The sequence below is a fragment of the Rutidosis leptorrhynchoides genome, chromosome 7, assembly GCF_046630445.1.
Source record: "Rutidosis leptorrhynchoides isolate AG116_Rl617_1_P2 chromosome 7, CSIRO_AGI_Rlap_v1, whole genome shotgun sequence".
In the NCBI taxonomy this organism is placed as follows: Eukaryota; Viridiplantae; Streptophyta; class Magnoliopsida; order Asterales; family Asteraceae; genus Rutidosis; species Rutidosis leptorrhynchoides.
The window spans coordinates 36895896-36967984 of record NC_092339.1 but is presented as its reverse complement, the minus strand read 5'-3'; the positions used below and the strand labels follow the sequence as shown (position 1 = coordinate 36967984).

The 72089-nt window shown below is 35.6% G+C and overlaps 1 protein-coding gene and 1 pseudogene across 2 annotated transcripts; both read right to left on the bottom strand.

The window, feature by feature from the left end:
• Positions 1-52111: 52111 nt before the first annotated feature.
• On the bottom strand, positions 52112-53936 carry LOC139858407 (salicylic acid-binding protein 2-like; annotated as a pseudogene).
• LOC139858406 (pentatricopeptide repeat-containing protein At3g50420-like) lies at positions 53194-59006 on the bottom strand. Of its 2 annotated transcripts, none has more exons than XM_071847260.1 (7): positions 56738-59006; positions 56124-56217; positions 55860-56037; positions 55540-55614; positions 55389-55448; positions 54854-55096; positions 53194-53329 (listed from the first exon to the last, which is right to left on the bottom strand). In XM_071847260.1, the coding sequence occupies exon 1, from the start codon at positions 58855-58857 to the stop codon at positions 56761-56763; it is 2097 nt and encodes a 698-aa protein (XP_071703361.1). In that variant the 5' UTR covers positions 58858-59006; the 3' UTR covers positions 53194-53329; positions 54854-55096; positions 55389-55448; positions 55540-55614; positions 55860-56037; positions 56124-56217; positions 56738-56760. The 2 variants fall into 2 exon arrangements, with proteins under 2 accessions (XP_071703361.1, XP_071703362.1); XM_071847261.1 differs by having other exon boundaries at positions 56124-56193.
• Positions 59007-72089: the final 13083 nt, after the last annotated feature.

Sequence of the window (72089 nt, the reverse complement as noted above, 5' to 3'; positions counted from 1 at the left end):
AATACGGTGATCTGCTTCGATTACTCTGTCTGATATTTCCATTATAAATTAAACTCTTCCGTTCCATTATTCTCACCATTCCTATACTTTCCTTCTTATTTCATACATCCAAAAGATATTGAAAATGCTCAATCCAATCCAGTTCTGATCCTTGTCCTCATCCTTACTATCACAACAATCATTCTCCTTTTCCAACTTCCACCATAGGAATCTGCTTTCTTCTACTTCGCCCTTGGGATTATAATGTTTTTAATTCTCCCGTGTCTTTATGTTGCGATAAATATTGATATGCACGGTTTGTAATTTATGTGTTGTTATTGGGCTTTATATTATCCCTTATATTTCAAAGCTCTATGCTTTTGTTTTCTCTTCCCGACTTCAAGTCAAGCGAATAATGGTCCAGAATTTGTAGATATAGGGTTTCGAATGAACTTAATGTTCTAAACAAGAAAGAATGTAATAGCACGATTTGTTTTGTCAAATTACCAGAATCATTGAGAATAGAACTATCATGAATATATTTCCTTGATATGTTCAGAAGTTAAGCAGAATGAAAGAGTTATGTAACATGGCACACGATGACGTTATGATCTGTGAATCATCACGTCCCATTAGAAACTCAGTATGACTTACTGTAATATAATCACGTTGATCAAGTGTCATTATATTGTACTAACTCATGCATCAGTTCCCAACATTACTTCAATAACATTCATATTTTAAGCTCGAAAGTTTATAGAATATAGAAACTAACAGTTTCTATATGATGTAACACTGATAGCACAAAGAGATTAATGATTTCAGATAAGATTATTTATGTAAATATATTCAGAAATATCGAAGATATTTATAATGAAAGATATGATAATATCTTTGAATATCTAAGATCAGAGGATAATGGAGACTATTGTCCGCAAGGGTTTAGAGTAAGGAGCAAGATATTCGCTAAAGACTTCAGCAAGCATTGAATCTTTTGAATTCTTTGAAGTCAAACTTATTCTTTGTGATTTGTCTACGGTTTCCTTCATAGTTTCACATAATCCGCTTTTCGGTACTAAATTTTTCTATTGAGTGTTTCCAATACTCCATTCTTTATCATCAAACTTTCGACGGTTAAGGTCGTGTACAATTTTTGCTGCTGTATTCAGTTTTTTTTTTTTTTTTTTTTTTTTGAATTTGTGGTATTGATTTGTAGACTGGGTGCTTTTCAGAATTTCAGAAGGAAAGATCATAACTCAAAGAGATAAATGTTATATGTTTACATATAACTGTTGATGTAGACATGCTGCGAGGTTTCAAAATACTGATTGCTGATTCTCGGTATTTGGTACGAAAATTCTCGTTATCAGATGCAGATTAGTAGATGATAGGATTTCAATGAATATAATAACTTTTCATAAGGTCAAAGATCAATGAAGTTGTTGGTAAGTTTACTGCTAATGTAGTGAGATATAAACGGTTTTCCGGTATTGATGACAAAAGGGGAACTTATATATCAGGGTTATAATAAGCTAATCCGAGTGAAAAGTCGAAGTTGATTTGCTGGAGCTGTGACAAAATTGGCTAATTTGGAAAGGGATTGCAAAGTTATTTTGGGTAATAATAGCACTAAAGGAATTAACACAGCTATGTGTTAAACGTTTACTCAGTTTCCGAGAGTTTTCAGGTGCATAACTAAATGCATAAATCTTTTCCTCCGTAGATGAAGTGCGGTTGGTTCATTCTCTTGATTGAGGTGTTTTCAGAATTATGAAAGGTTTGAACGCAGATTGTAATTGTCAAAATACCAATGAGGTTTAAGATGAAATCAAGTGGCAAACTTGAAGAACGTTTAGTTTCATATGTTATAATCAATATTTTAATTCATTTTAATTGTCCAATGTTATTAGTCCACAGTCGATAGTCCACAGTATCAGTCCAATAATTCATATATAGTTTAATATATAATATTCGAATTAATTAATACGTGTCGTGACTCGTATACGTCTCAGACTCGATCACAACTCAAACTATATATATTATTGTAGAATCAACCTCAACCCTGTATAGAGAACTCGATCATTACTGCATATAGAGTGTCTATGGTTATTCCAAATAATATATATAGATGCGTCGATATGATATGTCAAAACCTTGTATACGTGTCCCGATATTTAAAGTGCGTAAAAATAAATAACAGAAATTAAATGGCGATAAATAAAGTGCGTAAAGTAAATAACAAAAATTAAATGGTGATAAATAAAATTGCGAGAATGTAAATTGCGATAATTAAATTGCGATAAATAAAATGTAATCAGTTAGCTAGGAATAATTAGCTAGGAACAGTTAGCGTGGATTCTTAACAAAATTTCTCATAGTTAATTTGTTTGTTTCTAACAAATTTTATTTTTTTGTCCAATGTTTTCTTCATTATACCACTTGTTGGATTCTGATAAATCAAAATCCAAATATGAAATTTGAAGAAAATAGTTATTCTGTGGTGAACGGATTTGTATATCGGTGGATGTAAGTAGGATAGTAAACGACTGTTGAATCAGCTTCGAAGAATGTACAGTGCAACTTATTAATGTGAAATCAAAATATTTCTCGGGTATTACCTACCCGTTAAAATATTTTCACCATTAACAGTTTGTACGAAAGAATTTTTAATTACAATCTTTATGAAAATATATATACATATATATTTTCTTCAGATGTAATCATAGATTTAGTGACTTAATATGATATTATACTCATTTGATTTACCGTTAGAACAAGAATATATAATCTCTAGAACATTAGAGATTACATAATCGTCATGTCGTACGAAGATAAATGATGTAGAACGTCATGTAGAACGATGATTATGCTCGAGGTACAGATTGAGATGTTGAGGCATGGATTGTTGATGGTACTGGTACTGTTACTGATGGTACTGTTGGTGCCGGTGATGTTGTGAAGCTGGTAAATTTTGCAACATAATCTCCAAATTGATTACTCGAGCACGAATCTCATTGACTTTTTCCATTACTCCAGGATGATTGTCGGTCAGAACGAGCGGATGAATAAGGTTTAAAATTTCAGATAGAATATAATCGTGGCGAGATACTCTGGAAATGAGGGTGGAAATGGTGTTTTGAATGGGTTAGCCAGTAAGTATTTCAGGTTCTTCGTCAAGAGGTGAATTCGGTTTGTGGAAGGTAGGGATGAGCACGGGACGGAACCGGTACCGAACCGTACCGGAACCGAAAAGTACCGGTACCGAATTTACCCAATTTTGAATACCGATACCGTACCGTTTTTCCAATATCGGTACCGGTTCGGTACCGGTAATTTTCGGTATTTTACCTGTTAGTACCGAATTTTGACATAAAAATATAAGATAAGATATGTTTTTTACACTAAAAAAAAACAGACGGGTGGACTTAAAAGCATACTGTTAAGTGTTACATCTGTGGCTCAGTAATTTTGGAGTTGATATTAATATATAGTGTACACAGTGTGCTAGAAAATCAAACAATGTGTATAATTTAACATATACATCCAAAATTATCAAGATATCAACGAAGCCATCATGTAGATCACGTATTATAAAAGGCCGCCTTTAAGGCTCATAAGAAACAGATAATCGACTTTCTTTTATGTGGGTTGGTATTTGAACATAATGAATATATGTGAAGCCATTCCACAATTCAATCCTAATTTTGTTACATTGAGCCATGATTTCAAGCAGGTTGTTATGGGAGGAAAAAAATAAAATTGTCAATTAAGTAATTAAAACATGTTTCCGTAATCAACGCGATAAATTTGAATTTTTTTTGTTTTCAGTTGGTTGTACAATTTCCTAAAAGACAATGGCTGCATTTTTAACATTTACAGGCTTTATGAGATTCTACAAGTTCAAATTTACAAAATATTAAAGGACACATCCACTAATCCAGCCTTTTAAAATTTAAAATATGGGTAATGAAATCGGTACTAATACGGGAATTTCCCGGTACCGTACCGGTACCGCATCTTATGTACCGAAACCGAAAAGCCAAAAAAACTAGAACCGGAACCGGTCCCGTTTACCATTCGGTCCGGTAAAACGGTACCGGTACCGGGTCGGTACCGGTACGGGATCGGTAAATTGGTACTTCTGCTCATCCCTAGTGGAAGGGTTCGCCTTCTTTGCGTCTCCATTGGTTAAGTAGACTACGAATCCATCAGATGAATTGGTGATGACTGATTGGTTGATCCATTCTAGTTACACTGCTTTCGGAGCTCGAGTGGAAAGCCATGTCGGAATAGTTGTCGAAATAACTATCGGAATAGCTATCGAAATCTGAGGGACTCGAACTGGTTGAGGGATTCATCTCGTATGATCAGATGAAGGATTTTCGATAAGAATTAGATTATAGGATGTAGATTAGTACCCTGCAATACATAATTTACATATGCATATATAATACTAAAATCCCATAAATTACGGAGGAATCTACGGAAGCTGTCAGGCAGAGGTAACAATAACAGATACGCTAAGATATGAATTTATCGATACGCTGTCTATGCAATAGAGGCAGTAAGACGTGTCTAGACTTTAAGGATGATAAGCAATAAATTTTCGACACTAAATGATAAGCAAAACTTTTGACATGTAGACACGATCGAAGTCCAGACTCACTAATGCATCCAAACAACTATCAGTTAGACACACTAATGCAAGACCTGGTTCGCTAAGACCACCGCTCTGATACCAACTGAAATACAGTTGGGGACAACCACCGTCCCACCCAGTGCCTTCCCAGCTAACCGCCTGGTGACCACTGAGTGTACCTCAGATACTGATTTTAGGGCCTGCCTCTCGGCTACTGTCAACCCTCGTAAAGGATCGCAAGGAGTAAGAGCCAATGCTTCGTCACAGGTAACACTGTGAGAACCTTCTTTATGACTAACCCGCCACACATGGACGGCGTTATACGAGCTCTGATACCAACTGAAATGCCCCGTCCTAATCCATCTGGACGAAGTCTTCAACAGTTGGTCCCATTGCGAGGTTCTGACCTCTATATGCCATGAACGACTCCATGTAATATGAGCAAATGCACAGCGGAAGATTTCTTTCATACCTGAGAATAAACATGATTTAAAGTGTCAACCAAAAGGTTGGTGAGTTCACAGGTTTATCATAAAACAATAAAATTCATCATTTTGATAGACCACAAGATTTAAATCCTGCATGGTACAAATGGGCCCGAATCCTATACCCACCTGTAATGTACATGCGATATCTTTTAAATACAGTACACCTTTCTCGTGTACGAAATCATCTTTCATAAATCTTAGTATCCGTACACATATCTTGTGCACAAAAATAACATACACATAACCTGTGTATAAAATCATTCTCTCGATACATAACATTCATATCAATTGGTGGCAATTATCATATCCACATAATTCAATGGTGGCAATTATCATGTCCACATAAATCAATGGTGGCAATTATCATGTCCACATAATTCAATAATAATCCGCAGAACTTCTGTCTGCATAATAATTCATTCGAGGAATGTTTTGCTTATGTCTATCTCGTCAAACATTTATAAAAGCATTTCATGTATTCGCAGTTCAAAATATATTTCAAAAGCATTTAATAAAGCAATTATAAAAACAGTGCATGTATTCTCAGTCCCAAAAATGTAAAGAGTAAAAGGGAATCAAATGAACTCACTTAATGTATTTTGTAGTAAAAATACATATGACTATATCGAACAATGCAGGGTTGGCCTCGGATTCACGAACCTATATTATTTATATATATATTAAAACATATATTTGAAATCTAACAATTATATTTATGTGAATTTATTAGTTATATCATATTTATATTAGTAATATGTATATGTTTCCTATATTCATTTTGTATATAAAAATTTTAATAAAAATAAGTTATGTATCTTAAATTTACTTTTATGTAATTACCCTTTTGTTTACAAAATATTAATTATAATAACACTTAGAATAATTATGCTGATAATAATAATAATTTTCATAGTACTAATAATATTAATGATAGTATTAATAAAAGTCTTATAAAAATGTAGATTTAAAGTAATGATACTTTTAGTAATAATTATATTAATGTTCACTAATAATAGTACTTGTTAATGATATTCATATTAACGGAAATGCTAATGTTAGTAATAATACTTACGTCAATATTAATAATACTAATAAATTTTAAAATGATACTAATACTAATATTAACAAAAATACTAATAAGTTTTATTATCGTCATAATAGTAATAATAATATTCATAATTCTAATAATAGTAATAATAATATTTAAAGGGTACAGTTTATAATAATCTTAATAATACTTACAAAATATTAATATTAATGACATTTCTAATACTTGTAATATAAATATGATGTTATTATTAATAATAATTATAATACTAGCAATGACAACAATCTTAATAACCATTTTAATAATAATACTTTAAATGATAAATATACAAATATAAATAATACTTATATTAAATACTAATACTAATATTAATGATAGTAATATTTATAATGCTTATAATTATGTTATTAATAATAATAATTGTAAGTATGTATTAATAACAATAATAGCCTATCACAATAATATTAACATTGATAATGATCATAAAAAGAAATATCATAAAAACTTTATACCCTTTTAAAGATTTCTGTAAAAAGAAAAGCCCAGTACCGGGCTCGAACCCGCGACCTCCCGCTTCCCAACAAAGCCTCCCAACCATCATGCTACTGCTACTTTCCTGATTAAACTCTACACGCGATTATATATATATATCAATATTATTTCTGTCTATGTTCTTCTTCTTCACTTGACCCAATTACATTGATCAGAGTTCAATCCCAAACCTCGTAGCAAAATTAACACCTTTTATATATTTTAATTATAATAACGTCACCCTCTGTTACTAGTTACCTTGTTTTTTTATAAAAAATATAAAAAAAAAAAAATTTAAAACAGATTTGCTGTAACAGACGATAAATAAAAAAATGCGTATAAACTAAAAATCATAATTCAAATTTAAAAGCATTTTGGCTCAAAATTCCTAAACAAACTACGTTTTAAAATCTTCCCAAAATCTTTCTGGGTCATTAATTTCAACAGAATCCTTAAAACGATTACTAATTTGGAGATGAACACATATGTTGACTTTTTAGAAGAAATACCTTTGACTTCAAAATTTGAATTCGATACGATGATGTGGCATCTGAAACTTTGCAGCAAGTTTAAACGAAGAATCTACAACAACTTTCCATTTGTATATTTTGAAATGGTTTAAGGATTCGAGGTTTTGATTAAAAAGTTCAAGAACAGGATAACCGTAGGTGTTCTTCCTCTTTTCTGATTTAATCTGATTAAATTGGGATTTGTAAAAGGTATCTGTGCTTTAGTAGATAAGTATTAGGTCGAGTTCGTTCTCTTAACACTAAAATTGATTGATTATAATAACAATTTGGGTCGACAGCAAGAAATCTGTTGGTATAGAAATATTAATAAAAAAATAAAGATGATTACGATTTCTAACTAATTCGTACTACAGATTAGGATGTTTAATAATTTAGAAGATTCAAACAAAATTTAAATACTGTAATAGATTGAGATGTGAGCTGAATTTTTGATTCCTTTATATATTTATGTACGTATAATCATATTATTAATTTATAACAACACTGTTTTATGTATATATACCAGTATATATATATATATATATATATATATATATATATATATATATATATATATATATATATTCTGTTATTAATTAATATCTTACTAAAAATAAATCAGTTAATATATAAATAAGAATAATAATAATTATGTACAAATCAATTGTATCCAATTTCATATCTATTTATTATATATAATAATATTGATAATACTGATATTAATATAAATATTAATTTTTAACGAAAGTAATAATATTAACATAACAATTATATTTTACCTTGTAATCATATAAATACATATTATAAGTTTCTACCTAAGATTTATTAATTATTTATAATATATATTATTTACATTGTTCATATGTATAACTGTATATAGGAATTATATATATATATATATATATATATATATATATATATATATATATATATATATATATATATATATATATATATATATATATATATATATATATATATAATTTCATATATTAATCTACCTTCGTTATTATATAAATTATTCGTTGTTAACTTTGTTAGGAAAATAAGACGAGTCTTTCTAAGTATTGTATTCGAAGTTCTGAAAAATATATTTTAAAATACTATATATATATATATATATTTATTACTTAACAGGTTTTTATTATATAACTAAACAATATATATATATATATATATATATATATATATATATATATATATATATATATATATATATATATATATATTTTAATTAAATAAATTTAATATTTAATCTTATATATATTTACAATTTATAATATTTCTCATTACATAGTATATTATTTTACATATTTGATTTTATTTGTTTAAAGTATACTTTATTAATTCAAATTATTATATATGCACTTTTATTTATATTTATATATAGTTACATATTTAATTATACACAATTGTTCGTGAATCATCGAGGACAGTCAAAGGTCACATGATTTCATGAAAACAGTTCAAAAATTTTCGAGACTCAAAATTACAGACTTTGCTTATCGTGTCGGAAACATATAAAGATTAAGTTTAAATTTGGTCGGAAATTCCCGGGTCGTCACATAAGCTAACGCTTAGTGAGTGAAAATATACTACATACATATATATGCATAAAATGGACACGCCACACAAATAATCAAATACCGCATACCGGAGCATCCAAGCATAAAGGCAAGCTAATCTAAGCATACCGTACGATCACTAAGCAATAAGCTAAAATACATCAACAAACATAAGTTCACCAACGACGATGTGAACAACGCCAAATAGCTACACTCGGAGGGTTAGCTACATCACAACAATACATCAATATATATAACAATTTATATATAAACACCCAAGGTTAACCCCTGAACCCAATACCGAAAAACCAAATACCACAACGAAGATTGGCCGGACAACCCGAGCCTTAGTGAATTCGCACAACCCGATATTCACTTCTTCTCCAATTTAACAATCGAGGTTGGCCGAACTACCCGAGCCTTAGTGAATTTGCACAACCCGAGATTCACTACCTCATCATAAGATGACCGAACAACCCGAGTCATCATGAATCCGCACTACCAGAGATTCACTACCCAAAATATTATGCATACGAGCAAACCGATATTCATTTCCCACACCATAACCCACGCCGTCGGGGTTATAACTCCAAATCACAATCCATGTGATATCGTACACACAAGTGTGCAACTCGCCAATGGTGGTCAACCAAAACGCACAACCGTGCCAATTGGACCTATTACAAGTCCATAAAAATCTACCTATATGTGAAGTGAGCTCTATAACCGAGAACCACTTCACCCGACCCACACCCATCCTACACATACATATGCACATAGAATATTAACACTCGCCTTGCCGCCTCGATGAATGCTTCTAAGTAATCCACAACTCGTCAATGAAAAGTACGTAATCCACTATCACAAATTCAACAACACACTTAGAGTGGATTTACGAACCAACTCAATTCGACACTTAGTGCAAATTCGACCCATTTGCACTTACAAGCACAAACCGCACCCAAACTAACCAATATTCACTAACACGAGTGAAAATGGTCCTAACACATCGATTAAACCCGAACACAAGTGTTAAACACGTGTCTTACCCAATTTGACACCAAAACCCTAATTTTGACCCAATTCAAAATTAGTCTTTCAAACACACAAATGGGTTCCAATACTTCCATAATCACTAAACCTAGTGATTAAACCCAAATACAAGTCCTAATCATGGCCAATTTGTTCACCAACCTAAAATCCACCAACAAAAACGATAAACCCGATTACTAGTATCACTAAACTCACTTCAAAAGTTTAAATGGGTTTCTCTATAAATCGAGTTCAAACCCTAAATTTGAATATCTAATCAAATATTGAAATTCGGAGTTAGAACTTACCACAACAACCAAAACGTAGCTAGGAATGAGGTGAACAACTTTAAAACCCGAGCTTTTGATCAATTCGAACTCATTCTTCACCAAAACCCCAATTCTCTCACTAGAATTCCCCCCTCTCTCTCTCTAAGATACTTGAGAGTGATGAATGGATGTGAAAATGATCCAAAAGTGGATCCAAACCAGCTGATAAGGCCTGAGATCCATCCTCAAGTGAAAAGACCAAAAAGTCCTTCATTAAACTTAAAATAGAAAAAGGCAGAATCTGTCGCTGGGCATGTGCGCGGCGCGCACACCTTATGGTGCGCGGCGCGCACCCATGTCTGGGCAGAATCTGAACTTTGTTTAATTACACAATGCTTGCCCACTAAACGTACATCATTTAAAACTCTGTGTGCCATAATTATTGGGGTCTTACATTATGGTCTTCATGTAACTTAAAGATCTAAGCTTTATGCTTCAAGTTCTTCAAGAACACTAAAAGTTCAAGCTTTCTAACTTTGTGACCTTATAACTTGTGTGAAAAGGATCCAAGCTCTCTAGCTTAGGGTTCCATCACTTCATTTGACTTAGATTATGTTCATACTTGCTTGATTGAAGTAAAGTTTGTAGCTTTAGTTGTAAATGTAACTTGTAATTGTGTTAAGACTAAGGATATGATGTAGTCTTGGTTCATCATCCATCTAAGACTCTTAAATGAGTTGTGTTCTTACTTGGTCTTAACATATTGTGTGTTAATGGTAGAATCTTGGTCAAGGTGATGCTAACCCATCAACGAGTTGTACACTTGAAGCTACAAGCATCAAGGATGAGAACCGTGATGAGCATCAAGCACTAAGAACCCCACCGAAGCACCTTGCATACTGTTTTCGGGATCTTATCAGACCACCTGGGCTACTAGAAAGTTAGTTTTCAGTTATTTCGGTTCGAGTAGATGATTTTCCGTTTAGAACTTGTCTTAATCCGAGTTATGGTTTAGGATTTATGGCCTTCTGAAAGTCACCACACCCTATTACCGTTGTGCTGAAATTTCTAACCTACTCGCACTTAAACCGTCTCCACTGTCAAACAAAGACGAGTTTGGTTCTGGAAATTGTTCAGCAACTAGGGGACTCATATACGGAGCGATAGCCACTGATTAAGCATCTTTTTGATTTACGTAGAGATCTTAGCAGCTGATCGAAGTCAGCCTATTGTTTCGATCTCTGTTCTTGTCAAACTCACTTAGCTTTTATGATGATGAATGATGATGATGATGACACTTAAACTTATTTTATGCACTATTAGAACTTATGAGGATAACATACTGACCTAGTAACCTTTGACTTAGGTTGACGACCTTTCGGACCGACTTACTACTTGCATACTTTCATTATCGACTTTACCGCTCTTATCACTGTGAGTTATAGCATCCCTTTTTACTTTAACTATTTTGGGACTGAGAATACATGCGCTTTTTACGTTTTACATACTAGGCACGAGTACTTAAACTTTATATATGTGTGGGTTATACAACGGCATAAACTTTCCCCTTAGCTCGGTAACGTTTAGTCATTGGTTTTTGAACCGGTGAACGCGAATCTTAGATATGGATCCATAGGGTTTGACATCTCCACTCGGGCTAGTCGCGCTAGCATTTAACGGGTGTTTAATACTTCGTAAACTTACGCACTTGCCAAGTGTACTTTTAGGGGGTAATATTACGTTAAGTTAGTTACCGGGTGCCCACGGATAAGCATATACTTTATCATACTGATTTGAAATACTGATTTGAAATGCTGGTTGAAGCACTGAAATCTCGTGGCCTACATTACATTACTGATTACAGATAAACTATAGCTCAACAACATTTGTGTTGACTTTTTAAGCATGTATTTCTCAGGTGCTTAGACGTTGTTGCTTCCGCTATTAGACTTGCTGCCTTGGTGTTATAAACTTGCTGTTATAGACTTGTTGTTACGGACCTGCTGTGCTAGATTTCCGCTATATTACTTAGAGATGTCTCAATCATGAAACTTATATTTTGCATTCGTAACTTATGTTATTTTGGATTACTGGTTTTGTAATGACTTTTGTGTCACATTATCTTTTGTAAAACATTTGAAGTTATCTTTTTCATGAATGCAAAACTCATTTTTAAACAACATATAGTGTTTGACCTTGTAAAGATCCTGTTGTTGATGATCCGTACACGTTGACTTTGTACGGGGCATCACATTTGGTATCAGAGCATTGGTTGTAGGGAATTAGGTTGCATTAGTGAGTCTTGATCGAGTCGAGTAGGATTCGCTAATAGGACTAATCTACAACTTGCTCGTTTACTTGTTTCTGTGAAACTGCTGCATGTTACTGGTAGATATTACTTCATGTTACTGCTTACTACTGATGCATGTTACTGCTTACTTATACTGCCATATGATCTGATGCATGCTACTGCTTACTCTTACTGCTATGTGAACTCGCTGTATGCTATTGCTTATCCTCGCTACTGCATAGTACTATCTGCTTTCGATTGCATGTTACTTCTGTTTAGTACTGTTAATATTGCCATGCTATATACTATTGTAGATGATCTAGGTTGCTGTAGTGCTTGATTGCGTGCTTGCTTCATGCCTACTATTCGCTGTACCGACTTGGAAAACTTATATTTCCTAGTTCAAATGTTTTTCTGAACCATTTTCCCACTCATCTAACCCTAAGGATTAGTATTGTAATCCACCTGTTACTGTCGTTCCACCGTTCCGGAGATCGAAACATTACTTCACGCAAGCTTGGAGGAGTACCCCTCTGATTACGCGCCCACTAAAGTTGATCCTCGGAGGAGGAGATATGTGAGGACTTGTGGGAGTAACCGCACCCCGAGCTTACTCTAATTAGCCAAGTACAACATATGAACATTAGAAGGTTGTTCACTTCCCGTAAGGTGACCCGTATCCCGTACGCTTTCATGACCGTCACTTATCTCTTTCGTTCTTCACCACTACTCGACGATCTAACGACACTTCTGGATTTAGGACCCTAACACTCTTAGGCATTGGGGAAGTCAGGAGGACATCTCCTTTCACAAGGTCAGAGTGCCTTCTACTGATGCTCAGCCATACCCAAAGACTTGGGAGTCGCCTCAAGACATATCGTATTACTACTTGCTACACGTACAACTCAACGCGAGACCCAGATTGAATTTCTAGAAAGGAACCTAACGACGTTACCTGAACTCGAACATTTTGAAGAAATTTCGGGACATTTAGGCATTGGTGCATGACCTACAGAACCTACGCACCCACACCGAGAAACAGTGAGATTAATTATGTAGATTTTGTTTTGAGATAGCATAGATAAAGCAACGTTGGATGAAATTGAGTAGAACTGGAAGTGATCACATTACATTGACCATATGGAGTGATATTGGAATGAACGTATGATTTAGTACAATATAATGACGCCAGGCCAGCGTAATTATATTGAAATGAATCATGCAGAAGTCCCAATGTTACTATATAAGGAATATAAAGTGATTCAGATAAAATCTTGGTAGGAACCACTTGAGTATACGCATTATGGTCTATTAGAGGTAGGGAAAGAATAACCACGTAGCCCAGATACTGTACAAGAAGGGCCTTGATTGCAGAAATGATAACCCAAAAAGTTGTTATGGATATAGACACTCTGGACACTTAAGGACAAAGTTCTTAAATAGGAAAAACTTTGGACTTACTTACTGTAGAGCAATCGTCATCTCAGCTATGGAGACTCGCATGGATCCTGATTTTTAGTTAGGGTACGTTTCGTCACGACGTTTTATTGTCTCGGAGTTATTTAATACTAGAGCGATAGAAACCTTATATCTAAGAACCTTAGTGTTATGACTAATAAGCCATTAACAACCATGAGAGTTAAGTATTCTATAGGACAAGCTAATGGTAAGCTGGTAGAGATAGAGGAATGATTTAAGGTAGTACCTTAAAATTAACAAGTGGGTCATTTGGAGATGACCTCATGTCAACAAAACTTGGAAGTTTAAAGTAGTAGTGAAAAGGATTAGTTACCTACGCACAAGCGGATGTTATTTGAGGAGAATGATAGAATTTTTCACGGTGGTATAATAAGATTTGGTTGGAATAAACCTTAAGATTAACCTAATACTCATCAAGTTAGGAAGCCTTGATGAAATAGTTTGAATGGACTGGCTTTCAAGGATGAAAGCGAAAGTTATTTATAGTGAGAAGGTCATTCGTGTACCTCGCGAGAATGGTGAGCCGTTAATAGTTTACAGGGAGAGAAGTAGCCCGAAGCTGAACCTTATTAGTTGCATAACAACAACCCGAAATCCCACAATGGAAATGGGAAGGAATAACAATGGATTTTATCACGAAGCTACCAAAAACGGTAGGCGGTTAGGACACTATATGGGTTATCATTGACCATCTCACCAAATCTGCTCACTTTCTAGCCATGAAAGAAACAGATACAATGGATAAACTTACACGACGATACATAAAGGAAATTGTATCCCGTCACTTCGGCGATTCAAATTCTATCTTAAGGACTAGCCAGGAATCTTATTTGATACTCATTCTTACGCGACTCTGAATCCTAACTTATTCCGAGAGATTTCTTATTTGATGATAATCACACCATCATCCTTCTTACTTTGATATTAGTCATACCAGTTCAAAATTTTCCAAAATCAATGGGTAGTTAATTCCCATCCTCACACTCTCCCATTCATATCTCACTTATAAGCAACAACTTTACACTTAAGCATTTTTGGTCAAAGAACTTGTGCCCTACTAATAGTCATCAACCACATTTAAATTCAATAGTTTTATTACCTCAAATATCACCCGAAATTTTCAAAATCTTTTACTCAATCCTCATCAAGCTTTTTCCAACTTGTAATCTCCGAAACATGAAAATTTTGTTTACCAAAATTTCTCACACACTATTTTACTGTGCGATCCTCTCAAAGTTTTATATTATTTTATTTGCCCTTCGTGCAAATTTTTGAAATCGTATATGTTATATAAAATAAAGTAAATGATTACTTATTTTTGACAAATACATATGAAATTTTACTATTACTTTTACAAATCAAATCTTTTATTCAAAGGATATTTTACTTTGAATGGTGCATGTTGTACATAACTCTAGTTTACTAAGAACTTCGTTTCTTTTCTTACATTGTCACCTTAAACAGTTTTTATAAAATAAAATAAAAAATTTGTTGCTTATTATATAAAATTTTTCGTTGCTTATTCGTATCCAAGTCATCCTAAAGACTTTACAACCGTCGAAATTGAAGGATTCATGTGTGTGTGTGTGTGTGTGTGTGTGTGTGTGTGTATATGTGATGAAGGCACTTACTACCACGTCATGCAGAGCCTTCGGACATCCACTAACACTTAAACCATTCAAAATTACTGCGTTACCCAGGAATCTCATTTGTCACACCGTTCGGAGCAATGCTCTTTCTTACGTAACCCTAAGTCCTGACTTATTCCAAGGGATTCTCATTTAGTGATATTAACACCATCAGTACTCCGACTTTAATATTGTCCATAACCTGTTTGGCATTTTGCAAAGTCAAGAAGCGATTAACTTCTCATCCTCATGCTCTATCCTTCATAGCTCACTTTTTAGCAACGGCTTCGCACGTGAACATTTTTGGGCCAAAAACTTAAGTCCCTGATAATCATCAAAACTACATTTAATTCATTAGTTTTCATTACCTAGTAACATGTCAACCGATGATTCAAATATTTTCCGCTCAATCTTTTTCAAATCGTAACCTCTGAAATACGGAAAACTATGTTTATCAAAAATTTTACACGTTGATTTTACACGTTACTTATTTGTGCGGTCTGATCATATACATAGCATTGTATATGTATATTTTATTTGTTAAAGGCCGAGGGCAGAACTGCGCGAACTATAATGCAAGGTTATGGAGTGTTCGCTGAAAATAAGTATAGCAGTTATCTTTTCGCACTAGCAAATGACTGCGGTTTAATCCGCTGAGGTTTCGCACACGGTTAAGTAACTCGCATACCGCGGTATCTTGAATACTATAAATAGGGAGCATGGCCTCTCATTTAGGGGTTGTTGATTCTCTGCCATTTTGCCCAGGCCTTTGTAATTTCCACTTGTGATCTTGCCCAAGGGATTTTTACATCGCGCAAAGGTGAATTATGCTAATTAACAATCAAGACCGGGTCGGGGTGGTTGATCACTTGATAGTTAAAGTGAAAGACGATCATCGGGGCCCAAAATAATCATCAAACATTCCATCCTCCATTATAATCTTATTGCACTCAATCCGTAATTAAGAAACATCACTAATTAAGGATTGATCAATTGGCGCCATCCGTGGGACACGTTTTACAAATTAAACTGAAAATTTTTTGTTTTGTCCCATCAAACAATTAATTCTTCGGTTTAATTTCAATCGTGTTTTTGTTGTGATAATTTGCAGGTGCATACATTTAAAATCGGCGGTGAATTGCTTGATTGCTTAGAATAATGAGTAATATTGGAAATGATAGTGATATAGTGGTCGCTGTGCGAGCGAATGCCCAAAAAAGAGGAAAAAAGCGAAAGTCCGCTAAAATGTATCATAATTGGCAATTTGCGCCAATTAGTTTCCCGAAAATGCAGAGCGATGATTTCTCTGAAATGCCGATAGTGGTATCGTGCAAAATCACGGAAGCTGACATCACAGTCATGAAAGTTCATGTCGATAACGGCAGTAGCGTCGATATTATTTACGAACAATGTTTCGCTCAACTGCCAGAAAGTATTAAAATGCACCTGCAAACAACCGCGGTTTCGTTAACCGGCTTTGCAGGAGAATCCTCATTACCTATAGGTGTTTTGCCATTAAAAGTCGAGCTGGCTGATGTAAATGATTAGGCTTTGGTGCGACAAGCGCGGTTAGATTTTTATGTTATGCGAGCCTCATCTCGTTATAACATACTGCGGGGAAGAACAGCTATAAGTAAATTTGGAATTGTCCCGTCCACAATTCATGGCATGATTAAGTTTCCAACATATAAAGGGGTTGCCACAATATGTTCAATGAGCATTATGCCTATTTGTGCGGTTGTTAACGTAAAAACCGCAGGGCAGGACCCTGTTGACGATGCGGATACTATGGAAATAATTAATCCTGCATATCCAGAGCAGAAAATCAAAGTAGGATGCAATGTTAGTGCGGATATTAGGAAACAAATCGTGCAATTATTTGTCCAATACATGGATGTTTTTGCTTGGTATGAAAATGATATGACTGGTGTTCCGCTTTATATTGCGAAATACAGGCTCAATGTAAATCCAGCTCTAAAGCCTGTAGTGCAAAAGCGAAGGGGCATGGCCCCAGATCGTGTAAAATGGCTATGCGAAGAAGTAACAAAATTGGTAAGAGCTGGAATTCTGCGCGAAGTTCACTATCAATCATGGATTGCAAATCCAGTGTTGGTGAAAAAACCTGATGGTTCCTGGAGAATGTGTATTGATTACAAAGATTTGAATAAAGCGTGCCCCAAGGATAACAATCCGCTTCCAGAAATTGATTTAAAAGTGGAATCTTTACATGCTTTTCCATATAAATGTTTTCTGGACGCGGCAAGAGGTTATCATCAGATTCCTATGGCGCAAGAAGACGCAGATAAAACCTCATTTCATACGGGCAAAGGCATATATTGCTATATAATGATGCCTTTCGGTTTAATCAATGCGGGTGCGACATATCAACGGTTGATTGATACCACGTTTGATAAACAAATAGGGCGTAATCTTGAAGCTTATGTAGATGATTTAGTCATCAAAAGCACGACGCAAGAGCGAATCCTTGAAGATATGCGCGAAACATTTGACAAACTGCGAAAAATAAACATGAAGCTTAATCCGCTAAAATGTAGCTTTGGCGAAACTGAAGGAAAAATTTTGGGATATCTTGTTACAGAACAAGGTATTCAAGCTAATCCGAAAAAGCTCGCGGCTATAGAAAATATGACCGCGCCAAAAACGGTTAAAGAAGTGCAAAGTTTGACGGGAAAACTAGCTGCATTAACGCGTTTCTTGTCTAAAGCTGCCGAAAGGCAGTTGCCATTTTTCAAAACTCTAAAAGGGTGCTTGAAGCAAAAGAATTTTGTTTGGTCCAGTGAAGCAGAAACCGCGTTTCAAGAGATGAAAAAGTTGTTGAAAACTTTGCCTACACTAACAGCGCCAATTCAGGGCAAAATTCTTTATCTTTATATCTCAGTGGCAAACGAAGCTTTCGGTTCAGTTTTGATCACGGAAAGGAACAAAATACAAAAGCCGGTGTATTTTGTTAGTAAAGCTCTTACGGGAAGTGAAATAAACTATGCGCCGATTCAAAAGTTTGTATATGCGCTTATTTTAACAACGCGAAGGCTACGAAGGTATTTTCAAGGGCATCCAGTGCATGTATTAACTAATATGCCAATCAAGCAAGTCTTAACCAAACCAAAGATATATGTTAGACTCGCATTGTGGGCAATAGAATTAGGTGCTTATCAAATATCTTACCTTCCGCGTAGTGCTGAAAAAGGTCAGGTTATGGCGGATTATCTCGCTAAACTGTCTGGCGAGTTAGAGGTGATTAATGAGCGAACCGCGCTAAAACCATTACTCGGTGAAACTTGGGATTTGTTTACTGATGGTGCTTCGTGCGCAGAAGGTGCAGGCGCGGGTTTGGTTTTGGCAAGCCCATGTGGTGAGGAGCATACATATGCATTGCGGTTTAATTTTGATGTGACAAATAATGAGGCCGAATATGAAGCATTGCTCGCAGGCTTAAATATTGCGCAAAAAATGAATATTGTTAAGCCGCGTGTCTTTACAGATTCACAGTTAGTAGCGAATCAGTTTAATAGATCTTTTGAAGCACACGATCCCTCTATGCAGAAATACTTGTAGCTATTGAAAGAAATGGCAGCGCGATTTGAGCGTTTCGAACTTACACTAGTGCCAAGAAACCAAAACAAAAAGGCGGATGCGTTGAGCAAATTGGCTGCTTTAACGTTCTCGCACTTTCAAAAACAAGTATGGGTTGAGGAATTACCAAGTAAATCAATAGATAGTGACTTAATGGTCGCATCTGTTACAGAAGAACGGCCAAACTGGATGAACCCAATTCTACAATATATCCGCAGTGATATTCTGCCAGATGATAGTCGCGAAGCTCATTTAGTAAGAGGGCGAGCACCGATGTATATCATTCAAGATGATATCTTATATCGAAAATCATATTGTGGACCAATGATGCGTTGTGTTGGCCCAATCGAGGCAGAAATGATTATAGAAGAAGTGCATAATGGTACTTGTGCACTGCATTCAGGCTACAAAACTATTGCCGCGAAAATTATGCGAATGGGATACTTTTGGCCATCCCTATACCGCGATGTAGCGAAAATTGTTAAACGCTGTAAAAATTGACAAAGGCATGCTCTGCAGAATAGAATGCCGTGGCATGATATGATTCTTGTTAGTTCACCATGGCCGTTTAATAAATGGGCTATTGACATTGTAGGGCCATTTCCTGCAGGGCCTGGTAATGTTAAATTCCTGATTATCGCAATCAATTACTTTACCAAATGGGTTGAAGCTAAGGCGGTTCGCACTATTACTGGTGTACAAGTGCGAAATTTTGTATGGGAATACATTGTTTGCCGATTTGGCATTCCGCGAGAATTGGTTAGCGATAATGGTGCTCAAATAGCCAAAGATCCTTTTAAGACATGGTGCACTGATTTAAATATCGCAAAAAAGTTTACGTCAGTGGCGCATCCACAAGTTAATGGTTTATGCGAAGTAACCAACCGCGATATAGTAAGCGGTATTAAAAAGAGGTTGTGCGAAAAGCGAACTGGCTGGGTAGATGAATTACCCAATGTGTTATGGGCACATCGCACAACATTTAAGAAAAGCACGGGAGAAACACCTTTTAGCTTGGTATATGGTTCTGAGGCAGTAGTTCCCGTAGAAATTCTGGTACCAACGCATAGAATAGTTAACTTTGAAGAAGAAGCAAATGATGCTGTGTTGAGCGAAAACCTGAACTTCATTGAGGAGCGGAGGTTAATGGCTGCTATCAGAGAAGCGAATAATAAGCAGCAAATTGCTAAGTATTACAATAAAAGAGGGTGTGCTTTGTCTTTCGCTATAGGTGAATGGGTGCTGCGAAGCAATGAAGCAAGCAAAGCAGAAAAGCTTGACAAATTGGGTCCTAATTGGGAAGGCCCTTATCAAATTGTGGCAATTAATGCCGCAGGTTCATATAAGCTCGAGGATATGGAAGGGCAAATTTTACCTAATGCGTGGCATGCCGTTTTGTTAAAGCGATATTACGTGTAGCTTTGCGAAAAACTATCAAGGATATATGAACAAAGTGCGAAATTAAATTTAAGGCATATGGCTGATATACTTATTAGGTGTTTTTGTTTTTGTTTTTAATTTTTTGCAAGTCTTGATCACGCTTGTAGGAATTTTTAAAAATAAACACTTGTAAAAGTACGCGGAAAGTTTATTTGTGAAATGCGAATTATTATGAAATGTTTTACAGTTTGTTTCATAATGCTATAGTATTTCATAGTGTTTAAATAGTAAACTGATGAAATTGCCCACTTTTACATGCGAATTATTGCGAAAAGTATTTGATTTTGCCAATGCTTAGATGCTTCGCAATGCTGATTAATTGCCTAAGGATCGTTTCGACGGACTTAGAAGATTCATAACGTATAAGCATATACGCATACAGATTGTTTCGCAAAAGTACGCATTTATTATGTGCACAATAATATATGTTGGAAATTGCAAAGGACAAGTTTGTGTTATGAATATTGTTGATAAAAGCGCAATATAAATAAAGAGTACTCGCGAATAAATATGAAAAAATAAAGTTTCATTGATAATGGCGCAGAGATAGCTGCGCGCTAATTTCTACAATCTTTTATTCTAGCTTAGATAAGTCAAGCTCAAAGATGTCTTTTAAAGTGGCATCATCTTGTTGACTTATTGCAGTAACTTTGTCGATTGGAATATCCGCTAAGCTTGCTTGTGCAGTAGCAGCTGCTTCACGTGCCTCTGCAAGTGAACAAACGCGATCTCCAATGATGGGAGGCAAAGGATCTGGTATGGTGCAATGTGGAGCAATTTCATCAAGAAACTCTACTCTCTCGCTTAGACGTAAGGCAGCTGCATAAGTGGAAAACAGAACATTCACGGGATGTGAATTGAGAACCTTTTTAGCAAACTCCGGTAGGTGTTGGCGGAGTTGCGTGAACTCAAGCTTCGCGGAAGCTGCTGCGGCCACAGCGGTGTCTCTCTCTGCAGTAAGCCTTGAAACCTCCTCTTGCAATGAAGAGATTGTGGTTTCAAAATTCTTTTGTTTGTTAGCTGCGGTAGATACCTGTAGCTTCAATTCAACCACCGTGGTTTTAGCCGCGGTGAGCTCATAGGAGAGATCAACACAGCGTTTCTCGCTGTTTTCAGCCTTGATTCTCTCAGCATTGTACTTCTGCTGTTCAGCTCCAAGCACATTGAAAAATTGTTCTTGCCGGCATATCATATCGTACGCCGAGTTGAAGCACGTGTAGAAGTTTTGAATAAAACTGTTGTGCACATCAAGCGCAGAAAGTTTGGAGAATTCGCGGAGAAGCTCGCCGTGGATTGCTAACTTCATTTGTTGGCGCTGATCCAGAGCAGCGCCAGCTGATGCATAAGTATATCCTGATAGGCCATCAATCCGCACCCCATAAGAGTCAGGGGGAGTGCAGAACAGTTCCGTGATTTGTGCCGCAGAATTAGGGCTAGGAAAAACTGGATTGAAAGGCGAGGCTCCTGCAAAACAATGTGATTATAATAATAGCAACAATAAATATTACAAAAACTGGCATGAATCAAAGATGATTGCATTATACCAGTTTGTTGATCTCCTTCACAATCCGATGTGATCGGATTATCGTATAAAGGAGTGCTTTGTTTGAGTTTCTTGCTCTGTGATGTTGGTGGTGTTTGCACCGGTTGTTTTGTGGAACTTGGTTGCGATGTCGGTGATTTCGAGGTTAAATCCACGATGGAAATAGCCTGTTTCTCCTGTTTCATTTGATGCTCGGTAGATGCCGACGATTTAGCCTCCGGGCTCGTTAACAACTTTGTAATTAAATCTTTAGGATCCACCTTACGATCGACTTCGTCAATTTTAATTTTTGACTAAAGTGGAAAAGCTGTGTTTGAAGAACTTGTAAAGGTTAATAGCGAATGTATACAAGTGCGAATTGTGGTAGAGAAAGCAAGTAGAAAATTAGTGATTGAGAATCACGATATATATAGGGGAAATAAGGGTGGTAAACGTTTGTATTAATTATCCGTTGTGATAACTCAAACGGTAACTTTTGTCTTGCAACGGTAACTAAGTAAATGCGAAAATGACTAAGCGCGGATGATGGTTGCAAAAAAAGCGCATTTTTAGAGTTTATCATGATACATCTGCTTTGCGATATGTATCATAATAAACTGGGGGGACTTGATCATATACATAGCATTGTATATGTATATTTTATTTGTTAAAGGCCGAGGGCAGAACTGCGCGAACTATAATGCAAGGTTATGGAGTGTTCGCTGAAAATAAGTATAGCAGTTATCTTTTCGCACTAGCAAATGACTGCAGTTTAATCCGCTGAGGTTTCACACACGGTTAAGTGACTCGCATACCGCGGTATCTTGAATACTATAAATAGGGAGCATGGCCTCTCATTTAGGGGTTGTTGATTCTCTGCCATTTTGCCCAGGCCTTTGTAATTTCCACTTGTGATCTTGCCCAAGGGATTTTTACATCACGCAAAGGTGAATTATGCTAATTAACAATCAAGATCGGGTCGGGGTGGTAGATCACTTGATAGTTAAAGTGAAAGACGATCATCGGAGCCCAAAATAATCATCAAACATTCCATCCTCCATTATAATCTTATTGCACTCAATCCGTAATTAAGTAACATCGCTAATTAAGGATTGATCACGGTCCTCACGAGATTTATGGACAAATGAAAGTACTAAAAACTTTTCTATCACTTATGCGATTTATAAAATCATATATGAATAAATTTACCCTTACTTATTTTGGGTTAGTACATACTAAGTTATACCTTCAAGATATTTAAAAGTCGCTCCTTTATTGAGTTGTTTAACTTAAGTCAAATAGTTTGTGCAAAATGGTAAACGTTGTACATACTTCTGAATTTACTAAGAACTTCGTTCCGTTTATGTTATCACATCAAACGTTTAAAGGTTTTTCAAAACTCCCTTGATTGATTTTATTGATGGTTTTCATATTAGACTACACCATGTATGGATCAAGCTTCTTCTCGCCCTCCGTTGGGGATAAAGCTTACTATTAAAATCTTTGTTAAAAACTCTTGAGCCACTTTGGGTGGCAGATTTATAAAATTTGTTAAGAAGTCTTTGCGCTCATGAAATGTTCCTTTTAAGGTTAGACATGGCAAAAACGCGGGCCGATAAATCAAGTTTTCTGGGAAACACTCAGTGGTCACCCTATCGTAGGAAAGGCACTAGGCGGATTTCTACTCTCAATGTTTCACGGCTAAATCGAAACACCCTCGTAAACGTCATCTCTATGAATACGTAGGTTGAGGTACAAGGAATCGTTTTTGAGATTCTTTTCACTTAGAGTAAACCGTTCTTTATGACCAAGGGTTCACATATCCTCTCATCCGCGCATCCCCATAAGTATAAGGATAAATTCGGATCAATCCACTCGAAGAGTTCACTCTGGTTCAAGGACCACACCTTTCGTGCGATTTTCTTTCGGAATTATAGTGTAAGATACTTTAGGAATCTATGAATCTCGTTATCCTCTTGGAAGGGGACTGCTTAAAACATTTACGGCACTGATGTGGATACTCTACATATTTCTTCCTTCGTTGATTGCAACTTTATGTTGTTCTAGTTAATAATAACCATAACTTCAACATGTAACTGAATGGATAAAGTTACAATATGGAACTGTGCTTTCATTCCATCCAAGGATAAGTTCACACGTAGTATGTTGTGATCATCACGTTTTCTATTCTATCTGTCAGCTTTGTATTGCGACACAAGCGCTCAATGTTTTAGGTAAGTTTAGAAACATTCATGATGTATTTCATATCCGGATTACTGAAGATGCCTGTAGGGCTAAAAACATCATATTTCCTTTTGTGGGTATATATATTCGGATGACATATTCATGTTAGCAAGAAACGAAATCAACTTGTTGATCTCTTAGGACAAGAGACTTAATTAATGGCATATACCTATTCTTACTTTTATACGCGGAAGTACCCTTCAAGGTAAATAACTCACTTCTGAGCCCACGAGTCTCACGGAACTTTAATACGCTACTTCTTAATTAAATACGGTACCATTCTTAGTCACTCCTCAAATTTCGGGACGAAATTTCAATTAACAGGTGGGTAATGTAACGACCCGACTTTTTCGACTTGTTTTTGTGCCTTGTGTTTTTGCGAAACTGCGTATTTATGCGTACTGTGCTATTTTATACTCTGGAATCTTTATACACATGACTTACTTTCATTTATATGTTAAAACGTGCCTTTAGGTACGTAGGATACTTAACTTGATCACCGGAAACCTTTATGACCGTTAGTGTCACTTAACGTTACGAACAAACTGCGTACTGCGTACACATTTAACTTTTGTCGTAATCGGAATATTATGACTACGAAATCTTAATTATTATTTTATAATAATAATTACTTGGGTTTTTGGATGCTTAATTACGCGTAGTAATTTACTTATGCTTACTAGTTAGTCTTGTTGGACTTTCTACCTTGTTGGGCCTTAGCCCACCCTACACTAGTTAGTGGACTATTTAATTAGCCCAATTATTAATAGCTAGTGACCCATTAATATGTAAGACAAATGCCCATTTAATAGAGGGAACATGCTAGCATTTATGTCAAGTATTATCCTTAATGTTGCATGTGATCCTAACATAAGCACCAACTTTAGAGAACCATTAACCAAAAAGCAAAAGTTGGTCTCCCTTGTCCCCCCATGAAAATCACAGCCACCCCCCCCCCTCCCCTCACCTCATTCACCTATAAATACAAGCCTTATTCCATCCATTTTACACTTGCTTTCATTTGTAATTCACACACACTCACTCTCTAATTCTCTCTCTAGTCCTTCTCTCTCTAAAAAGTGTAAGTATTGATTTTTTCTTCTTCTTCTTCCTCTCTCTCTCATGAATTCATCATCATCATCATCATGGGTCTAGCTTTTTAGCTTTGATCTTGATTACATCTTGTAGATTCAAACTTGGATTTGAATCCTTCAATAACATGGAAGATTCAAGCTTTCTAGCTTTGAATATTCACCTATTTTGTAGATCTATATCTTTTAACTTTAATCTTGTTATTTTGTTATAAAGATTCAAACTTGTGTTTGTAATCTTCATGTAACTTAAAGATCCAAGCGTTATGCTTCAAGATCTTCAAGAACAACCAAGATGCAAGCTTTCTAGCTTGAATCGTCATATCTTTTGATAGACCTAAGTTTTCTAACTTATGATCCCATTTGTAACGACCCGGAAAATTTCGACTAATTTTAAACCAAACTCTCGATACGATTTCGTAGTCTTGACACGATAAGAGAAATCTGTTAGGTTGAGTCTCAAAAATTTTGAACTGTTTCATTTATTTAATTGACCTTTGACTAATCCCGATGATTCACGAACCATTATTTGGAAATGTGTGTATATATAAATGTATGTATATGTGTATATATAATTTAAAACAATAATAACTATTATACAAATTAAAATAAAAAGCGTTGTAATGAAAACTATTATTATATGTATATATATGAATATTACTTGTATATATATATATATTGATATATTGAATTTAACTGTTTAAAATATTTAATTAATATATTTATTTACGTAGTAAAATTTGTTATTTAAAAATGTTCTTGTATATATATATATAAAGTGTATTTTGAATAAAAATAATTTCGAGTCTAAACTGTAAACGTTTGGAACACCCGATTGACGTTTCGTTGATTTTAATATAAACCTAATATATATCTAAGAGGACTTAAATAAAAATTGGTCCGCGTATTGATTAAAGAGATTATGGGCTCGATAAAAATATTTTTTTCCCCTTTTAATTTAAGTTTTAGTACTCCGTACATATAAATTGGGACAGAAAATAAATAATTTTTGAACCTATTTGATCAGGTTTCAAACATGTAATGAGTGAAATAATTAAATATAATTAATCTAAAAATTTGGGGATTTTTAGGAACACTTTTATACGTTAACTGTTTAGCAATGGACACGAGATAATGTCCGAGCAAGAGTGTCGGCAGGTGTAACAGTTTAATACACCCGTGACATTTGAAATTAAGAAAGTGAGTTACTGTGTTTGTACTACTTTACTACTTTACACATATGTACTCATATATAATATATAATTATAATTTAGTCATGAAGCAAGAAAACTTGAGTTGACGTTAAAATACTATTGTAGTGCATGTTACTATATTCCTTAATCATATTATATTATAGGTTATTAATTCAATATTAGGTGGTGATACATTGTATTTAAATGTCTCTTGTAAGAGGAACGAATTTGCACTGCAAATATTACCCTCGCCTAACTTTAAGAACCTTTTCACTTTGAACTCATTTGTATCGCTTGTGTCCGTTCAAAGAGTTCATGAAAATCATCACCCTCTTCAATCAAAGCCGCCACCACCATGAAGAATCACCACCACCGAGACCTTAACCATCATCATTTTTTTTTCACCATAAACCACCACGCTACCCTAGTGAACCGCCATCAAGAAACCCTCTTCACCGTCCATCCTCCACCTTTCACGACCACCATGATCCGCCACCAATTATCACATCGCCACCCTCACTATATCGCTCTCTCTCCTTTCTCACTCCTAATCTCTATCCTGAATTACCATAACCACACTTTGATCACCTACGACTACCCATTTTCCGTTTTCTTTTTTTTTTTTTTTTTACAGTTGAGAAACCAAAAACAACCTCACCATCGAACACTTAAAGATAAATCCTCATTTAAAACCTGCAATTGCTACTGTTCATCGTCTTGTTCAAACGCCATCACTGCAGCCACCTTCTCCTGCTATTGCAGCCTCCGTGAACCACCTTCAACCATCGTAATCTACCACTGTATCCACAACTTACCTGCTAATGCACTTCTATTACGGTTACTGTTGCCAACCGAAATCAAACACCCCATATTTTTCTGTTACCCCGCAACAGTGAAGGTTACACGGTGAAGGTACATGCGATAATTGATGGTGATGTTATGATCATATCGCGGTGATGGTTACGAATGATAATGAAAATAAAACAATTCGAAAATAATATAAGATGGAGAGGATGATGAATAGTATTGGGTTAGATAATGATGTCGAGTTAGATGAATATAATGATATGAAGATGACGATTAGAGGAAGCTGTGAACAAATGAACGATATTGATGATCATGCTAAGGAACCTGATGGTATGAAATTTTTGTTGATGATGTTAATAGTTTATTAAAAGATAAATAAACAAACGCTACGTAAGAATATCTAAATCAGTGTTATAATCGTGCTACTGGATTATTAGTATTGGGCTGCTATCCTTCGAAATTTAATTAGGCCAATATGTCTCGTTTGGACCGAAGTCTTTTTATTTTGTTGGGCCGAAGTAATTCTGGACCGAACCTACGGGATATATAGTTTTCCATTCGGGTTTAAATTAGAAAATCATTAACAGAGGAGTGGTGTAGAGTGTTGACTGGTTATCAGTAGGTCTTGGGTTCGAGCCCTGCAAGTGTCTATTTTTTTTAGGAATCATTTTAAGAGGTAGTTTCAATTTTAAAATTTTATTATTATTATTATTATTATTATTATTATTATTATAATTACTATTATTAAAATTATTATTATCATTATTATTATTATTATTAACATTTGTATTAAAATTATTATTAAGATTATTATTAGAATTATCATAAAAATTAGAGGTATTTTTTTTACTACTATTATTATTACCACTATATTATTATTATTACAACAAAACTTAATCATATAAAAATATACTTATTAAAGCTATATTAATATTTGATAAATATGAATAACCTATAATAAAAGATATAAAAAGTAAATAAAGTATATATACTTTAAATAAGATTTAGTATAAATTTTAAATATAATTACAACACTAATATGTAAATATTATATAGATAGAATTATTTGATTCTATGTGTGTGTTAATATATATATGAATAATATAGGTTCGTGAATCCGAGGCCAACCCTGCATTGTTCAATATAGTCATATGTATTTTTACTACAAAATACATTAGGTGAGTTTCATTTGCTCCCTTTTTAATTACTTTTGGCAATATATATTTTTGGGACTGAGAATACATGCCTGCTTTTATAAATGTTTTACGAAATAGACACAAGTACTCAAAAATACATTCTACGTTGAGTTGTACCATGGCATATTTCTTTATACTTGGTAGCTAATATTTACGTGAGGAGCGTAAACGCGAATCCTGTTGATAGATCTATCGGGCCTGACAACCCCAACCGGGCTGGACGACCAGTTTTAAACGGTTGCACAGTACTTCGTTTCGTTACTACACTTGGTACGGTGTAGGGTTTATTTAAGAATATGCTGCTGTGATTTAAATGTTAAGTATGGTTACCAAGTGCTCAACGACTTTTTCATACACTTGCGAGTGTATTATGTTTATAAGTATGAAATCTTGTGGTCTATTAAAATAATGGAAATAATTGTTATGATAAACCTATGAACTCACCAACCTTCTGGTTGACACTTTTAAGCATGTTTATTCTCAGGTACGAATTAAGTCTTCCGCTGTGCATATGCTCATTTTAAGGACATTACTTGGAGTCGATCATCGCAATGGGACCAAATGTTGACAATTTCGTTCAGGTGGATAAGGACGGGTTTTTACATTTGGTATCAGAGCGTTGGTCCTAGCGAACCAGGTCTCGCATTAGTGTGTCTAACTGATAGTTGTTAGGATGCATTAGCGAGTCTGGACTTCGACCTTAGTTGCATATTATAAGTACTGGTTATCATTCCTAGTGGAAAATCTCCTGCTTATCATTCCTAAGTCTAGACACGACTTCCTGCACTTATTTGATAGATAGTGTATAGATAAATTCATATCCTAGCGTATCTGTTACTGTAAACTTTGCTTAACACGTTTTCTAATTCCCTCCGAAATCTACGGGATCTCCTGTACTATATATAGGTATTCTATGTAATTAGAATATCATCCGATATCCGAAATTCATTTCATACCAAAAACTCTTTATCTAACCGAGCAAAATGGAACTCACCACTAGTTCAAGCCTCTCGGATTCCGATATGGAGTTCCACTTCAGCTCCGAAAGCAGCATCACCAGAATAAATCAATCAATCATCCATCCCTAATTCATCTGATGGGTTCGTAGTCGACTTAACCAATGGAGACAAGAAGAACGCAATCCTTTTCACCCACCAACCTGCACCCTCGGCGAAGAACCCGAAACACTTACCGGCGAACCTGTTAGAAACACCATTTTCACCTTCAGTTCCCGAATATCTCGTCACGATTCTATTCTATCTATAATTCTAAACCTTATTCATCCGCTCGTTTCGAACGACAATCGTCCCGGAATAATAGAAGAAGTCAACAAGCTTTTCGCTTGAATAGTGGTTTTGGAGAATATGGTGCAAAACTTACCAGTTTCAGCAACATCACCGCCACCAACAGTACCACCAACATCAACACCGGTACCATCAACAACACAAGCCTCAACATCTCATTCTGTACCTCGAGCATAATCATCGTTCTACGTATCGTTCTATCTACTTTATCTTCGTTCTACATATCGTTCTACATCGATTATCTTCGCTTTACGTATTGTTCTACCTCATTAATCTTCGTTCGACATGACGATTATGTAATCTCTAATGTTTTAGAGATCATGTAATCTAGTACTAATGATGAATCAAATAAGTTTGATATCCTATTGACTCATTAAATTCATAATTACATCTGAAGAAAATATATATGCAAGTATATTTTCATAAAGATTGTAATTAAAAATTCTTTCGTACAAACTATTAGTGATGAAAATATTTTAACAGGTGGGTAATACCCGAGGAATATTTAGATTTCACATTAATAAGTTACACTGTACATCCTTCGAATCTGATTCAACGGTCATCTACTATTCTATTTACATCCACCGATATACGTATCCGTTCACCGCAGAACAACCATTTTCATTCAATTTCATATTTGGATTTTGACCTATCGGAATCCAACAAGTGGCATAAAGAAGAAAACATTGGACAAAATAAAATTTGTTAGAAACAGACGAATTAATTAAATTGAATAATGTTAGGAATCCACGCTAACTGTTCCTAGCTAACTGTTCCCAGCTAACATTTAATTTATCACAATTTACATTCTCACAATTTTAATTTCTGCACTGTACATACTGTCGGGACACATGTACAACAATACGTCGGATTAATTCTGAGACAACACGTTGTATAATGGGTCATGATATATATTTATTTATTTTACGCACTTTAAATAACGGGACACGTATGCAAGGTTTCGACTTATCATATCGACCCATCTATATATATATTTCAGAACAACCGTAGACACTCTATATGTGAAGGTGGGAGTTGGCTATACAGGATTGGAGTTGGTTCCAAAATATATATATGGTTTGAGTTGTGATCAACACTGAGACCGGTACACGGGTTACGATACGTATTAATTAATTCAAATATTATATATATATAACCGTATATGAACCATTGGACTATTGGACTGCTAACTTTGGACAATTAAAATGAATTAAAATATTGATTATAACATATGAAACTAAACAATTCTTCAAGTTTGCCACTTGATTTCACCTTAAACCTCATTTGTACCTCGACAATTGCAATCCGCGTTCAAAACTTTTCATGATTTTTGAAAACACCTCGATCGGGAGAATGAACCAGTCGCACATCATCTACGGAAGAAAAGATTTATGCCCCTGAAAAACTCTCGAATCCAAATTTATAGTTTAACGCGTACCGTGTTGAATCCTTTACCAATTATTAACAAAAACAACCTTACAATTCCTGTCAAATTAGCCAATTTTATCACAGCTCCAGCAAGTTAATCTCAATTTCTCAGCAAGACTAGTCTTACTATAACCTCAACATATATACGCTGTCTTCTCGCCGTCGTTACTGGAGAACATTTTATATTCCACCATATTACCATCAACATTTAATCATTTAAAAACACAATTCTCCTGAAACCACCTCGGTTTGATAACCGATGACCCAGGTCCGTTAACTTTGAAAATGCTGACGAAGCAGCATGTTGTAGATGGCCTTAATGGCCACAAGTTGATGATAAAGAAGAAAGTGTTAGGAACGCTCAATAGAAAATTTGGTACTAAAAATCAGATTGAGCAAATCATGAAGGAGACTGTGGACAAATCACAAGGAGTAAACATGTACTTAACAAATCCAGACAATTCAGTACCTGACGAAATCTCTAGCGAATATCTTGTTCCTTACTTATTCTAAATCCTTGCGGAAACATTTTCTTCATCATCCTTCGATCTAGAAATTTCAAAATATCGTCATAAATATCTTCAATATTTCTGAAGATATCTTCATAAATATCTTTGTCCAAAATTATCTATCTCCTCGTGTTATCTGTGTTACATCATAAATAAAACTGTTTTAGTTTCTAAAAATTCTATAACCTTCGAGTTTGAATTATGAATAATTCCTGGAGAAGTGTTGGGAATTGAAGCATGAGTTACTATAATATAATGACACTTGGCCAACGTGATTATAATACAGTAGGTCATGCTAAATTCTTAATGGAATGTGATGATGGTTCACAGATCTCACCCTCATCATGTGCCATGTTACACGACCCTCTCATTCTACATAATCTCTAAGCATATCACAGAAATATTTCCATGATATTTCTGTTCTTCCGTAACTCCAACAGCTGCTAAAAAAAAAAAAAAAAAAAAAAAAATCGTGCTATTACATTTTCTTTCTGATTAGAAGACTTTCTTAAATTCCTTGAATTCCGGAAATCCACCATGACTACGTCAAAAGTCAAGATGGAACTTTTCACTCTTTTGTGATAACTTCACTCGTACGCTTCACATGATCGAATTGTTTTATCTATATTAATCAATAATGATAAAACTCTATTTATCAACTCATATTCGTCATTAAAACAATTTTATTGTTAGCCATGACGACCTCACTCAAATTTCGGGGACGAAATTTCTTTAACGGGTGGGTAATGTAACGACCCGGAAAATTTCGACTAATTTTAAACCAAACTCTCGATACGATTTCGTAGTCTTGACACGATAAGAGAAATCTGTTAGGTTGAGTCTCAAAAATTTTGAACTGTTTCATTTATTTAATTGACCTTTGACTAATCCCGATGATTCACGAACCATTATTTGGAAATGTGTGTATATATAAATGTATGTATATGTGTATATATAATTTAAAACAATAATAACTATTATACAAATTAAAATAAAAAGCGTTGTAATGAAAACTATTATTATATGTATATATATGAATATTACTTGTATATATATAAATATATATATATATATATATTGATATATTGAATTTAACTGTTTAAAATATTTAATTAATATATTTATTTACGTAGTAAAATTTGTTATTTAAAAATGTTCTTGTATATATATATATAAAGTGTATTTTGAATAAAAATAATTTCGAGTCTAAACTGTAAACGTTTGGAACACCCGATTGACGTTTCGTTGATTTTAATATAAACCTAATATATATCTAAGAGGACTTAAATAAAAATTGGTCCGCGTATTGATTAAAGAGATTATGGGCTCGATAAAAATATTTTTTTCCCCTTTTAATTTAAGTTTTAGTACTCCGTACATATAAATTGGGACAGAAAATAAATAATTTTTGAACCTATTTGATCAGGTTTCAAACATGTAATGAGTGAAATAATTAAATATAATTAATCTAAAAATTTGGGGATTTTTAGGAACACTTTTATACGTTAACTGTTTAGCAATGGACACGAGATAATGTCCGAGCAAGAGTGTCGGCAGGTGTAACAGTTTAATACACCCGTGACATTTGAAATTAAGAAAGTGAGTTACTGTGTTTGTACTACTTTACTACTTTACACATATGTACTCATATATAATATATAATTATAATTTAGTCATGAAGCAAGAAAACTTGAGTTGACGTTAAAATACTATTGTAGTGCATGTTACTATATTCCTTAATCATATTATATTATAGGTTATTAATTCAATATTAGGTGGTGATACATTGTATTTAAATGTCTCTTGTAAGAGGAACGAATTTGCACTGCAAATATTACCCTCGCCTAACTTTAAGAACCTTTTCACTTTGAACTCATTTGTATCGCTTGTGTCCGTTCAAAGAGTTCATGAAAATCATCACCCTCTTCAATCAAAGCCGCCACCACCATGAAGAATCACCACCACCGAGACCTTAACCATCATCATTTTTTTTTCACCATAAACCACCACGCTACCCTAGTGAACCGCCATCAAGAAACCCTCTTCACCGTCCATCCTCCACCTTTCACGACCACCATGATCCGCCACCAATTATCACATCGCCACCCTCACTATATCGCTCTCTCTCCTTTCTCACTCCTAATCTCTATCCTGAATTACCATAACCACACTTTGATCACCTACGACTACCCATTTTCCGTTTTCTTTTTTTTTTTTTACAGTTGAGAAACCAAAAACAACCTCACCATCGAACACTTAAAGATAAATCCTCATTTAAAACCTGCAATTGCTACTGTTCATCGTCTTGTTCAAACGCCATCACTGCAGCCACCTTCTCCTGCTATTGCAACCTCCGTGAACCACCTTCAACCATCGTAATCTACCACTGTATCCACAACTTACCTGCTAATGCACTTCTATTACGGTTACTGTTGCCAACCGAAATCAAACACCCCATATTTTTCTGTTACCCCGCAACAGTGAAGGTTACACGGTGAAGGTACATGCGATAATTGATGGTGATGTTATGATCATATCGCGGTGATGGTTACGAATGATAATGAAAATAAAACAATTCGAAAATAATATAAGATGGAGAGGATGATGAATAGTATTGGGTTAGATAATGATGTCGAGTTAGATGAATATAATGATATGAAGATGACGATTAGAGGAAGCTGTGAACAAATGAACGATATTGATGATCATGCTAAGGAACCTGATGGTATGAAATTTTTGTTGATGATGTTAATAGTTTATTAAAAGATAAATAAACAAACGCTACGTAAGAATATCTAAATCAGTGTTATAATCGTGCTACTGGATTATTAGTATTGGGCTGCTATCCTTCGAAATTTAATTAGGCCAATATGTCTCGTTTGGACCGAAGTCTTTTTATTTTGTTGGGCCGAAGTAATTCTGGACCGAACCTACGGGATATATAGTTTTCCATTCGGGTTTAAATTAGAAAATCATTAACAGAGGAGTGGTGTAGAGTGTTGACTGGTTATCAGTAGGTCTTGGGTTCGAGCCCTGCAAGTGTCTATTTTTTTTAGGAATCATTTTAAGAGGTAGTTTCAATTTTAAAATTTTATTATTATTATTATTATTATTATTATTATAATTACTATTATTAAAATTATTATTATCATTATTATTATTATTATTAACATTTGTATTAAAATTATTATTAAGATTATTATTAGAATTATCATAAAAATTAGAGGTATTTTTTTTACTACTATTATTATTACCACTATATTATTATTATTACAACAAAACTTAATCATATAAAAATATACTTATTAAAGCTATATTAATATTTGATAAATATGAATAACCTATAATAAAAGATATAAAAAGTAAATAAAGTATATATACTTTAAATAAGATTTAGTATAAATTTTAAATATAATTACAACACTAATATGTAAATATTATATAGATAGAATTATTTGATTCTATGTGTGTGTTAATATATATATGAATAATATAGGTTCGTGAATCCGAGGCCAACCCTGCATTGTTCAATATAGTCATATGTATTTTTACTACAAAATACATTAGGTGAGTTTCATTTGCTCCCTTTTTAATTACTTTTGGCAATATATATTTTTGGGACTGAGAATACATGCGCTGCTTTTATAAATGTTTTACGAAATAGACACAAGTACTCAAAAATACATTCTATGTTGAGTTGTACCATGGCATATTTCTTTATACTTGGTAGCTAATATTTACGTGAGGAGCGTAAACGCGAATCCTGTTGATAGATCTATCGGGCCTGACAACCCCAACCGGGCTGGACGACCAGTTTTAAACGGTTGCACAGTACTTCGTTTCGTTACTACACTTGGTACGGTGTAGGGTTTATTTAAGAATATGCTGCTGTGATTTAAATGTTAAGTATGGTTACCAAGTGCTCAACGACTTTTTCATACACTTGCGAGTGTATTATGTTTATAAGTATGAAATCTTGTGGTCTATTAAAATAATGGAAATAATTGTTATGATAAACCTATGAACTCACCAACCTTCTGGTTGACACTTTTAAGCATGTTTATTCTCAGGTACGAATTAAGTCTTCCGCTGTGCATATGCTCATTTTAAGGACATTACTTGGAGTCGATCATCGCAATGGGACCAAATGTTGACAATTTCGTTCAGGTGGATAAGGACGGGTTTTTACACCATTACTTTGTTATAAAGATCAAAACTTGTGTTTATGGTCTTCATGTAACTTAAAGATCTAAGCTTTATGCTTCAAGTTCTTCAAGAACACTAAAGGTTCAAGCTTGCTAGCTTTGTGACCTTATAACTTGTCTGAAAAGGATCCAAGCTCTCTAGCTTAGGGTTCAATCACTTCATTTGACTTAGATTATGTTCATATTGGCTTGATTAAAGTAAATTTTGTAGCTTTAGTTGTAAATGTAACTTGTAATTGTGTTAAGACTAAGGATATGATATAACCTTGGTTCATCATCCATCTAAGACTCTTAAATGAGTTGTGTTCTTACTTGGTCTTAACATATTGTGTGTTGATGGTAGAATCTTGGTCAAGGTGATGCTAACCCATCAACGAGTTGTACACTTGAAGCTACAAGCATCAAGGATGAGTACCGTGATGAGCATCAAGCACTAAGAACCCCACCGGAGCACCTTGCTTACTGTTTTCGGGATCTGATCAGACTACCTGGGCTACTGGAAAGTTAATTTTCAGTTAGTTCGGTTCGAGTAGATGATTTTCCGTTTAGACCTCGTCTTAATCCGAGTTACGGTTTAGGATTTATGGCCTTCTGAAAGTTACTACACCCTATTACCGTTGTGCTGAAATTTCTGACCTACTCGCACTTAAACCATTGCCACGGTCAAACGAAAACGAGTTTGGTTCTGGAAATTGGTCAGCAACTAGGGGACTCATATACGGAGCCATATCCACTGATTACGAGTCTTTTCAATTTACGTAGAGGTCGTAGCGGCTGACCGAAGTCAGCCTATTGTTTCGATCTCTATTCTTGTCAAACTCACTTAGCTTTTATGATGATGAATGATGATGATGATGACACTTAAACTTATTTTATGCACTATTAGAACTTATGAGGATAACATACTGACCTAGTAACCTTTGACTTAGGTTGACGACCTTTCGGACCGACTTACTACTTGCATACTTTCATTATCGACTTTACCGCTCTTATCACTGTGAGTTATAGCATCCCTTTTTACTTTAACTATTTTGGGACTGAGAATACATGCACTTTTTACATTTTACATACTAGGCACGAGTACTTAAACTTTATATATGTGTAGGTTATACAACGACATAAACTTTCCCCTTAGCTCGGTAACGTTTAGTCATTGGTTTTTGAACCAGTGAACGCGAATCTTAGATATGGATCCATAGGGTTTGACATCCCCACTCGGGCTAGTCGCGCTAGCATTTAACGGGTGTTTAATACTTCGTAAACTTACGCACTCGCCAATTGTACTTTTAGGGGGTAATATTACGTTAAGTTAGTTACCGGGTGCCCACGGATAAGCATATACTTTATCATACTGATTTGAAATACTGATTTGAAACGCTGGTTGAAGCACTGAAATCTCGTGGCCTACATTACATTACTGATTACAGACAAACTGTAGCTCACCAACATTCGTGTTGACTTTTTAAGCATGTATTTCTCAGGTGCTTAGACGTTGTTGCTTCCGCTATTAGACTTGCTGCCTTGGTGTTATAAACTTGCTGTTATAGACTTGCTGTTACGGACCTGCTGTGCTAGATTTCCGCTGCATTACTTAGAGATGTCTCAATCATGGAACTTATATTTTGCATTCATAACTTATGTTATTTTGGATTACTGGTTTTGTAATGACTTTTGTGTCACGTTATCTTTTGTAAAACATTTGAAGTTATCTTTTTCATGAATGCAAAACTCGTTTTTAAACAGCATATAGTGTTTGACCTTGTAAAGATCATGTTGTTGACGATCCGTACACGTTGATTTTGTACGGGGCGTCACAGCTATGTTCATTCCACCAAGACTATGGCCCACAAGCACAACCTTCTCCGTGGATGATATAGTGGCCATCAGGTCTAACAACGGCTTAGGGTAGTCAGAAAATGTGGTAACTTGTTGTATTACTTTTGTATCGGTACCTGAGGCAGCAAGATCAAAGGTTGTTACACGGTAGCCGGCAGCCTCAAGAAGGGGTTTGACCTTAAACCATGACCAGGCTCCATGGCATGCACCATGTACTAGAATTATATGTATCTGCGCATCACACTACTACAAAATTGAGCAAAGAAACCCCTAATAGGAACCTCTTTTTAGAAAAGTGTAAAAAAACAGGTTTCAAAAACCATAAGAAACCGGTTTTTTGATATTACTTAAAAAGAGGTTCCTTTTATTCACTTTAGAAACCTCTTTTTACCAAAAAACCGCTCTCATACTTTGAAACCTCTTTTTTTTCTAAAAAACCGGTTCATTTATTTTTACTTTAGAAACCTCTTTTATTTAAAGAACTGGTTTCAAACTATTAGAACCTTTTTTTATTTAAAAACCGATCCTGTTGAAAATGAAAACTTAGTTTTTTAGCTGAAACCAAAAGAAAAATTCTGTATCCCTCTACAACGGAAGCCAAAACTCTTGCCTCTCCATCTCCATCCTCTCTCTACCTCTCCACCTTCGAACTCACAATCGTTCACCAGCGCTATCACCGTTGAACCATACTTCACCTACTTTCGTCACTTCATCCTCTAGAAAGCCTAAAACCCTATATACACATCCGTATTTTAATTAAAGCCGCACTTTTTGTAGTAACTACAATTGCAAACGCAAAAATCCGTAGCTGCATATATAGATCTGGTAAACTTCTGGTTATTTCGTAATCCGGCCAAAAGCACTCCTAATATTATGGTAATTTCTTTTTTTTTCTGTTAAAATTAATGCTAGGGTTTAGGACCAGTAGCTTATTTTGTTAAAATTAGGGCTAATAGTAGTACATATCAATCTGTATATGTCTACGTATGAAGTATATGTACAGATGATGTACCTTCCGAAGATTAATGAAATTCAAAAGCATCTGAGTAACGAGTTCAGGTAATTGAGATATGTTACTGCTATTATCATCTCCTTGTTCTTTTTTTTATCGAATGCATTTTTATAACTATATTATCTTCCATAGATGTTTTTCGGGTCGTATATGTGTGGCTTATTGGATCGAATGGGTTATTTACATGAAGCCTATAGAGTTCAATACTTTATCAGCATCATTTAGGTAAAGATTTATAATTAAATCAGTGAGTTAGTGACAGTGTTGTTAATGTAATTATAACTATCACATTCATTATTCAATAGCAAATTTTAAATCTAAACAACAAAAATGTGTCTAGTACATATTTTGTGGATTTAAACTCAGCTGCCAACTAGTTGCTCGTTTGCTACGACAGAAACCATGGGAACTTGGTCATAACTTGTTTTATATATAATCACAGAAGGTTTGTTTTATAGTTGGAACTTCCAAAAGATATGGGTATGTGTTGTAATAGTCAACATTATAATCATCAAGTGGGTTGCAAGGAATTGATGTGAAAAACCGGAAATTGCCAAGTGTGTTGCAAAGTATTGTTGTGAAAATCTGATAGATCAGACCCTTAACATCTTCCAAATCAGTCAACCTTGTACCATTAGGGCACCAAAACAAGCATTCATACTTTTTGTAACATTTTGATCAATCTTTTTTGATGATATAATCTGTATGTATATATGTTTCATGATTTAAACAACAATATTGACTCTACTCTGAATATGAAGATTACAATGAATTTGATGATGTGGATCTTGGACTAAATGAAGGAGACAAAGATCAACTTCGGATTTTGATCAAGGTATAATGGTACTGTATTAAACTGTTACATATATTGTTTACTTTAGTCTTTGTATTTACTAACATTCAATATCATTCATTTAAAAATAACAGTTGTTTGGGAGGCTTAAAGTGGAACCAATAAAAAAGAAGTCATCAAGATATGCAATACATTTTGGAAGAGATTTAAAGGATCACAAAAATTATATGGCAAAAAGATAGGTGCCGTTTATAAAGTACAAAAGAAAATATATGGGTTGATTTTGCTCGAAATAGCTAGACAAAATGCAAGTTATACTACATTTTGATGTTATAGGATTTTGTATGCTTGATGTTAAGAAATTGGGAGACTTTATACATTTTGATGCTATAGGATTGTGTACGTTTTGCTTTGGTATATTGCTTGCAAGTTATTGTGATTTTGATGATGAATATAGAAATAGGTACTGTGTGTGGAGAATTTTGTACGTTTATGAAGTATAAGCCGAAATACTGCTTTGCTAAAGCATCTTTTTAAAATACACTGTAGAATAACAGGTTGTCAAAAATATAAAATGCAGAATATTGCAATTGCATATAAATAAAAAAACTGCTTTAGAAACCGGTTTTTTACTTAAAAAAGATTCCATTTAGTAGGTTTTGAAACCTGTTTTAGTCAAAAAAGAGGTTTCTTTGTTAAGAAAAGAAACCGGTTGCCACTGAAAAGAGGTTTCTTTAGAAGGGAATAGAAACCTCTTTTTTAATATAAACCGGTTTCTTTACTATATCAAAGGAACCTCTTTCTAAACCGGTTTCATACTTTTGGAACCCCTACCTAAAGGAACCTCTTGTAAAACCGGTTCCAAAAGCCTAAAAAAGAGGTTTCTTTGCTTATTTTTTTGTAGTAGTGTCACCTGTTCGGTGCATTTAAGTATCTTATTGTTCTAGCTGTATATTGGTCATTTTGGTTTGTGTTTTGTACTTGATATTTTGGAAATTTAAAAGAAAATTTTGTGAAAAGAATATATAATATAATTTATAATTATATATAATAAGATAATAAGAGTATAAATTATTTGTGGCAGAGGATCAATAACTAACCTATCAATAAGGAGTAATAGGATAGGGTGGGACACATCTCTTGTTTCTCTATATCGTTTCCAACCTTGAACCCTAATTCAAAATTATAAAGCCAACAAAGCACATCAAAAATATCTAACTATTAAACTAACACGTACACTCATTTTGTTTTCCATCCTGAAGAATCCAGATATATAATCAACAAAAACAAATTTTAACTGATCCACAAGCAAGCCCATATGCTTAAATTCAAAGCATTTAAGCTAATTTGGGAACAAAGTCAAACCTTTGCTTTCGGTGCCAGATGGGACATAAGAGCTGTAGCAACATTACCAGCATAATTTTGTTTGACAAAAGTAATTTTTAACAGTTATCTTTGCTTGGTGTAGAAAATTGATATGCTTGGTGTAGAAAATTGATATGCTCTAGCAGGAAATATGCTTGTATCTATATCTGAGTTTGTTATCGCTTCTGGGAGCACTTGTGAAAACTTTGTAAAAAACTGAAAATGATATATATGTTATTACTTTGAGCTAAATATGTGTCAAGTGATTTAACCATTTCTTGGTCCACTGCTAAAAGTTAAAAATCTGATTTGTGATTTATTGGATTGGAAGATGATTTGCAATTAGCGTTGGATGGGTGGAATCGTTTGTTTGTTTTTTATATATATATATATATATATATATATATATATATATATATATATATATATATATATATATATTGAAAATAACGAATACTCATAAAGAAGTCGTTTTCTAAAAGAAAACACATTTTTCCCATATCGTTTGGGGGTGTAAAGGGAGTGAGGTTTTACTTGGTCGTGCCCTTGGATCGGTTTCAAGGTTTCCTCCCAAACAGCGATGGGGGCGGGGTTATTATCGCTGCATCGGCATAGTCGAAACGGGAGACGGGTGGGTTTAGTCCCCCTCGGGTGATCCCAATCACTGTTAAAAAAAATAATAATACAAAAGGACGGGGGAAACAGAAAGCTCGCATCTAAAAACCAACTTTTTAAACATGAACTATCAATAAATGAGAATCCCTAATATCCCGAAAAACCTTAGAAGCAAACCAAAACAAAAACCGAATATTACACGAAAATAAAATGAACGAATAAAACCAACCAAAGACACGAGACATACCACAACAATCAACCTCGAGGACTCGCTCTTTTTAATTTTTCATTAACCGTATCTTTCTAAGATTTCTTCCCGGACCAATTCTATATCTTGTAAGATAACACATTAGAGGATCTATCACCCAGCATGGTAGCCAAACGTGGCATCATATAATCGAATGCCGCGAAAGTGCAATCGTAATTGTTATATGTATACTATTTTGAAACATGAAAAATTGAAAATGATGTTTAAGTCCTGAGATCTTTACTTGAATAATCCTTTTTTTTAACAGTAGTACGGGATCACTCAATGGACTTAAACACTCACGCGTTTATCTCCCTACAGTTGCATAACACGTCCCCAACTGCTGCCGCCTTCAAAGTATACCGTGGGACTCGTATACACTAATCCTAAATTACAATCGTATGTTACCAATCCTCAATTACTCAATGCATGTTACATGAATCCCCGTTAACTTTAAAAGTTTCAATAAGTTGGGACTCATGACACATTAAGCCATAGTAATTGTTTAACCTTTTCCTAGCTTCTTGCTGGGGGGGGGGGGGGGGGGGGGGGGGGGGGGGGGTTGCGTTTTAATATATAAATTGTTCCCAAAAAAAAAAGTTCATTACTAGGTTAACAGAGGGATAAATTTGATATTGTTTCAGAGGTCAAAATATAAGCTTGATACCTCATTTATGTGGCAAACTACGACGATTAGATAATATATTTGATTTAAAGGGATAATTTATAGTGCTTCTGAAACTTTTGAAAGACCAATTGTTCAATCTGTTATGAAGCTTCTATTTGACGAAATGGTTGTCAAATATTTAGGTAAAATTTTACTTTCTAGGCTTAAGTTCTTATGTTTGTGCAAAAGGTTGCTTCTGTTGGAAACTAAACTTGATTTTGGGCTATAGGTTTTGAATTTGGGCTTGCAAGTATAGTAGTATATGGATCAAGATTGTAGCTCATTATCTAGAAACCTCATAGAATATGTAGTAGTCAAAGTGTGTAGAAAAATCTTATAAAATATCTAAGTCTAGAATTATCATGAGAATACTTAGGAAATATCTAGATATTAGTGGATGGTGAAGTGTTCTAGAGTAGTCCATTGTGTAGTATAAATAGAGGGCTTCACCCCTCATTTGTAATTAAGCAATTCAATAAGCAATAAAAGAAAAGCTTTCAATATCAATCAAACTTCTAAATCATCAATCCTCTCTTCCACAAATAATATACATAACCTCCTATTTCTAACAAATTGGTATCAGAGCTTGGTTCGACAAGATGATGGCCAACAATGTCATCACGTTTCCTCGCCTCACAAAGGATAATTATGATTGATGGAACATCCAAATGAAGACCTTTCTAGGTGGACAAGACCTATGGGAGATTGTGGAGGAAGGCTATGAGGAACCTACAGAAAAAGGTTCTCTCAGCAAGGAGAAAAAGTTATTGAAGACCAACGATCAAAAGGCTCTTTCCATCATCCAACAAAGTGTAGATGATGGAGCTTTTGAAAAAATTGCAAGTGCAACCACCGCCAAGAAAGCATGGGAGATCTTGGAGAATTCTTACAAGGGAGTTGATAAGGTGAAAAAGGTTCGACTACGAGGTGAGTTCGAATCCTTAAATAAGAAAGACTCAGAATCAATTTCTGATTATTTTACAAGAGTCTTGGCGGTTGTCAATCAATTAAAAAGGAATGGTGAAACTCTAAGTGATGTAAGAGTCATTGAGAAGATTCTTAGATCATTAGATTCAAAATTCGACTATATAGTCGTAGCCATTGAAGAATCTAAAGATCTAGAATCAATGACTATCGATGAACTCATGGGTTCACTACAAGCCCATGAAGAGAGGTTTAATAAGAAAAGTAAAGACCCTTTGGAGCAAGCTTTACAAGCAAAACTCTCTTTCAAGGAAGAGAACAATGAAAAGACTCATCAAACGAGTCAACGAGGTCGTGGTCAAGTACGTGGCCGAGGACGAGGACAAGGATATATCAAACGTGGAGGTTATAGTTCTTACAGAAATGAAGAAAGAAGTCAAAATTTTTTACCCGACAAGAGGTCGCGGGAGAGGCTACACAAGTAGAAGGCCAAGGTATGACAATTCTCAAACTAAATGCTATAATTGTCATAAATTTGGCCACTATGCTTCGGAATGCGAGAAGTCAAACAATTACGTGCAAGAAAGAGCAAATTTTGCACAAGAAGATACTGAAGTCATGGAAAACACTTTGTTACTAGCATGCAAAGGTGAAGATAACCGAGAATCAAATTTGTGGTATCTCGACACGGGTGCAAGCAACCATATGTGCGGTGACAAAAACATGTTTGTGGAGTTAGACGAGGTAATAAGTTGAAATATCACCTTTGGAGATTCCTCAAAAGTCCCGGTTAAAGGCAAAGGTAAGATCCTCATCCGCTTGAAAAATGGAAGGCATCAATTTATCTCTAACGTGTATTATGTGCCCAATATGAAGACGAATATACTGAGTATTGGATAACTCTTGGAGAAAGACTATGATATTCACATGATAAATCGTACCCTTTCTTTAAGAGACCAAAAAGGAGGTTTGATTGCTAAGGTGCCAATGTCAACGAATAGGATGTTCATGTTAAATATTCAACATGATATTCCAAGATGTTTAAAAGCATGTTTCAAAGATAATTCTTGGCTTTGGCACATGAGATACGGGCACTTAAATTTTGGAGGCTTAAAATTATTATCAAGTAAAGGAATGGTGAAGGGTTTGCCTCCAATTAATCATCCGGATCAAATATGTGAGGGATGCCTTCTAGGAAAGCACTTTCGAAGCAGTTTTCCAACAGAAGCTTTTAGTAGAGCGAAGAAACCTCTAGAACTTATTCACACGGATGTGTGTGGACCCATAAGCCCACCGTCTTTTGGTAAAAATAGATATTTTCTTCTATTCATTGATGATTTTAGTCGAAAGACATGGGTCTATTTTCTAAAAGAGAAGTCGGAAGCTTTTGGAATGTTCAAGAAGTTTAAAGCATTTGTGGAAAATCAAAGTGGTCTCACCATAAAGGCGATGAGATCCGATCGTGGAGGAGAGTTCACATCCAAGGAATTCAAGGAATTTTGCTACAACGATGGGTTATGACGTCCTCTAACTCTTCCGTATTCACCTCAACAAAATGGTGTTGCGGAAAGAAAAAATAGGACCATTCTTGATATGGCACGGAGTATGTTAAAGAGGAAAAGGATGCCTAAGAAATTTTGGGCTGAGGCAGTAGACTGTGCGATCTATCTTGCAAATCGCTCGCCCACTAGAAGCGTCAAGAACAAAACGCCCATTTAAGCTTGGAGTGGAAGGAAGCCCGGCATCTCACACCTTTGAGTGTTCGGAAGTGTGGCATATGCTCATGTGCCAGATCAGAAGAGGACGAAGCTCGATGATAAAAGCGAGAAACTCATATTCGTGGGCTATGACTCAAGTTCGAAGGGATACAAGTTATACAATCCCAAGACCAGTAAAGTAATCTCAAGTCGAGATGTGGTATTCGATGAAGAAGCAACATGGGATTGGAATGTTCCCGAAGAGGAGAACTATGACTTTCTCCCTTATCCATTCGAAAGTACTGCAAGGAACGAAGAATATCTAGAAGTTCAAGAACCTTCTAGTACACCATCTCCGCACTCTCTACGTACTCCAACCACTACACCTAATGAAGTGACACCAACATCAGGAGGAGAATCAAGTAGGCTACAACATCACAAAAGGAGCATTAGGGAGTTGTACGAGGTAACCCAGCCTATGGAGGATCTATCATTGTTCTGCCTTCTTGCCGATTGTGAACCAATAAGTTATGAAGACGCAACAAAAAGCCAAAAGTGGAAACGTTCTATGGACGAAGAGATTCAAGCAATCGAGAAGAATAATACGTGGGATCTTGCCACACTACCAAAGGGACATAAGGCTATTGGTGTAAAATAGGTGTACAAGGCCAAGAAGAATTCCAAAGGTGAAGTTGAAAGATATAAGGCAAGGTTGGTGGCGAAGGGATATAGCCAACGAGCCGGCATAGACTATGACGAGGTATTTGCTCCCGTCGCTCGTCTAGAAACTATAAGATTGATAATCTCACTTGCAGCTCAACATAATTGGAAGATTTATCAAATGGATGTCAAATCCGCGTTCCTTAATGGCCACTTAGAAGAAGAAGTCTATATAGAACAACCTTTGAGATACATCGTGAAAGGCCAAGAGAATAAGGTGCTAAAATTGAAAAAGGCCTTATACGGGTTGAAGCAAGCGCCTCGGGCATGGAATAGCAGGATAGACAAGTATTTCCAGCAGAATGACTTTACGAAATGCCCCCATGAGCACAGTGTTGTAAATCTCCCGAGATCTCCCCGAGATCTCGTTTTAAGAAGGGAACCGAGATGAGATGTTCATCTCCCGAGATTTCTCGATCAACTGGGTCAAACTTAGTCAAAGTCACAATTTCTCAGATTTTCTTGCTAATTTGTAAGATTTTCTTGTAAAATTCGTAATTTATAAGATTTTCTCGCTCATTTCTCGGATATTTTTGTAAAATATCGTAAAAACGTATATAAATATACATATATTTATGTTTTTATGTATATTATTATTTAAAAAACTATAAAGTCAACGTCCGAGATCTCCCCGAGATTATTTCGAGATGCCGAGATCTCCCTAAAAAAGTCCAAACAAGATCTCCCCGAGATCCGAGTTCTCCAACCTTGCATGAGCATGCCCTCTACACCAAAGTTAGCAATGATGGAGATGTTATGATTGTGTGCCTATACGTGGATGACTTGATATTCACCGGTAGTAATCCTAAAATGTTTGAGGAGTTCAAGAAAGCAATGGTTCGGGAGTTCGAGATGACCGACATTGGTCTTATGGCTTACTATCTTGGGATCGAGGTAAAACAAAAGAAAGAAGGAATATTCATATCCCAAGAAGGTTATGCGAATGAGGTGCTCAAGAAGTTTAAGATGAATGACTGTAAGTCAGTGAACACACCGGTGGATTGCAATCTCAAATTGTCAAAAGATAATGAAGGATACTTGGTGGACCCAACACAATATAAGAGTTTAGTTGGAAGTCTGATGTACCTAACCTGCACGAGGCCAGATATTCTCTACGGAGTTGGACTAGTAGGTCGATACATGGAAGCACCTACAATAAATCATTTGAAGGCGGCCAAGAGGATACTTCGCTACATCAAAGGTACGATTGACTATGGCCTGTTTTATTCACCTTTTGATCACTTCAAGCTAGTTGGATACAATGATAGTGATTGGGCTGGAGACATAGATGATCGTAAGAGTACGAGTGGTTTCATGTTCTATATGGGAGATACGACGTTCACATAGAGCTCGAAGGAGCAACCCATTGTGACTCTGTCAACGTGTGAAGCCGAGTTTGTAGCAGCAACATCGTGCACCTGTCATGCAATATGGCTCAGGAAGTTACTAAATGAACTTAAGTTTTTCCAAAAGGAAGCTACAGAGATATATGTGGATAACAAGTCTGCGATTGCTCTAGCGAAGAATCCAGTCTTCCATGATAGAAGCAAGCACATTGATACGAAATACCATTACATCAGGGAGTGTGTTACAAATAAAGAGGTGCAGATAAAGTACGCGAAGTCATTTGACCAAGTTGCTGATATTTTCACAAATCCCCTAAAACACGAGACATTTCAGAGATTACGGAATATGCTCGAAGTGACAAAATCAAGTTTAAGGGGGGCTGTTGGGAACTAAACTTGATTTTGGGCTATAGGTTTTGGATTTGGGCTTGCAAGTATACAAGTATATGGATCAAGATTGTAGCCCATTATCTAGAAACCTCATGGAATATGTAGTAGTCAAAGTGTGTAGAAAAATCTTATAAAATATCTAAGTCTAGAATTATCATGAGAATACTTAGGAAATATCTAGATATTAGTGGATGGTGAAGTGTTCTAGAGTAGTCCATTGTGTAGTATAAATAAAGGGCTTCACCCCTCATTTGTAATTAAGCAATTCAATAAGTAATAAAAGAAAAGCTTTCAATATCAATCAAACTTCTAAATCATCAATCATCTCTTTCACAAATAATATACATAACCTCATATTTCTAACAGCTTCATTTAGGTATATTGGATTATTTACCAAAAATCATACCGTTCAAACTAATTGACATTAATCATAATATATTGATTATTTAATTGTGTGTTGACTTTTATTAGATAGATATTTATACATCACAGATATGTTGATGAGTTTGATACACATGTTCATACATATTAGAAAATTTAATAATATAACTAATATATTTTCAGGTGAAATCTGTACTGCTAATGCATGACACTATGATGCTCTCATGAAATAAACTAGTGGCAAAATATGTCTGTCGGAGTGTCGGGTAGCTAGGTTGAGTAGTTAAAGTGGTCAAATTGGGTTCAGGCCAAGTGGGTAGTATACTGGTTTCAATTGACACAATCAAACACTATTGGACGTATAATCTGCAATACAGCTTCAACATTAGTATGGAATTGAAAAACATATGAACTACTGATGATGCAAATCTGTATGGCCGTCGCAGGGCGAATAACGTTTATTATTCTATTGTACACCTAGTTGATATATACACATGAAACTGGTCAGTTACAGGAGCAGTTATAATTGTTGGGCCATAATGTTCAAGAGGCTCATTCGTATAAGTGAGGCTCATTAGGGTTAATGTCTAGTTTGCCTATAAATACCATTTTATGTGTTCATTAGGGTTAAGAGAAAATATTCTAAACCCTAATTTGGTGAGCTTTGTTTGGCAATCCATTGCTAAGGGGAGATCATGCTCGATCTCCCCTGGCACCAATGTTTCTCTGTTTAAATCAATATTGTAACTTCAACACTTATTATATTATATTGATTCATTCGTGTTCATCATGTTTATCTCTTCCTTCTTTGATCTTGCTCATATATAGATGTTTATGATCCTTAAACAGACTAACAAATTGGTATCAGAGCAGGAAACAACTGAGCTCTTGATTCGAATTGATCGAAGACGTTAAATTGAAGAAGGGTTAAAAATTCGGAATTTCTAGAGCTGTTGCGGGAGAAAATTCTTAACGGGTTCTTATCCGTTGGATTGCATTGAAAAGTTTACTGTAAGTTCTACACTCACATATCTAATAGCATCTAAAATTTGAAGGCGATCAGACTGTTCAATTGTGAGATGATTTTCCGGATTTTACAGCCGTTTTTGATAAACTCTTGGAGTTTGATTGCACTGCCGTGAGAGAAAATTCATAACGGTTCCGTTAACCGTTAGATCTAATTGATTTTTGGACGTAGGATCTATACACGTAGATCTAACGGTGGTTACAATTTCATAGCGATCGGACCTTTCAATGTTGAGATATGAATTATCGAAGCTGCTACGGCCGTTCAATAAAAAGTGTTACGGTTTTAATTATGCAGCAATATATGGAAAAATTCATAACTGGTTGTTTAGCCGTTGGATCGCTTTGATTTTTGGGTTGCAGATGCACAACATATAGATCTAACTGTGTTTAAAATATGAAAGTGATCGGACCGTTAATGTTGGAGATACAATTTTTCAAATCTAACAGCCGCTAAGAAAAACGTTTAGGGTTTTGATTTTGCTGCTGTAAGAGAAAAATCATTATGCCTTCGTCTACCGTTGGATCCAAATGAAAAATTTTCTGTAGATGATTTACATACCTTTCTAGGTGAGGTAAAATTTTGGTGATGATCAGAACGTTGAATTTTTAGGTATGTATTTTTGATTTTGCTGCGATTTTCGAAAGAATTTTTCGGGTTAATAAAGGTGTGTTCTTCAATTTATATATATTCACATGAAGATGTCGTTTATACAAGTTTAATGTACGATCTCCCTTTGTTCATTAGACTTACATAAGATTGTGTATAAATTGAAGAACATGGGTGTAATTGATTTTGAGAAATATTGTAGGGTAGTCAGGAGCATACGATTTTTATGGGCCAATTATGTTATATTTCATATTCATATTCCGCACTTTTGGGTGATTGTTATGCAATCACAGGATCCTACATTAGTCATTCTTGATGACTAATTGGAGTACTTATTGATACATTTGGGATCATTAGTTGTGGGATGGAAGCCTCTATCATATTCCTATAGTGTTTGAGTCATGAAGACGATATGTGCCTTATAATGTTTATTAAGATGCACCTATTAGAGAGGGAGAAGTTCTACATTTGACGATACTAAGTTTATTGGTTTGTATGAAGACTAGAACATCAGGAATTTGATCGAGTTCAGTCACAGGGGGAATCTTGTTGTATTAGTACTATGGTTAACACGTACGAGTGGAGTTTGAAGAAACTACAGGATGACGATTAGCATTTCGACTTCAATGGGCGGAATACATTGTTATTCGAGGTTTGGGTTTTCAAGTATTCTAGAAAACTTTTGATGGAGCTTGTGATTCATAAGATTATGGTACTACTATAGAGATTGATTGAAGATTGGAGGAGGTGTTTACAATAATTCGCCAGCAACGTTCAAGGGGGAATTTGTTGATGCATATCTGTATGGCCGTCGCTGGGCGAATAACGTTTATTATTCTATTGTACACCTAGTTGATGTATACACATGAAACTGGTCAGTTACAGGAGCATATGTAACTGTTAGGCCATAATGTTCAAGAGGCTCATCCGTATGACTGAGGCTCATTAGGGTTAATGTAAAATCCCGCCTTACCACGACCACAATATTGTCCGCTTTGTCCGCAGACGCACGGCTTTTTCTTGGTGACCACACGAGGTCTTCCCAGGAGGTCACCCATCCTAGTACTACTCCCGCTCGAGCACGCTTAACTGCAGAGTTCTGACGAGATCTGCTGTGTTTGTAGCCCCAAAACGCGTTGTGTGTGGTAATGACAAGAGTTACCTTATAAGGGACTCAAACTTACTTATGCAAATCAATGTGGGATGGGGTATTACAAACTCCCCCACTTAGAATTCTGACGAGCCGAGTGCCCGTCACACCCCGAGAGGCTAGTGCTCTGATACCATCTGTAACATCCCGCCTTACCACGACCACAATATTGTCCGCAGACGCACGGCTTTTTCTTGGTGACCACACGAGGTCTTCCCAGGAGGTCACCCATCCTAGTACTACTCCCGCTCGAGCACGCTTAACTGCAGAGTTCTGACGAGATCTGCTGTGCTTGTAGCCCCAAAACGCGTTGTGTGTGGTAATGACAAGAGTTACCTTATAAGGGACTCAAACTTACTTATGCAAATCAATGTGGGATGGGGTATTACAGTTAATGTCTAGTTTGCCTATAAATACCAGTTTATGTGTTCATTAGGGTTAAGAGAAAATAGACTAAACCCTAATTTGGTTAGCTGTGTTTGGCGATCCATTGCTAAAGAGAGATAATGCTCGATCTCCCCTGGCATCAATGTTTATCTGTTTAAATCAATATTGTAACTTCAACGTTTATTATATTATATTGATTTATTCATATTCATTATGTTTATCTCTTCCGTCTTTGATGTTGCTCGTATACAGTTGTTTATGATCCTTAAACGGACTAACAACTACACCCTTATATTATGCAACATAATTACATAATGATTCGATAATTTGTATGATTATACAAATTAAAGACAAGTGCATGGATTCAAGAGGCGTTAGAAAGTGAATGTTGCGAATAAAAAAAGTTAACTTGCATTAGTATTAGCATAATTTCCAATTGTTATTAGACGTGGATGAAACTGATACACAAAGATGTTAGAAAGCGAGGTTAAAATTGGTATGTATTGTTTATTGAATCGTGTAACACTTTTTCAATTAAGTATTTCGACTCTAGTCTTGAATTCAAGAAATTTTATCTAGGATAAGACAAATTAAATGATTTACTTCTAAGCAAGAAGAACACAAATTCAAATGTGAGAGTACGTGTTTTATGTAAGTTTGATATGAAAGGGAAAAAAAAAAAACCCAAAATCGAAATTTGTAATTTGGTTAATTTCGATGGTTGAAATGAAAGGTAAAACTATTCACTTTTGGCGGGAAAACCTTTTGGGGGCATTTATTCAGAATATGAGTATTGTAAAATACCTTTTGCATCATGGGGTGCGACCCCTTGACCCTGCTATTTTCGTAACTGAATCGAGTTAGTTCTTAAGATGTCCACTCCACACTCACCAACCCCATCAATGAACATAGCTACATAATCCTTGTTTTCAGGTAAGTCGCAACTAATTAAAATAATTGTTAGATGCACTTTAATCATTAATAAAAGACCATAATCCTTTTTATTAAATTTGAAGTAAAGACTCACAACTATTAACACGACATATATTTTTCTGAAGGACAAAATAGTAACATGACTAATAATTTAAGCATATGAACGAGCTATTTCAAGTAGGCGCTCACTAAGTTGCTTTGGGTCAGTCAGATATCATGGACATATGGTCCACGCCTTTTAATTGTTTCACCTCATCCACAGGGTTATTTTCAATCATCCATTCTTGAAATTCCTTTTTTATCACTTCATCTTCATTGCCAACCACAAATACTCGTTTCACTGAACCAAAACCTTCTTTTCTGTAAGGGATTGCTTCCGATAGACTTTTCGGAAATGTGGATCCGGGCCTTATCAGTATGTTTGCTAATTCGCGATCCTACATTTAACAACTAATATTATATAAACGCCATAATACTATAGTTTTGCAGGTGTGGGATACATAGACTTGGAGAGTAACAAACATTACCTCATCGGAGCCAAGTGGATAGAGCTTGAAAGATATGAATTTGGGCCCGAACAACATTGCTACTTCAGAATCCTTTTTGGTATCGTATGGAAAAAATTGTGTGTCCAACCATGCTTCACTAGTAAAGTTCGAACTTACGACTTCTTGTGAGGAAATCATGACCCATATCCACTAAGCTATTTTGGGATGATAGGGATGATAATAGGTGCAGCTAGTATAAACAAGCTTTCTTATGTTTGATTAATTAGTCATGAAAGTTTTGATAATTTCAAATGTATAGATACATAATAAAGTTGTTTTGACATGAAATGTTAGGTAGTGCCAGAATACATGCATGTTATAATCATTTACCTGCTCTAATACATAAGACGGCTTGTGTACGGAATCTGGCATGAAGGCTGAGAGAAAAATGCCAATGGAGACCTTTTCGGGGAACATGTCCATGGCAAGGGCTATGCTCATACCACCGAAACTATGGCCCACAAGCACAACCTTCTCCGCGGGTGATATGGTGGCCATCAGGTCCAACAACGGCTTAGTGTAGTCGGAAAATGCGGTAACGTTTTGTATTACTTTTGTATCGGTACCCGAGGCAGCAAGATCCAAGGTTGTTACACGGTGGCCCGCAGCCTCGAGAAGGGGTATGAGCTTAAACCATGACCAGGCTCCATGGCACGCACCATGTACTAGAACAAAATGTGTCTTCTCATCACCTGTTAGGGTCATTTTTAGTATATTATTGTTCTAGCCATATATTGGTTATTTTGGTTTGTGTTTTGTACTTGATAGTTTGGCAATTTATAAGAAAATTTTGTGATTTTTTTTTTTTCTCTAAAATAACGAATGCAATAACAAAGGCAATATCAAGATGAAGGAGCCGAACAAGAATACAACATTAGACAGATAGACTCAGAACTAGAAAACGAAAAATCTAACTGCTATCTACGCACGAGCCAACCCCGGACAACAATATATATGTGTATATATGTATATGTGTGTGTGTGTATATATATGTGTTTATGTGTACATGTGTGTGTAAATATATATTACTACCTCCGTCCCAAATTGATTATCCTATTTTGATTTCAGAGGTCTTTTCTTTACAATTTTAACTTTAACTTATTCTGTATGTGTTATATAATACTTAATGAACGTTGTATCGTCAAAATATATTAAAAAACAAATCCATTGACATAAATTTTATTGACTAATATATAATACAAACAAAAATAATTAAAGTCAAAGTCGAAAGAAAAAGATCTCCAAATTAAAACAGGACAATAGATTTGGGACGGAGAAAGTATTAGTAAGAAAATAGTAATGTGCTTACTTATCTCAGATGCACATAACTCAAGTACGAAAACCGTTGTAATAACTGCTACCACGGTTATTCTCCATAACAATGAAACAGCCATGTTAGACTGATGATGATATATCTGTAGAAAGTTTTAACTTTTGAGATATTGTTAATGTTAATAATTTGTTTGTGTATATTTTATTGATTGATGAATGAATGCAAAAACTTGGTGGTAGTATTTATAGTAAATTTAGAAATCTATTAAACGGGGCATTATGGAAAACTATAGACCAAGTAGCAAATACTTGTACATATCTTAGATAATGCCAAAAGTACTTGACTTTGAACCGTTCTACGTACGTTTACAAATTTTCCAGTTTTTTTTTTTTTTTTTCATTATGTAATTATTATGTCAAATTAAGAAATCGTGTTACGTACCGTGCATATGTACGAGTAAAAAAGTCACCGTACGTTGCTGCAGAAAATCATTTGAAATAATAGATTTTGGCGTAGACGGAATAGGTAATTGGTGTAAAACACTACCATGTGTGGAAATATTGGAGCACCATGGTTGGCTTAGACGGAGTAGGTAACTTTGTATAAATTTATTTTATAACTAGCTTAAGACCCGCAAGTATCTTGTTGTTCTAACTGTATATTGGTTATTTTGGTTTGTGTTTAGTAATAGTTGATAGTTTACCGATTTAAAGGAAAATTTTGTGAAAAGAATATATAATTATATATTATATATTATATATTTATATATGTATATAATAAGATGATAAGAGTAGTAATTATTAGGGGATGATTCTCACACACAATTTTTTGATCCTCACACACCAATTGAGTATTATTAGAAGAGTAAAAGGTTAAAATAGGTGTGTGAGGATCAAAAAAGTGTGTGTGAGAATCATCCCCTATTAGAGGATGAAGAACTAACCTATCAATAAGGAGTAATAGGATTGGGTGGGACACATCTCTTGTTTCTATCGTTTCCCTTCATATCTCCCAAAAAAGTCATTCTCTCCTAGAAATCGATCGTTGACCGAAGAAGTTGACCGAGAATTTGACCGAGAACTCGACAACATGATGAATCCGAGTTATCGCCAAAAACTCCCCGATTCTTTCAGATTTTTGCAACCTTGGTTTCCCATCATATCTCCCAAAAAGTCATTCTCTTTACCTGAAATTTTTTCCTCTTTAATCAAAAGCCATATGCAACCATAGATAACCTATACACAGCTTAAATACACCACAAACAAATTCTATACTATTTACATAATGAATTACATATAAAGCCAACAACGCACTCCAAACAACATCTAACTATTCAACTAACACGTACACACTCATTCCGTGGGCCATCTCGAAGAATCCAGATATATAATCAACAAAAAACATATCTAACTAATCCACAAGCAAGCCCATATGATCAAATTCAAAGCTTTTAAGCTAATTTCGGACCAAAGTCAAACCTTTGCTTTTGGTACAAGCTGGGCCATAAGAGCTGTAGGAGCATAATATGGAGGCTTTTCCTAAAACAATTTTAATTTTAATTAATCAGCAAAATAAACATATAATTCTTCATTTATTATTATTAGTGGAATTAAATTGTCAAGATCTTACCCTTCCATTTGTAAGGGCAATTGCCACTTATAGGAGCAGCTTCCATCACCCATGATAATGGATTCCACATGAACCCTACAAATATCAAGATTTTGCTCAATAACAAAATTAAACAATATTTTTAAAACATTAAATGTCAAATTTACAGAATAATTTAAAAAAAGATTACTTTCTAGTTTCAAATATCTTTACTACGTCTCAAATTCTATAAAGCTTCTTCAATGGGTATACTTCTTAACAAAATGTAACCAAATTCAACACAAAGAAACACAAATCCACTATAAAAAATACAAAATTAATGATCAAAACAGATCAATTACCAATTTCAACACAGCTTCAAGAATTTCAGCTTTTTCTTCCCTAGCTTTCTTATTTTTCCAAGCAAAGTATGTAGTGACCCAGTTAATTATTATTCGAGCCACAATTTTCGGTGTTGTGTAAATCTGGAAGCGACACGTGACAGACTTCGAACCTTACTACCGTCGATACAACCACAACCTGCATCAACACCGTCACCACCATACAATCGAACAACCACGAAAAAAGTAAATTAATTAACCCAAAATCTAGATCAGAGAACGTACCAAAATCAGATTTCCAGCAAATAAACGAAAGCAATCGAAAAACCTCCCCCAAGGTTCAAACCCTAGCTATCTTATAAGATAAAGCCCTGATCAGCTGTGCTAGATTGATTAGCGTAATAAGAGGAAACGTATATTATATAAAGAACAACAAAAGATGCAGTCATGCAGCTGTGAAATGACCAAAGAGGACGGACGCTACAGTACTTTCCACATTCAGAATGGAGATATATATCCACCACCACTTTTACTCTTTCCACTGAATGTTCTAAAATACCCTTAAATGATAACTTATATCAATTTTTTGTTAAATATTATTCAGGGACATTTTGGGAAAAAAGACATAAATAATGGTGGATGAAGTAAAATTAGATGTGGATATATATCTCCCAATAGATAATAGATAATAGATAATAGATAATAAAAAATAGATAATAGATAATAATCTGGACAAGCATTGATAAACAAAAACCATGTAAGCAAATCGTTAATTTTTCGTGTTACATTGATATACAATGAGTCAATTTCGATAAATCTGGCAAAATGTTCTATAGCTAAGGTAGCGTGCGAGTAACCGAAAAAAATGATGATGGAACTTTGTCCAAACGGTTCATTACCATTTATTGTGCCGGTTTCTTAATTACGGTTGAACAATATCTTCTTCTAACTTCACCGAATTCTGCTGTAATGACACCAATTCAGCGTGCATTTCATCAACTTTTGGGTGAGTCTGATCTCCAGAACAGAAAACATATGTGTCACTCGATGACTCGATCCAACTCAAACCAGGATCTTTCTCCCCCACAAGTTCTCTTATTTTCCTCCTCATTTTTGCCACGTCATCCCACCTCCCCATTAACGCATACAGTCTCGTTAGCAATACATACGCTGCACTATCTTCTTCATCCATTTCAACTATCCTATCTGCTACTCGTTTTCCCACTTCAATATTCCTCTTGTCAACACACGAACTCAATAACGTTCTCCACAATTCAAGATGACCCGAATCAAAATCCATGATCATTTCCTCCGCTTCTTCTAATTGTCCTGCTCGACTTAACAAATTAATCAAACAACTATAATGTTTAGCTCCCGGGATTAATCCGTTTTCCTTCATAGAACTCCATAACATCTTCCCTTCATCCACCCAACCACAATGATTACAAGCAACAAGCATAGAAAGATAAGTAACTTCATCTGGGATTAATTTTCGTTTAACAATTTCATTAAATATTCTAAACGCTTCATACGCTTTCCCATGTTGACCGTACCCTCCTAATATCGAATTCCAGCATTTCAAATCAGGTGTTTGTATTTGTTCAAGAACTAATTCAGCTAATTGGATGTTACCACTTTTTGCATACATATCAATCAAGCTTCCACAAACATTCATTTCCAAATCATAACCGATTTTAACAGCTACACAATGAATCATCTCTCCTTGAATTTGGGCTGCAAGATCTGCACACGCACTTAAAGTGACACTAATCGCAAAGCTATCAATCTTGTTATTTTGTGACATTTCACAAAAGCACTTGATAGCATTCTCACCATCACCCATTCGAGTGTAACCAGTGATCATCTCTGTCCAAATCACAATATCCTTATTTGGAATTAAAGTTAAAAGCTTTTGAGCAGACTCACTATCTTCATTGTCAAAATACATAGACACCAATGTGCTTCCAACATACACGTTCGTTTCAAATCCTGATTTTATAACTTGAGCATGTAATGGGCATCCATAACTACGTGCAGGCAGGGCTCGGGTTGCAGATATTATTGTTGTGAATGTGTAATCATCGGGGCTAATCAAAGAAACTTGACGAAGGTGTATAAACATTTCAAAGGACCTCTCCACATCACCACTTGTTACTAATCCGGCTAACATTGAATTCCACGAGACTAAATCAGGATTCTTTATGTATTTAAAAACTCTCGCCGCCATTTTTGTATTTCCACAACATGAATACATGTTTAGCAAGGCGTTTAACAAGGCCGAGTCTGTTAGTGTTCCGGATACTATTACCTGGGCGTGGATGAGTTGCCCGACGTCATGCTGTTGTAATTTGCTAAAAGCATTTAACACCATTGAATAAGTAAATGGTGAAGGTAAAGCCCCGGCCTTTACCATTTCTCCATATAAACAAAGCCCTTGCATAATCTTCTCGTTTTTCATGTGGCCAACTATGATCGAATTCCAAGCCATGGCATCTTTTCGAACCATGAAATCAAAAACCTTTTTCGAACTTTGTAAATCGCCACAATCTGAGTACATACCAAGTAGAGAAGTTTGAACCAATGTATCACTCAAAAACTCAAACTTCACAATCTGTGCATGTAAACCGGATCCTAGCATTATATCTCCATGACACGAAGAGGCTTGTAGTAAGCTAGTAAAAGTAGGCCCGTTTGGTACAAACCCTTCATCATTTAACCGCATCAATAACTTAAACGCAATATGAGCATCGTCGGGACTACGAGAATAAGCAGCAATAAGAGCATTATATGAAACAACTGTTCGTACAGGCATTTCATCGAACAGTTGGTGTGCGTATAAAATTGAACCACATCTCGTATACATGGAAATGAGATTGTTGTTTAGGTATGGTGATTTCTTGATTGGGGGTGACGCAGTGATTACTCGAGCATGAATTTGACTTGCTCTTAGAAGAGAGTTGACTGACCTGCATTTCTGTATTAAAAGTGTTGCTAGTGAAATAGCTTCTTGAGATAACATGTAGTAGTAATAATAAGAGTACAGTAATATATTATTCAATAACCTTATCTTTCACACTAATCCTAAATTACAATCGTATGTTACTTGTCCTCAATTACTCAATGCGTGTTACATTGTTTATTTTATCATGTCATGTGAAGATGAAAGATAAGTTCTAGAAACGTGTGATGATCACCTATATGAAATGATCCTTAATCGTATCAAGGTTCATTTGAATGCTCTCATGGTCTTGGGTTCAGGCCAAATGGGTAGTAAACTAGACTACTAGTTTCATTACTATAAGTAAAAGTATAATAGTAATTTAGGTGTGTATAGATCAAAAATTAGTATATGAAATATAGCTTTATAGCTTTAATAATAATATAAAGTTTGAATATATATGGTGGACATTTTAGGTATGGGGGATGATTCTCACACACTGTTTTTTGATCCTCACACACCAATTTACTTGAACTCCTCCCTAATAATAGGGTAAAAGTGTGTGTGAGGATCAAAAAATAGTGTGTGAGAATCATCCCCCGGTAGGTATTAACATTGCACTTTGAATACAAATAATAAATAATAATATGAAAATGGTTGAACTGAAACCCGTCTATATATGTGCCAGTTGTTCAAACCTAATGAACTTTTCTAATTTCAATAATAAAAATCTTATTTTTTAATAAATATTTTTGTTATAATTATTTTTATTTTTTAATCTAGATGGGGCGGGTATCCATACAGTCTCTACAATATTCCGTTACTAGCCATACGTTCTTACATTTACATATACTTAGACATATGAAAAGAATAGTTATGTAAACATAAGAAAAAATAATTATATAAACATGTTGAGTGACTAAGTCAAAATTGACTTGAGTGCAATGAGTGATGATGTAAAGAATACTCTAACTTTCGATATTGAATCTCGGTTAGAGTTGGGGGATTGGAGGGGTTGTTGTTGGTTGACTTTTGCTCAGTCTCCAAGTGAGAGTAATGGATGAACATTGTCTGAAGCGATTGGTGTGTTCAACCTCTTCAAATGAGCATGAGGCCTCGTATTCACAGGTGTATAAACGGCGGTTATTAAATAACTGCCTCATCAAGGAATGTTCCTGTAAGACCCAAATAATTGTAGTGTACATAAAGTGTACATAAGATGCTTGAAGTGGGGGTTTCGTTGTACATTTTAAAATGAAAAAGAATCTGATCTGGGGGAGTGGCGCGCCGCGCCGTTTGTCTGTGACAGATTCCTTCTTTCTTTTAAATTAGATATTTTGAGGGCAATTTGGTAAATTCACAAAAGGGCCGACTTTAAGGCCTTAGATCAGTTTATGGAGACTCATTAACTCCATTTCCATCTACTTCAACCTCATCCATTCAATTCTAGAGAGAGAGAGAGTGATAACCTAGTGTGAGAAAACTCATTTTGGAGAAGAAGAAAGAGGATTCTTGCTTAAGCTGTCACGACCGGAAAATTTCGACTAATTTTAAACCAAACTCTCGATACGATGTAATATTTTTGACACGATAAGAAATGTCTGTTAGGTTGGATCTCAAAAATTTTGAACTGTTTCATATATTCAATTGACATTCGACTGTTCTCGGCGATTCACAAACAACTATTTGTAAATAGATACATATATATATATGTGTGTGTATATAAATGTGTATATAAATACTACTTGGAAATATATAAAATAATATTAAATCTATTTGTTTAAAAGTATATAATATATATTTATGTGATAAAACTTGTTATTTATAACCGATTATATATAGAGAAAGAGTAAATGGAAAATGAATGATTTCGAGCTTAATCAGTAAACGTCGGTAACACTCGGTTGATGTTTTGTTAGTTTTAATATAGATATTGTACATATTCATGAAGGATTGAAATAAAAGTTGAACTGTAAATTGATTGCGAAGGTTTTAGATTTGTCAAAAATATTTTTATCTTTTTAGTTTAAAATTTTGGTACTCCGTACATGTTAATTGGAACACAAAATAAATAATTATAGAATCTTTTTGGTCAGGTTTCAAACAGTTAATGAGTGGAATAATTAAATATATTTAATTTAAAAATTTGGGATTTTTAGGAACACTTTTATACATCAACTGTTTAGCAATGGACCACGATTTAGCACTCGGCAAATTAAAAATATCTAAGTGTCTAATAGTATTAAAGTCACGAGAATTACTCTATGATTAATATGTTACTGTAATTGTTTTTGGTTTCTTCCATAATATAGGCATTATATATTATATATACATGACATATTGCATTCATGAATCTACCGAGAACACATCTCAATATCAAGCACTTTCATCACTTTACCTTCCCCTTGCAATCACCACACCGCCGGTACCACCATGACCACCACCTAGGACCACCACCTATCACCGGCAACTACCACCATCATCATAGCTAGTTTCATTTTTCTATTCGAGCCAAGTCAAAAACCACAACAATCATCACTAGCTCGATGTATATATGCTACGGTTTATGCTTTCCCTCTCATTTCTACTACAACCGGAACACCACCATGTACCATCGTACCACTATGACCACAACCGTTGAAACACCATCAACCTCCTACACCGTCTATTTTCTTTCTATTTTCTTTCATGAAACAAACACTACACAGCACCTAGATAATCTCCCGTTACCATTTTCTGTTTCTAACTATAAACGGCTACTGTTAACCGTCGATAAATACCACCATCGTTCCATCATGATCAAACCATCGATAACCCACTTCATGTTACTGTTTTTCTGTTTCAATCAACCATCACAAACATCATCACCTAGAATCCATGAGAACCACCACCATCTAAAATCACCACCATTTATCATCATGAAACCCCCATCTTTCACCTCTCTCTCCTCTCTCTCACCTAATTATGTTTTCGATTTCAGCTGTGAACACCAAGTTTCACGTGTTCTGCCCGATTGTCATCATCTCCGAAACCCACCTCAAACTCACTTTAAACGATCACCACCTCTTATTATTATTCTTCCTATATGTTTCCTGTTTTTAATCGATACCTTAGTAAACCTCCATCACCACTAAACAACCACCACCATTCACGCGTCAACCTATCCTTCTGTTTAAGACCCATTAAACCGCCACTGTTACAGCTGGGTTGTTCGAGTAACCATTTAGAACGACACCTGCTATTTGCTCAGCTCCTGCTCCTGTTCGTTGCTAAATATTAAATCCAAACACGTGTTTATCAAACTCACTTGTGAACACCATGAAAACCAATGAATCTATTATACTACATATATTATTGGATTGGAGTTGTTGTAAAGTTAGCAAGTGGGACAACATGGACGACCATAATGGGTCTCCAACAAGTGACGTTCCAATAATTTTGTTAGGTACCTTTTTTTTTTTTGATAATATAATGAATACAATAGTAATTGATGATGGTGATGAATTAACGATGATGAACGAGTATAATAAAGATGATGATAAGATGATGTAACATGATGGAGATGGAAATCCATGATGATGATGATAAAGAAGAGGTGAATTAAAAGGGTTTTGGTTAATAAAGAAGAAGTCAGACGAACGGGTTAAAACGATTTACAGAATGAATTAAAACAGAAATGTAACAGCAGTGCAATGGTCAAGTCTGGTGTTGGACGAACGAGGGGTCATGAGTTCGAAACCAGGGAGCTGCAAAAATATTTTTTTACTACCTTGAGAGTGTTTTTTTTGTTGGGCCAGGCCCTTGTTGGGCCAAAAACAATAGATTAAATAAAAATGGGTTTTATATTATATTAGAAAAACGGAATTTGATGAGGGGATTAGAGTGTTGGGGGTTGAGCGAGAGGTCGTGGGTTCGAGCCCGAGCTAGGACATCTATTTTTAGGCTTATTTTGAAGGTAGTCTCCTTTTATTATTTTTATTATTATTATTATTATTATTATTATTATTATTATTATTATTATTACTATTAAAATTAACATTATTATTAAAGGTATAATTTTTAATATTATTTTCATTATTATTATCATAATTATTGTTACTATTACGAATAAATATTATTTTACAAAAATACAACACAAGTATAATAATATTACATATTACTATATTTTTATTATTAAAATGATATTAATTAAGCTATATATAAAATATATTAATATATATAAACTCTAAAAATAAATTTCCATTTTATTAAACTACTTTACTAAATAATTACTATATTAATAACAATAAATGTATTATGGGAATAAATATTAACTACTTAAAATATATAAAATAAATATAACTTAATTATTAACGTAATATATACATAAACTTGTTTAAATATTATTATGTGTTTTAATATATATAACTAATATAGGTTCGTGAATCCGAGGCCAACCCTACACTTAATCATTATCGTCATATGTATTTTTACTACAAAATACAGTATGGTGAGTTTCATTTGCTCCCTTTTTAATTGCTTTCGCAATATATATTTTTGGGACTGAGAATACATGCGCTGCTTTTATAAATGTTTACGAAATAGACACAAGTACTTAAAATATATTCTACGTTGAGTTGTACCACTGGCATACTTCCCTGTAGCTTGGTAACTACCATTTACATGCGGTATTGTAAACGCGAATCCTGTTGATAGATATATCGGGCCTGACAACCCCAACCGGACTGGACGACCAGTATTCAACGGTTGCACAGTACTTCGTTTCGTGACTACACTTGGTACGGTGTAGTGAGATTTCATAATAAAGGGAATATGCGACGTTTATTAAATGTTAAGTATGGTTACCAAGTGCTCAACCACTTAGAATATTATTATTAAAACGTTTATGTATATGAAATCTTGTGGTCTATTAACATATTGAAATGATTATTACGATAAACCTATGAACTCACCAACCTTTTGGTTGACACTTTTAAGCATGTCTATTCTCAGGTACAAATTAAGTCTTCCACTGTGCATTTGCTCATTTTAAGGACATTACTTGGAGACGATCATCGCAATGGGACCAGATGTTGATGACTTCGTCCAGGAGGATAAGGACTGGTTATTACATAAGCTCAAGTTCTAAAGTTGTTCATTTACTTCCTAGCTACATTTTGGTAGTAGTGGTATGCTCTAATCTTGATTTCTTGATTCAATTTTGTGTAAGGGTTAGAGTTAGGGTTTATGGTGAACTTAAAACCCACTTTGTTAGTAAATTGGGTGTTTTGGGTGAATTTGGGTTATGTTGACTCAAAGAGGACTAACTAGGGTTTTTCAAGTATTAATTGTTGTTAATGAACCTTAAATTAGTTAGTAAATCGCTAGCACACCTATATTTATGTAAGTGGGCGTTGTGTGGGTTAGTGAATGACCCGAAATGGGGGTGTTGACCTTAAATTGGTCAAATGGGTCAAAATGGATCTAAATTATTTAATGTTTTTTATTAATGCATAAACCTAGTGTTGAAGTGTTTTTTAAACCTATCTTGGCTAATATTAGGGTTTTGGTGTGAGTTGACCCGATTTTTGGGTAAGTGCCCAAATGGGTCAAAATGACTTAGTATTGGTGAGTGTTGTGAGTTTGACCTACTTGAATGGTTGATTGATTATATGTACATTATAATAGGTGCGTTACCTTGAAGATTCAAGCTTGGTTTATTGATTCACCGAAGGCGTAAGGTGAGTGGAATAAGTATACATGTACGTATATGATGTGTTTTACTTGTAGAAATGGATATGTGTTGTCCAAGTTAGTGATATATGCGTTGTACGCTAACGGTTTTAAGAACGGATATATGTTGTCCAATTTAGTGTTATATGTGTTGTACACTAATGATTTATGAATGGATATGTGTTGTCCGATTTAGTGTTATATGTGTTGTACGCTAACGATTTTTTAAACGGATATGTGTTGTCCAAGGGTTAGTGATATATGTGTTGTGCACTAACGTTTGTTATGAACACCAATGGGAAATTAGAGTACCACTCCTTTTACGATTGGTTAACCGTGGTTGTATGAATTGTGCATTAGCATACTTAATTATGAACTATATGCTTTTGTTATTGCTAGCTCAATGTGAATTGCGGTTATTGGTATATGCATAATGTTTTGCATGGTTGTCGAATTGCTAGCTTGTGTACGGTATTGTGTAAGTGTTTGCAAGTAGATATATTATATATGTATATGTATAATTATTGCATTCACTAAGCTTTGCTTACCCTCTCGTTGTTTACCTTTTTATAGGTTCGGTTGTGGACAAGGGTAAGGGCATTATTTTGGAGTAGAGTTCCCGCTTGTTGATAGGGGATGCCTTTTGGAAGTATTAGCTTTTGGAGTTTGACCGAGGCTTGAGTAGTTTAACCCCAAACACCATGCTCGTAGTGTCGTTTGGTATTTAAACTTAATGTGGTTGAAACTCAAACTTTTGTATGAAACTCGTAAAACGGCCGATGTGGGCCCCGCTTTGTATAACTTATTTTATGTTTGAATCATGTTAGTTTTACATGTTTGAATATGTGGTTAAAAGCGTTTTGTCTAATTATGTCGGGAAGTGGCCGATCTTTTTCGCGTTTCATGACTTTTGGGACAGACCAGTTTGGCGCGCCACGCCATATGCTGTTCCAGCAATATTTTTTTTATTTGTTATTTTTACGCGGGTTGTTCGTGGTTTGGTTTGGGATGTTACAAGTGGTATCAGAGCATGGTCTAAGGGATTTAGGCGACTTGAGATAGGTGCCTAGACTTAGACTTTATTGTGTGTACGCTTTATGCGGGACTTGTAGGACTTTGGGTCTAATCGGGAATTGTTAGTACTTTGGTTTATGTGAACTAACCTTGTGCTAATGGTTTTGTGTTGTGTTTAGCAATCATCAAGTGAGATGGACGTGGTACTAGCAAGTTAATGCGACGTGCTCGCGTAACAATGATTAGCTACCGTTGTTACGGGTGCAAATCGTGTCAAACAAGTAATGTACGAAGATTGTCGAGCAAGATGGAGTTGTGTGGTGTATATGTATATACATATGTGTTAAGTCCTTTCATTTCGCTGTTTAAATCTTTTCCGTTTTATAGAATGAAGATGAGAAATGGACACGACACCAATGATGGAAGTACGAGTGAGGACGTTGAGTTCACGGCCAAAGTTGAGGCCATCTTTAAACGTCAAAAGGCGGAGTTCCTCGAGGATGTTAAGAAAATATTTCTAGATACGATTGACGAGCAATTAGTCAATGTAGTCAAGGAGCAAGTGAAGGCCGTTCTTCAAGAGGATAATGTGGGGAGACGGGACTTCTTCTATAAGAATTTCAAGGACTCTCAACCTCCCACCTTCGATGGTGAACGGGACCCACTTAAGAGTGCCCGTTGGATCTCCGATATGGAGGGGGCTTTTCGTACGTGTGAATGCCCTCTTGATAAAAAGACGAGATATGGTTGTAGCATGTTAAGAGGTGATGCTAAATTGTGGTGGGACGCGAAGATCCGACTTTATGGCGAAGAACAATGCATGGAGTTCACATGGGATGAATTCAAGGCAGAGTTTTTCGATGAACACCGAACTTCGGCCGATCTTACAAGGCTTAAGGATGAACTACGTTCCTTGAGGCAAGGGTCAATGGATTTGAACACTCTCAAATCCGTGTTTTTGTCCAAGACCCAATTTTGCCCGGAGTATGTCGGGAATGATAAAATATTGAAAGAAGATTTCTATCGAATCTTGAATGATAACTATCAAGAGAAAATTAGTGTGAACGTGGTGAAGAGCTTCGATGAATTGTTCAATATGGCGAAGGGTTTTGAAGCGCTTGTGTTGAGAAAGAGTAGTTTTACTTTTGGAAAGAGGAAGTTCGAGAATTCGAGTCAATCGAGCTTTTCCAACAAAAAGAACAAGAAGGGCTCCGAAAGTTTTAATAGTGTGAAGAAAGGTGGCTCAAGTGGTCATGTACCCACTTGCTATACTTGTAGGCAAAAAGGTCACATCTCTCGTGATTGCCCCAACTCACATTCCACACCCAAATTTACTTGTTTCAATTGTGGTAAAGAAGGGCACAAGAGGCCCGAGTGTCCCGAGTTGCGCAATGATAATGTTAAGCGGTTAGAAAAGGCGGCAGGTACGGCTAGGGGTCGAAATTATTTGATGACCAATGAAGAAGCCAAACAATCGAACGAAGTTGTCTCAGGTACTTTCATGGTTAACTCTAATCCGGCACGAATCCTATTTGATAGTGGTGCCAATTTATCGTTTGTTTCTCCAAGATTCATGCCTAAGTTAAATAAACTGCTAGTTAAGTTGAGTCGTCCGGTAGAAGTTGAAATAGCGGATGGCAAGACGGCGCTAGTGGTTGATGTGTGTAAAAATTGTGATGTCGTTTTTGGTGCCGAAAACTTTAAGATTGATCTTATCCGATGACTTTGGGCTATTTCGATATCGTTGTTGGTATGGATTGGCTCGATTATAATAGAGCCGATATTGCATGCCATGAAAAATTTATTCGTGTAAAGGCCCCAAGTGGGGGAGAGATAATTATTCACGGTGATAAGCGTAGAAGACTTGTGCCGATATGCACTTTTGCACGGGCACGTCGTCTCCTCGATAGTGGTGGCATGGCCTTTCTTGCCCATGTTGTTGACACTCGTGATGAGTCACCACCCATTCGTGAAATTTCGGTGGTTAGTGAATTCGAAGACGTTTTTTCGGACGAGTTACCGGGTGTTCCGGCGGAAAGACAAGTTGAATTTCGCATTGAGTTAGTTCCGGGAGCTACTCCCATTGCTAAAACTCCTTATCGTTTAGCACTGACGGAAATGCAAAAATTGTTAAATCAAACCCAAGAGTTGCTTGAAAAGGGTTTTATCCGACCGAGTGCTTCGCCATGGGGCGCTCCGGTTTTATTTGTGAAGAAGAAGGATGGTAGTATGCGGATGTGCATTGATTACCGGGAGTTGAATAAAGTGACTATCAAGAATAGTTATCCATTGCCTCGGATCGACAATTTGTTTGACCAACTCCAAGGTGCGACGTATTTCTCGAAGATTGACCTACGGTCCGGCTATCACCAAATGCGGGTCCGTGAGGAAGATATTGAGAAAACGGCTTTTCGAACGCGTTATGGGCATTTTGAGTTTGTAGTTATGCCTTTTGGTCTTACGAATGCACCGGCGGCATTCATGGACCTTATGAACCGAGTGTGCCAACCTATGTTGGACAAGTCAGTGATTGTGTTCATTGACGACATACTAGTCTACTCGAAAAGTATGAACGAACATGAACGTCATTTGCGGGAGGTTTTGAAGACATTACGAAAGGAGAAGTTGTATGCTAAGTTCTCCAAATGTGAATTTTGGCTAAGGGAGGTTCAATTCCTTGGCCACATTGTGAACAAAGACGGTATTCAAGTAGATCCGGGGAAGATTGAGACAGTGAAGAGTTGGAGACAACCGACTACGCCTACGGAGGTCCGAAGTTTTCTCGGATTGGCCGGTTATTATCGTCGGTTTATCCAAGACTTTTCTAAGATCGCTTCTTCGTTGACGAAATTGACGAGGAAGAACGCGAGGTTTGTTTGGGAGAACGAGCAAGAAATTGCTTTTCAATTGTTAAAAGAGAAGTTGTGTCAAGCTCCGGTGTTAGTTTTGCCGGAAGGGGTGGAAGACATGACGGTTTATTGTGATGCTTCGTTAAATGGGCTCGGGTGTGTTCTAATACAAAGAGGTAAAGTCATCGCTTATGCCTCTCGACAATTAAAGGAACACGAAACGAGATATCCGACTCATGATCTTGAGTTGGCGGCGGCGGTACATGCGTTGAAAATTTGGCACTACTTGTATGGTGTCAAGAGTACGATTTATTCGGATCATAAGAGTTTGAAACATCTCTTTAATCAACGAGATTTAAATTATCGTCAACGTAGGTGGATGGACGTGGTGAAAGATTATGATTGTGAAATACTTTATCATCCGGGCAAGGCGAATGTGGTCGCGGATGCGTTAAGTCGAAAGAGTCATCACCCGGCGTTACGATTGGGATTGTTACGTATTATTATTACTAACGATTTTCTTGAAAAACTTGGTGTGATTCAAATAGAGGCTTACGTTCACAACAAGCATGCGGAATGAATTGTGGGGCAATCGGAATTCATTACTATGGGTTCGCGTGGTTTGTTGTCTTTTCAAGGAAGAGTGTGGGTGCCGAAGATGGGTGATTATCGACAAGTGCTACTTGATGAAGCACATAAGTAAAAGTATTCCATTCATCCGGGCGCGACGAAAATGTATCTTGACTTAAAGAAAGATTATTGGTGGCCGGGCATGAAACGTGATGTTGTAAAGTACGTTGAGCAATGCGTCACGTGTTTGCAAGTTAAGGCCGAGCACCAAAATCCGTATGGTAAGTTACAACCGTTAGAAATCCCGAAGTGGAAATGGGAGCACATTACCATGGATTTCATCACAAAGTTACCTAAAACGGCGAGAACCCAATTTGATTCGATTTGGGTGATAGTTGATCGATTGACGAAAAGTGCTTTGTTTCTTCCCATTCGGGAAGCGATATCGTCGGAGACCTTGGCTAAGTTGTTTATCAAGGAAGTCATCTCTCGACACGGTGTTCCTATATCTATTATTTCGGATCAAGATACCCGTTTTACATCTCAGTTTTGGGAAAAGTTTCATGAAGATATGGGTACGCAATTAAAATTAAGCACGGCGTATCATCCTCAAACGGACGGTTAAACCGAACATACAAATCAAACTTTGGAAGATATGTTACGGGCGTGCATTATTGATTTCGGTGGTAGTTGGGACGAGCATTTGCCTTTGGTGGAATTCTCGTACAATAATAGTTATCACACTAGTATCGGGATGCCACCTTATGAGATGCTATATGGGCGAAGATGTCGAACTCCAATTTGTTGGGGTGAAGTAGGTCAAAGAGAAATCGGGAGTACCGATTTAGTTTTGGAGACGAATAACAAGATTGATATTATTCGGGATCATTTGAAAAAGGCTCAAGATAGACAAAAGTCGTATGCCGACAAACGTAGACGAACAATCGAATTTCAAGAAGGTGACATGGTGATGCTTAAAGTTTCGCCATGGAAAGGCATTATTCGGTTTAGAAAATGGGGGAAGTTAGCTCCTCGGTTTATTGGGCCATTTAAGGTTTTAGCTCGTGTTGGTGAAGTCACGTATTGTTTAGAATTACCCGAAGAGCTTGCGGAGATCCATAACACATTTCATGTTTCCCATCTCCGTAAGTGTCTTGCGGATGATTCTTCGTGGGTGCTATTAGACGAGATTGAACTAAACAATAAGTTAGAGTATATTGAGGAACCGATTGCTATCCTCGATGAGAAGTTCAAAAGGTTGAGACATAAAGAGGTTAGGATTTTTAAAGTTCAATGGCGTCGTAGTAAGGGTTCCGAGTTTACTTGGGAACCCGAAGAGTTTGTGTTGGTTTATCTTCCTTCTTGTCATGCGGCTTGGATCGCGAGGACGCGCTCCGGTTCAAGTGGGGGAGAGTTGTAAGACCCAAATAATTGTAGTGTACATAAAGTGTACATAAGATGCTTGAAGTGGGGGTTTCGTCGTACATTTTAAAATGAAAAAGAATCTGATCTGGGGGAGTGGCGCGTCGCACGGCCTTTTGGCGCGCCGCGCCGTTTGTCTGTGACAGATTCCTTCTTTCTTTTAAATTAGATATTTTGAGGACAATTTGGTAAATTCACAAAAGGGCCGACTTTAAGGCCTTAGATCAGTTTATGGAGCCTCATTAACTCCATTTCCATCTACTTCAACCTCGTCCATTCAATTCTAGAGAGAGAGTGATAACCTAGTGTGAGAAAACTCATTTTGGAGAAGAAGAAAGAGGATTCTTGCTTAAGCTCAAGTTCTAAAGTTGTTCATCTACTTCCTAGCTACGTTTTGGTGGTAGTGGTATGCTCTAATCTTGATTTCTTGATTCAATTTTGTGTAAGGTTAGAGTTAGGGTTTATAGTGAACTTAAAACCCACTTTGTTAGTAAATTGGGTGTTTTGAGTGAATTTGGGTTATGTTGACTCAAAGAGGATTAACTAGGGTTTTTCAAGTATTAATTGTTATTAATGAACCTTAAATTAGTTAGTAAATCACTAGCACACCTATATTTATGTAAGTGGGCGTTGTGTGGGTTAGTGAATGACCCGAAATGGGGGTGTTGACCTTAAATTGGTCAAATGGGTCAAAATGGATCTAAGTTAGTTAATGTTTGTGATTAATGCATAAACCTTGTGTTGAAGTGTGTTTTAAACCTATCTTGGATAATATTAGGGTTTTGGTGTGAGTTGACCCGATTTTAGGGTAAGTGCCCAAATGGGTCAAAATGACTTAGTAATGGTGAGTGTTGTGAGTTTGACCTACTTGAATGGTTGATTGATTATATGTACATTATAATAGGTGTATTACCTTGAAGATTCAAGCTTGGTTTATTGATTCACCGAAGGCGTAAGGTGAGTGGAATAAGTATACATGTACGTATATGATGTGTTTTACTTGTAGAAATGGATATGTGTTGTCCAAGTTAGTGATGTATGCGTTGTACGCTAACAGTTTTAAGAACGGATATATGTTGTCCAATTTAGTGTTATATGTGTTGTACACTAATGATTTATGAATGGATATGTGTTGTCCGATTTAGTGTTATATGTGTTGTACACTAACGATTTTATAAACGGATATGTGTTGTCCAAGGGTTAGTGATATATGTGTTGTGCACTAACGGTCGTTATGAACACCAATGGGAAATTAGAGTACCATTCCTTTTACGATTGGTTAACCAAAGTTGTATGAATTGTGCATTAGCATACTTAATTATGAACTATATGCTTTTGTTATTGCTAGCTCAATGTGAATTGCGGTTATTGGTATATGCATAATGTTTTGCATGGTTGTCGAATTGCTAGCTTGTGTACGGTATTGTGTAAGTGTTTGCAAGTAGATATATTATATATGTATATGTATAATTATTGCATTCACTAAGCTTTGCTTACCCTCTCGTTGTTTACCTTTTTATAGGTTCGGTTGTGGACAAGGGTAAGGGCATTATTTTGGAGTAGAGTTCCCGCTTGTTGATAGGGGATGCCTTTTGGAAGTGTTAGCTTTTGGAGTTTGACCGAGGCTTGGGTAGTTTAACCCCAAACACCATGCTCGTAGTGTCGTTTGGTATTTAAACTTAATGTGGTCGAAACTCAAACTTTTGTATGAAACTCGTAAAACGGCCGATGTGGGCCCTGCTTTGT

Bases quoted from the DNA above. Each gene is read 5' to 3' on its own strand.
- LOC139858406 (XM_071847260.1), bottom strand. From the start codon at position 58,857: ATGTTATCTCAAGAAGCTATTTCACTAGCAACACTTTTAATACAGAAA.